Source organism: Cibotium barometz, chromosome 17, assembly GCF_041138505.1.
Source record: "Cibotium barometz isolate CiBa-2024 chromosome 17, ASM4113850v1, whole genome shotgun sequence".
NCBI classification, from domain to species: Eukaryota; Viridiplantae; Streptophyta; class Polypodiopsida; order Cyatheales; family Cibotiaceae; genus Cibotium; species Cibotium barometz.
The window spans coordinates 51,783,219-51,855,307 of NC_141062.1; the positions used below are offsets into that span (position 1 = coordinate 51,783,219).

The window sequence follows — 72,089 nt, forward strand, 5'->3', positions numbered from 1 at the left end:
TTCATGGACAAGGCTTCACAAGAGTCTTTCTCTTTGTTGCATTGCCTCCCTTTGAGGTATGCAAACACATGAATTTCTAGCCAAATCCATGGCCACCAATCCATCTATGGCTTTTTTCTTACTGATAGAGGAGAGGAACAATCCTCTTCTCAAGCTTGCTTGCTAAGCTCCAATTGTGCACTACCATTATGCTTGCCTTCTTGAAGCACTTAAACATACTTTCTTCCAAGTGAAAGCATTCACATGCTCAACCTTCTTTGAGCAATTAACACCAACAACATAAATTTTCAGCAACATATATGTGACTCTCTTTTGAAGTATCTCTCCATGTGCCCAACCAATATGAGCACCAAAACAACATTTGCAACCAATAAATTGAAATGGAACTTGTAACCATACCATATCTTTAGACACCATCGTCTCCTTGGCAGCTTCCTTGTTGCACCGAAGACTCCATAGCATTCAAACTGGCTGAAATCTCCATTTTAAGCTTCTTTGGGCAGCACCATAATCTCCAAATCTTCATAGACATAATCTCTCTCCAAATGCAATACTAATGACAATGAGTGTACTAATTGTTTTTCATAATAAACTGAAAATAATTCTTAATCAAATAAACTCATAACCAAGAAAACTATATATAGATATCCATGACCAAGATCCCACCTAAGCTCTGATACCATGTTAACAATCCTAAAATGGGATTGATCATGGTGATAGACATAAATTAAGCAATATAATTAAGGTGGATTATACCACACAAGAAACTCCATGACTAGAGAGAGAGAGAGAGAGATATATATTGCACACTCAACAATAGTTATATTGCATATCTCAATTTAACCATACGATGATATAGGCCCTCTAGCCTTATTCCACTTTACACATCATCATCCATGGGGCAACTTCTTTTGCACTCTTTTTGTCAACACACTCAGACACCATACAATATTACATGTGGCATTCTTATCTTACCATAATATCGTGCACCTCTAGGGTGCTTTCCCACATACACACAACACCGCAATTACATCTCTTAACACCCCCTCTTAATCAAGGTGTTCCACAACTCACCCATCACCCCCATATCAATGTAGCATTGCATAACCACAATTGCTACCTCTTAACAAAAGTCTCAAGAACTTATGTTTTAGGGTTTTTTTCTCTTTTTTTAATTAAGAAAATCTTTTCTCAATGCAGCGGCGTTTGCTAACTTGATGGGAGCTGATGGGAGCTACCATGCGTCTACCTCTACTACTTTATCTCTACTGCATTTGTGCCCTTTGCCCTTGGACACTCTTTTTTGTGCCAGAGACGATGAGTGAATGTCGCCATCTTCTACACACTCTGCTATGCTAAGGTACTAGTCCTTTTTTCTGTGTAGTACTACTATATTTTGCTATGCTATGTGTTTCTCTTTTTCTTATGTGCACTACTGCATGATTGTGATTGAGCTGTGCTATTTGTAGACTTCAAACCCCATTGTTAACATGTCACTCACAGCTTAGTACACGTGTGAGCAAAGAGGGGCTAGCCATCAGCCTGTGTGCAGAGAGCAGCGGTTCACTAATGAGTTGCAAGCAATACACACGTAAGAAGTAGAATCTCTTTTGCTGCTACTCTTGCTCGAAAATGACTGATGATTTTAGTAGGCTGATGAATATTATTCATCCAACGGCTGGGATCTCTACACCACACATGGAGATTTTGAGCTTTTATAAGAGCTTCCACTAGTTTCTTACTATGTAGCAGCACCTGCCCCTCTCTCTCCTTATCTTTCTCTCTAATCTCAAAGACAACAAGGTGGGAAGGTTATGAGATGAAAAAAAAGATAAGGATCCTAATTTGAAAAACCCTAATCACACTAAGAAATCTTAATGATAGGAATTAATGCTAATAATGTACAAAATTGCTAAACTAATCAGGAAAGCAAAAATACTATGGATCAAGCTCTCATAATGACAAGACCTTGACCTAGTTGTTAACTAATCTTACACTAATCATATCACTAATCTAAGGTGGATAGAAATGAAGAAAACTTATAATGAGTGTGTGTGCTAATTAAGATACACTCAAGTATAACTAGACAACAAGATCAATTAGCTTGGATACATAAAGAGACCTACGATAAGTGCAAGTGATATGATTTCATTGCTTGAAATGGCCCCTCTTTATATGAGGAGGGCTTGTACATTAATGTGGGATTAATCCCTTTGCTCATGTGGCTTCATGCTAGGCTTTACACTTTCTTGGCTTACTCAACTAACTCCCTATCTTTTTCTTGTAACCTTTGGCACCATATTTCTCAACACAACATGCCCTATAAATTGCTAGACTCTCTTAAAGTTGCTAGGAGGTGGCAGCTCAAGAATGAGTCTCACCTTATTTTGATCTGTGGAGATACCATGTTCTAAGACAATGTGTCCTAGGATTACTCCATGCCGGACCCAAAACTGGCAATTCAAAGGGTTAAGAGAGGTAATGTAGAGCCGACGTCTGTCTAGAACTTTTCTCACACCAAAAATGTGATTTCCATATAGAATTGATACAAAGGTCATCCATAAAGACTTCAAGGAATTGTCGTAGATACTTCTTTTGTAGGTTGTGTACATTAGGCGTGGGAAGGTGCCTAGGGCATTGGTCAAACCAAATGGTATAACATGATATGCATATGTGCCCCATTCAGTGGAAAAAACTATTTTATATTGATATTTTAAGTCAATCAGCACTTGGTTATAGCCAGAAAACCTAATAAGGAAGTTGTAGGCTTCCTTTTCTACAACCCGCTTGAGCACATGTTCTTTGAAAGACAATGGATAGTGGTCTCGTATCATGGTGGCATTCAATTTTTTGAGGTCCACCCACACTCTAACTTTTCCATTCTTTTTGGGTACTATCACAATGGGTGAGATCCATTTTGTGTGCTCTATTTTGTAGATGAATCCAGCATCTATGAGTTGATTGATTTATTCCCGGACCATCTTGGAGTACTTGGGGTTCATAGCATATGCTCTCTACTTTATTGGACTTGCTCCTTCTACCATGGGTATGGTGTGTTTAACCACTTCAGTAGGTACACCATTCATATTGATATATTTCTAGGTGAAGCAATCCTGAACTTTCATTGAGGAGGTTAGCAAGGTCTATCTATTCCTCAGTAGAGAGGTTTTCCCCAATGTAGGTGGGCCTTGGATCTTCCCTTGAGCATGCCAGGTTGATCTCTTTGACCTTGGCCAAACCATCATAAGATGTGCTTAGTTCTCATCATGGATTATTTGGGCCCTTTTGTATTGTACAAAATGGTCTCCTACCTCATAGGCTTTGTTCAAGGACTTGTTTGGTCTCCTCAGTTTTGGCGCTTTCCTTATCCATTCGTTTTTTTGGGCCTCCGCTCGACTTGCGCCTACTTTTTTTTCATGTTCTATGTGTAGAGAGGTAGAGATTTTAGGGTTCAGATTGGGAGTCAACAGACTCTTCTATTTTATCACAGTGTTAACTAGAATGGGAAACTCCTTGAGCTCCTTTTGCCAAACCTATCAAAAGTCGAAATGTGCGTTAAAAGCCTCTATATACCTTATCCAATGTTATTACAATTCTATTAGGAAGATGTAACATTCCTTTCCTGTGAAGCTATTTGTTTTAATGGTCCTGCGGGTGGATTTTCCCATATTGGTCTTACCTCTTTGGTGCCTACAGGTTCATGGCTTATAGCATCGGGCATACATGCTCCGTTGAGCATGTGGAGGAATGTGATCTCCTGCCCGTCTATCGTGGAAAATCTTGTATCCATGTGTTTTGGAAGTATATCCTTGGTAGCAAGTATGTGCATCCAGTTCTACAAGGCTTCTAGCTTAGGGAGAGGTGCTTCTAGCTTAGGGAGGAGAGGTGCGAATTCCATGCTATCACATTACTCATCCAATGTTTTATGGCACATTTGGCATAGGTGTACTGCCATAGACCTCCCAGAAGATAGTCACTAAATCTTTTACTAAGGTTCCCCCACTCATTGGATGGATCTTCTAAGTACGTAGGATGCCCTTTAGCGTTCATTCTTTTTTTTGAATGTAGATGTGATCTGTGTCCTAGTCATGGATCATCTTGATTTCTCTTATAAAGGGTCTTTCTAAGATGCAATCATAGGAAACAGGTTGTTGGCCGAAGCTCATTACCATAAAGGTGTGTCGGAAATCAGTTGTCTCCTCGTCGTCAGATCCACTTTCTATAATAACATGACCATCTCCCTTGCCGATCTTTGTGGCCTTTTTCTTTTCAGAGTGCCCTAGTTGCTTGTGCTTATTTAGGAACCTCCTTAAAAGACAAGATCCTTGCATGTCCACAGGCTTCCTACTTTTGCAAAGTAGATGCATCTATAGAAATAGCATGGGTTGTAGCTCTCCTCTTGCTTTCCATTCGTGTAACCACATTTAGAGGGACCATGTGGATGAAGCCATTCTGTATACTCACCAAGTTAATGCTGGTACTCAGTTTAGCTTCATTTCTCTTCCCCATTATACCCATTCTTAATGGGAAATCCTTATACATATGGTCTATCCCATAACCTGTGCATAAGGGGGTTAAGGTGGGAGTACTCACAAGAGTAATTGCCATCCCTTTCTTGACTGTACATTCAACTATCCGATGAGGTCCACTGTAGTGATAGGATTGCATATGCGGTCATTTAGACATACTATTCAAGTCTTGTGCTCGTGGTGTCACAACTGCTAGGTATATACGAGGTACATATGCTCACCCTCCATCACATAGTGACTTAGGATTTTAGGGGGTGGAATTCTTAGCTCAAGGGGTTCAAATATGGTGTTGTTTGATAGCCTCTCCCTCCTAACCATCTTCAAAGATTTTGGTTTACAGTCAACTGGTGAACGAGGGTCACTCTGGTAATGGTAGTGGGAGGAGTGGGGTTGGCAAGTGTACTTTAGGTAACCTGAGGATTCCTCACAGGGCCACTTCTGAGCCGAGTTGCATTGTGTTGTGCTAGTGTTGGCAAAGCTAGAAGAAGTTGGCTTAGGTTAGGCAGAAAGGCCTATGATAAAGTGGTTGTTTGAGAAGCCCTTTAGTGGTAGGAGTTTAAGGTTTCATGCCATTTCCCCATCTTTAGCACAATAAGCATAGTAGAGAGTGATTCTGGGTCTCAAATGTGGTCATTCCATGCTTATGTGGTTTGCTCAATAGATTGGGTACCACACTACTTTTCTCTTAGGGTAAAGATGAGGTTTCCCATCTGGTCCATGGCATACTTGCTTCTCCCATGCTCAGTGAAGATTTTAATGCTCCGATGCTCAATTAAAATTCAATGCTCCATGTAATCACCATCAAAAACAAAAAAAAACATAAAATCAAGCAACCAACCGGCGGATTTTCACTTCAATAGGGCTAAACAAAGACACTAGCAAATGAATAAAGTCGAGGAACCTAAGGTAAATGCATTCCCCGACAGCGGCGCCAAAGATGTTGAATTTACATACTACCTTGCACACAAAGAAGGGGAGAAAAGAGAAGAGAGACACATGCAAGGTGGTCGACTCCGGAGAGTTGCACTTATAGCCAACCCTAATGAGGGTTAACTCCTGGATGTGAAGCCGGTAGGGGTTCACTCCACCCCTTCCTGTGTCACCCAAGAAGAGATTCAATGGCTAGGTAGAGAGCAAGTAGGAGGGAGCTATGGAGAGCGCAACCTTCACTTCATGCCACAAGAATGCAAAAGGGACTTGGTGGAGAGCAAAGAGAAGGGAGATAAGGAGAGATACTAGAGCATTACCATCCCTACATGCACACACCGACAATTCAAGCATGCAAGCAAGCAAAAACACAAGCTTACATGCATACACAAGCTCAAATGAGAGAGAAAAAGAAGAGGCAAGCTCAAATGAGACTAATGGGATTGTTCCTTTTCATATTCCATAAAATGACTTACATACAAGAGCTCATAGTTACAATGACCAACCGCCCATTTACGATTGGGGGCCCAAAACTAGTCTTCCTAATCTTTCTAGCTCTATGTACAACTATTTCATGATCGGCATTACACAAGTCGTAAGCTCGGTCATCCCATGTCTCTTTTACAATAAGCGATTTGCACGGTTACAAAAGAGGGATTACAATAAGTGTAGCCACACTAAAGGTAATGTTAAACAGAGTGGTTAACACAAAGCTTCAACGTTGGCAAGTCCGTGAATGCGTGCTAAGAGGACAAGGACACTATGATGGCAACACTTGCCTCTGGCTACCTAAGAATGCCGCTTGTGCTCATCCACCACAAAACCACTCCCCAAGGATCTATGAGACAAAAGACCCAATGCCCAAAGGTTAGGCAACCCCAAGCATTGCGAAGCCAACAATGATGGGTGCCTACCAGCGTGCTCAAAGCTCAAGGCTTCCCCATGAAGGCGACACACACCTGTGGCTCCCAAAGCCACAATCAAAAGCTTGTCCTTATCATTGTGATAACCTACATGTAGCTCAAAGAATCGTTGACAAAACACCAAGAAGCCTCGTCAACCACACGGGCCCTCATCACTAGTTAGGCAACGATGGGTGCCCAAATATCTCTTAGAAGCCCAAGGCTTCAATGATGGCAAGTCCATCATTTCGATCCCATGACATTACCCTAAACAATTGGTGAAAACCACACAAACTAATCTAATACCTGTCTAATTGATGTAGATGGTAATTTGGCGACGAGGAAGCAAGTCCCCTCTTCATCAACTCAGCCGCCCTACAGACTTTCCTGCCCACAAACCATGGGTACTTAAAATATTGATTTGCCCAGTCCTTTCAAGGACAAGAGCCTCATCCACGAAGCTCCACCCCACCCCTAAATTTCATCACCATACCACAGGTTAATGCCATAAATTCAGAGCTTATCCAACTACTCACAAGAAAACCTCAAGGGTAAGCTCACAAATCCAACCAAATGGGCTAATCAGTACAAAACCCTCTTTTGGGGTGCTCACCAATAAGCACATGTAAGTCATCACCCACATGAGGACCCAAAAAAGAGTTTCTAGGTGATTAGGAATATATAGGTTATTAGGACCACAGGCATACCTTTTTCCCTCGCCCATGCACAACAACTACCATTCTCACTAGGCTCTACCCTATGCACACACACCGCACAAAGCTTCATCATCAATAGCCATCTAGGTGCATCTCTGGATGGGGGGACCATGGTGGGCGCAAGCCTAGCCAATGGTAAAACCCATCGCCTAGATCTTCTTAATCACCTCTCATTTGCCCAAATAATTGTGCTTCATGCCTAATTTATACCCACAACTTCTTCTTATCAACTATGGATCCTTTCCCTCAACTACCACTCTCATTAACATAGGATTCCAGTACCATGAGCTACAAGATGAAAGAAGAAAAACCACTAAAAGAAAAAGAGAGAAAACCAATCTCTAATAAATCAACACCCAAGGGAGCCAAGATACCCATTAAAGTGTCTTGATGAAGAAGCTAAAGCTACATGTACATTGCCATCAAAATACATCATCTTAGGGCACAAGAAGTTTCCATGTGAACTACCTCCTTGTCCCTCCAAAATCCATCCTCGCCACTTGCTTAATAACACCATTGTTTTACTAACTCCTCATTAAGACTACCACCTACCACTTGGATACTGGTCATTAAGTTTTCCATGCTACTCTACTCATTCCAATACTTGGATACTGGTCATTAAGTTTTCCGTGCTACTCTACTCATTCAAGTACTTTATCTCCTCTCAAAAGAGTATGTCCAGCCACACAAGAAAAAGAAAGAAAGACAACAAATACAAAATAAAGATTACAACTGGGCACATACAATAAAGCAACTTCATAAGAGCCCATATGACTAGATGGATACTTAATTGCAAGTATTCCACTAACTTCTTTCCATCTTACTAACCCCCCCCCCACTCGCTCTCATTTCCACAGAGACAGGAGAACCAACCAAGTGCGACACTTCCCTGTGTGCCTCAACAACCTCTTACCAATCATGAGGATGCGATCGAGTTTAGGAAGGGGAGTATGTTAGCCACATATGATTAACACATTCCTATGACAACTATGCCCATACACTTATATAATGGGTGACTACACTATATTGTAAATACCGTCATTTGATGAGAAAAATTTTCGAAATATGCTCCCAATTCTTGAGCTTCAAAGGATAGATAAGAGGATCCTGGTCAATTGGACAAACCATACAGAAAAGCCTTGTAGCTATGTTTTGGGTGCCTCGGGTCATTTACTCCCATGTGGCCTAGTGGGAAAAGGCTTGGAACTATAAAATCCAATTTCTCTTATTTGTAACTCATTCTTACATTTATGGAATATAATTGGAGTGTTCTCTCTCTCTCTCTCTCTCTCTCTCTCCCTCTCTCTCTCTTGTAACTCTAATCTAGCATGTGTGGTGTGCTTAGGGTTAGGGTTTGGGAGTGATGAGTGCTAATCACTTGTTCTCTCTTGCTTCTTCTCTCTCTCTTGCTTGAGTGATTAGGCTATCACCACAATCTTCTCTTCTCTCTCTTTCTTGAGTGATTAGGCTATCACCACGATCTTCTTCCGCGCAGAGATCTCACACGATCTTTGTGAGAGAGGTTGTACCGCCTGTTGGATTAGAGACCACCTCAGTGTGACAATGAGTGTGGGAGGATAGCGACGGACGAGTGGCTATGGTGGAGCTATTGAGCATAGCTCAAGCTCGACAGATTAGTAACTTTCCCAAGAAATGTTAGGGTGAGCTTAACATTCTAGGAAGCGGATGGATGGGCTACAACTAATGTAATATTGGTTGCGACACAAGGAGGGTAACACTACAATTGGCCTCAAGGTAAGTTACTATCCTTGTGATAGATGAAGAGTCGGAGCTGCCAATCTTACCTCCACAAGGTGTCAAATCCTCTTCACCAACCACAAATCCCCTCATTACGATGACAAGGATAGAACCGCGCCACCCAAAAGACGCACTTTATTTACCAAGATCCCCTATCCAACAATGCCTCCTCCATGACAAACTCCATCGCATGTCAAACCTCGTCAAATGATGCCTACTAACACCACTAATGCTTTTTATTTGGTACAAATCTTGTTTCTTGTGTTTAAGGAGATCTTGGGGGGGATCTTACACAATCAATGTTAGAAACTGGGCTATGTATAGCTCATAGATTAGAATATTTTCTTTGTTAGATGCATGTTCTCTGGTGGATATAAAGCGACCAAACATTATCCCATGTGTTGTCAAAGAAATTGCCTCTATTCTTGTTTATCAATAACTCCTCTTTGGGCATTCCTAGACAGTGTGTCCAGCAGACTAGCATATGGCACACCACAACCCCTTCTTGGCTTCTTGTTGGGTCTTCAGTTCTTCAATCTCTTTCTTTAGTTGGAGGAGAGTGCTTTCCTTATTTTGGGACTTTGGCTCATTTTGACGACCTCCATCTCCCGCTTTAGGTAGGCCATTGGTTCATCTAGTGGTGTTGGACAGTAGGAGTTGCTATTGCTCACGTCACACTCAAACAACATGAGAGAAATTTTAATTTCTTTCTCCAAAATGGCTAATGAAAAGAGCTCTTAGGCTATACACATGTCAATGAAAGATATCCTAAAGGTGGTCTAGGATCCTTTAAGTTACATTATGGTTATCATGTTCATGTATAGACAGAACTTGGTGTGGCCTTTATAGTATATACCCTTAATAGTATACACACAACACAATACACATAAATTAGACTCTTCATGTAGATTGTTTTCCCTCAAGAGAAATTGTTTTTCCATGTGATTAGAAGCTTCTGAGAGGAAATGGTGAGGGTTACCAATAGAATGTGTCTGACAAGGATTTAAGATCCACCAAGTCCACCCTTACTACATAGTTTGAATGTGTCCAATCTACAACTTACAATATGATATATTAACCAAATCATTTGGTTTGATTTTATTTCAAGGGCATAAACCAGCCATTTTGCAAAAATGCAAGATTATCTTTAGCACTATAAGAGATGTCTTTGTTTCTTTCAAGGGCATACATGACCTAACCAGCCATCTTGCAAAAATGCAAGCTTATCTTTAGCACTGTAGGAGATGTCTTTGTTTCTTTCAAGGGCATACAAGACCTAACCAGCCATCTTGCGAAAATGCAAGCTTATCTTTAGCACTATAGGAGATGTATTTTTGTTTATGAGGATTTTGGATAAGCAATTCTTTTCTCAGTAGGTACCATCTCATTACTAACACCTAATTTTGGGGCTTAATTTGCCTATTTTTTGAGCAAAATTAGGTTATTTTAGCCATGTTAGCTATTTTTGGAAGTAAATTAGAAAATTTTAGGAAATTTCTCTTTTTTATCATTTAGGTTATGTTTCCCTATTTTTAGGACATCCACCTCATTTTTGTTTTGCTATTTTGATGTATTTTGCTAATTTCACCGAAAAATTAATAAAGCATCGGAAGGTAGAAATGGCGTTGCTAGGCATTGATAAGATGTAGAATGTGTGGGGAATGATGATGAGTGCATAAAAATACAAATTAAAAGTCATTTTAGGCCAATTTTAGTGTTCATGACCAAAATTTGGGTTGCCCAAGCATAAGAGATGTGAACAGACATGAGTAAGTAGGAGGAGTGTTTAATTTTCACATGAGTTAAGGATAGTTTCCAAAGTTAATCATGTTTAGTGGGTTAATTATTCACCACTGCAAAATGGTAATTAACAAAGGAACTATTTTAATTATTGATTATTTTTAGAATTTGAATAAAAAAAAATAAATAAAATGATGAGTTAAACACTATACTATTTTTTTCATAATTATTGTAGTATATTTGCTAATTAAAAATTAAATATAAAATTTCATTATCTGAAATAATATTTTCAAGAAGCATGGTTAATGAATGCGTTTAGTGTTGAGTAATTAGTTAGAGAGACATTATATTATTTTCTTTGATATAATTTTTTTGAGAATGTTTCGTGGATCTTTGATGTGGTATTTTAGGGTTTAAGTGATATTTTTAAAATCTAAAAATTAGAAATATAATTAAAAATAATAAGATAAATATATTTAATAATCATAGAAAATTAAGAGTGTGTTTGTGTATGATGGAAAATTAGTTTTATGGTTTTATTTTGTAGAAAATAGTTTTTCAATAAATATTATGTATTTTTCATTTATTTTGGACATAATTTTAGAAATTTAATAAATGGTAAACTAAAAGGAATTTGCCAAAAGTTTAAAAATAAACTTATGTTTATTTTTTATGGAGAATATTTGCTGAGGAGATTTATCAAAAAATGATTTTTGATATGGTTGTACTGTAAAGTGATACCAACTGTATGTTTAAAGGAGGATCGTTAATTAAAGATGGGTAATGAATTTCAATATGTTTTGTGAAGAGAATATGCTTGTTTTACTGACTTTATGTTTTGTGAAGACAATATGCTTGTTTTACTGACTTTATGTGGCATAGAGTGTTTTATATGAATTGAGTTTAATGTGATGGTAGTTGCTTTGTAAAAAACACCATAATTAATTGCATAAAAATAGGTTATGGGCATGTTTGAGCAGCATGCGATTATTATGAGTGCTCCAATATACTCACTAGTGTGTATTAAGAAGGATTAAAAATAGAACAACACTTAAAGACAATTTAGAATGGGCTTTAGGGCATGTTAGGAGTGGTTATCCACGCCGTCGTGAGTTGGTGGCTATAGTGGAGGGGGAGCCCTCAATCTTTTCATTATCCTTATCTTGTAAAAGAGGAGTTGCCTTTGGCTTTAATACTGGGGAGCATGTGGAAAGTCCTTAGAAGCTACAATCCAAAAGGGGCACTATCTACCATGCTTGTCTAAGCATTATCATAGGAGGGCTTTACCAATGAGGTGTTTATGTGTTTCTTTATGTGTGTTGGACTATTTGAAAATAAAGCAATAAAAGCATGAATCATTGAAGTGTGTGTGTATATATATATATATACCCTTAAACATCATAACAACATACTACTTGACTGGTTAGTACCTTGGTATTAAGTATGCTATTTAGTGTGTCATTTTTTGGTGTGTCTATCGGGAGACTAACCTGCGCTATAAAAAGGGTAGCCACCATTAGTGATGAAAATGAAGAGTTTTTTACCAGCCACTTCCCACATCTCCCAAATGACTTAAAATTGGAGATATCAGATTAAACTCGAGGGAGTTGGTCTACATAATTAATGAAAGAAACTATAGAAGTGGACATAGAATATATAGAGCATGGGGAGCCTTTTGCAATTGAGCCTAGCCAAGTCTATACTTTATTAGTGACACATTCTCCATTAGTAAAGGAAGTCAGATACCACGTGGTCCAAGTACCTTCTCATTAGGAATGGGAGTGGGACGAGACTTATAGGACAATGTTACTTGTTATAGATTTAGAGGATCTTAGACCATGATTAGCCATGTGCAATAGGGTACCTACATGTATTTGTCAAAACCAGAAGGAAGTAGTCAATAAAGTTATTAGGAAGAGATAGAAATCATGGATAGGCACACTTTTTAGAAGATAATTACAAAGGATTATAAGCAAGATAAATGCCTAGAGTTATAACTAGAAGTGAGCTCAAAGGGGTCCTAGGAAGACTATCCTACTATAGAAGCTTCATAAAGGATTTCGCTAGGGTAGTGTAACCTTTGCAATAACTACTACTAGTAGTAGTGAGTGAAACCGTCACATCTTTCCCAACTATAGAAGAGCTGATTAATTATTTAGGTGAGAAATAGAGTGGAATTAAGAAGGGACGAGTTAGAGTTAGATGGATGAGTGGTGAAAGTAGTAGGGAAACGAGAAGTAGAGAAAGAGAAGAACGTTGGGAGAGATGTAACAGAAGACTTGCCTGCAAGGTTGGATGAGTTGAACGAACTACTAGTGGAGGGATCTAGAGGAATGCCTTTAGGCATTAGAGATTTACACGAGGAAAGATTTATGGGAAATACAACCTCTAGTATTAGTGAGAATAATTCCTCATATTAGAATATATTAGTTTCAAGTGATGCGACAAGGGTTATCAACCTAGCATAAGCCCTATTAAAGAGGAAATAGAAAGTGATAAAGAAGAAGTGTCACAATTAGGGCTTGTATGGCCCCATTCACCATAGTTAAAATAGTTGTACAGTTCAAATCTCCTTCTAAGCATTCCCCTACCTCTACCATTTCCTTTATTGTGATCATGCAAAATATGCATAGTTTTAAACTTCTTTTTAAAAATGTACATATTGCTAATTTAAAGGTGAAAAATTTTTCACTTTTCGTGTCAAATAACAAAATGGAAAAAACAAGGTCAATACAAGATCTAATATTCTTTAAAACTACTAATAATTCATGCATGTCCATGTAATGTATAATATATTCTTTACATAGAATTATAAAAAAGTACTTTTTCTTCTCAAAAAATTTAACTAATTGCAGCCCAATCATTGCACCTCATCTAATCATTGAATTAGAGCATATATTTGATGTTAAGATAAGTAGGTATATGGAGTCCATGGTGGCCATAGAAGAGGTTTATTGAAAGAAACGATTTCTGTAGATTTCAGATAGAAAACTAACGATCCAAATAGTCAAATTTTAGATGGTAGTGAGTGCTACAATTTATCAATTTACTTTATTTTAATCTAATAGTTCAATTTAGAGTTATCTTCTTTCCAAAAACACAGTTTTTAGTTTATAACAGTTAGATTTTGAGGCATGAAAATGACATCTGTCGTTTTGAGAAGTTGATGAAAATTTGGATTCCAGAATCCACTTTGTTGACAAAATGAATTCTAGAATCCAAAATTTCAGACACACTAACATTTCTATTGTGAGAGTGAAAGTTTCGTCCAAAAAAATAGAAATTTTGGTCCATAAAGAATAAAAATTTCACATTTATAGGACGAAAAATTTAGTCCATCTGCGAAAAAAATTATGTCGATAAAAAATTTGGATACTAGAATCCACTTGGATTCTAGAATCCAAATTTCCGTCGACGGATTGAAATTTTTTTCGAGAAATAAAATTCCATCAAAAATTTGGATTCCATTGATGGAACTTTTTTACCGATAAAATTTTCCATCGATGGAGTTTTTTTAAGGGAAATTTCTTTTGTCGATGGAATTTTTTGACGGACTAAAATTTTCATCTAATAAAAGTGAAATTCTCATTCATTATGGACCAAAATTTCTTTTTTTTTTGGACGAAAATTTTGATGTCACGATAGAAACGTTAGTCTCAATGGAAATTTGGATTTCAGAATTTGAAATCTAAATTTCCATCAGTTTTTTAAAACAAGAACTATTGTCATTTTCATAGCTCAAAATCTAACTGTTATAAACTGAAAACTCTGTTTTTACAAAGACTATAACTCTAAATCGAACTGTTAAATCAAAATAAAGTAAATTGATAAATTATAGTACTCACTACCATCTAAAAATTGACCGTTTAGATCGTTGTATTTCTATCTAAATGTAGAGACATATTTTCTTTCAATAAACCTCTTCTATGGCTATGGACTCCATAAACCTACATGTCTTTAACATCAAAATATGCTTAAATTCAACCATTGGATCAACTTTGTATACAAAGAAAATTTATTTTCTTAGACAATGCACTAACCCCATGTAAGAGTTTCAGCATATTATATTGGGTCTAAAAGTAACATCAATTTTATCACCTAATCAGTTTGTTGATAACACGCTACGTACCTACGTACAACATGTAGTGTAGAAATGTTTATTGGTACAAAAATTATGTGTGCTCAAGGGAAAGTATGATCTAGAGATGCTTAAACAAAGCAAAAAGGAAAGAAAAGAAAAATTTATCAACGTGTGAACATGCTTAATTTGCATGATATAGAAATTGTTGTGTATGGATTTGAGTTAAAAAAACTTCTTGACACTTGCACTAGAAAATAATTGATATTTTTAAGCAAAAGGTCCAATGGCTCTCGTAGTTGATTGGAAGAGTTTCTTCTCTTTTGTAATTCTTTTTTTAATTAGATGTTTTTGGGTTTAGAGTAAAATGTAAGTAATGTTTTATGTATTTTTTTCACAAAAGTAGTGTTTTTTTAAATGTTTGACATGAAAGTGTGTCTTTTGTCTCCATAAATTTGAAAAAAGATATATTTTTGGGTTTTCTTCCAAAAATGAAGTTGAGTTGTCGTTTGCATGATTTTGTTATCGTTTTTCATGACTCGATATTGGAACTGTTATGTTTAACGAGGCTCCTCTTCGTCACAGCCACTTTGCAGCAGCATGCCTCCTCCTATTGAAGATCATAATGGTGGTGCTTAGAGGGGGGAGCAGTAGAGGAAAGCTACTGCTCTGGGGGATAGGGGGAGAAATGGTGGGGCTCCCCTATAGACGGACAGGTGGGGGTAGCTCCTCCCAACTGGCTGCGTAGTATATGACCTTGGTGTGAGGAGGGTCGAGGCCACCAACTTGCCTTATGGATTGGAACAAACAACATGGAGTTCTTTGTGGAGGTATTCAGCCTAGTTCATAGGCACACCTTGATGAACGCTGGTGGGGGTGGAGAGTTTTCACCTCTTAAAGCAAATTGTCCAGTGTGTCATGAGATGAGGAGGAAGGAAAGATCTTAGGTGGACATCACTAACTCCTGTCAGGTGATGTGCCACTCCATGCCATCTTTGTTGTGGGACCTTGGAAGGAAAGAGCTTGGTCAGGCATCACCAACTCATGTTGGGTGATGTTGTGCCACCCGTGACATCTTTGTTGTGGGACCTTGGAAGCTATCGTGTACATGGGCACATGAAGGAAAGAGCTTGGGCGAGCATCACCAACTCCTATCGGGTGATGTTGTGCCACTCCATGTCATCTTTGTTGTGGAAACTTGGAAGGTATCGTGCACAGGGCACATGACATGGGTATGGTGCACATAAGGCTGCTTAAGGCATAGGAGTTGGAGTGCATCCCAAACCAGGTCGAGGATGAGGTGCACTGTATGGTGAGTGCCTTATGAATCTAGCACCTACCCTATAGCCTGGCTGGCATTGTACATATCCATGAAGTAGTGATAGTTGAGGAGGTCATGTCCCTAGGGCTGCATGGTTGGCAAACCGTCGATCCCAATTTGCTCCAAGTGGGCAATGACAACAAGTTCATCGATGGTACGGTAGCATGGCTCCATGTAGTAGAGTAACTTGTGCTCTACTTTGTGGGTGTTCTTCGTCACGATGTGGATGGCATGGACGTCGACCTGATTCATGAATGCCTCACCCAGATGGGAGAGCTGGGTAGGGTGCTTGTCATACTCCTCAAAGTGGTGGCCTGCGTGCCATCTCTTCTTTTGGGGAGTGTGAGAAACAACCTTGAGAGAGGAGTCAGAGTGCTCAAGAGTGGCCATGTGAGTGGCTGACTAGCAAGTGGGCAGGAAACTATGAAAATTTGGAAGAAAAATGGCAAGAATCTGGCTAGGGAGCAAGAGGAAAAGTGAGAAAAATGAATGGTGGCGGGCCCTTATATAGATTTAGGGGAGGTATGGCTGTGGCTTTACAAAGGAACGGTCATGGCTCTACTGAGGAACAGTTGTGGATTGGAAAAGCCGCAACATGCATGGATTCACAAAAGGGAACGGTTGTAGCTTGGGGTAAGTGAAGCTACCTTCAAAAAATGGGCATGGCCTAATAGGAACGGACATGGATTTGTGGAAGTGAATGGGCTTGACTTTGTAGGTGTCAATGGCTGTGGCTTTACAGGTGTGAATGAGTGTTCACTTCCATGAATCCAGGTTTTTTTTTGGGCACCCTCTTAACAAGTTTTGTACCCTTGGATTATGTGGCCAGCACCCCATTGCAAGTTTTATACCGACTCCTTGCCCAATTGGTGATGGGGAGAAGTCAGGTCCAATTAGGTTTAAGCAAGGTTGGCAACTCTTCTTCAAGGCTCACTGCCTCATGGGAGGAAGCTACTTGTTGTTGATAGTGAGGGGTTGGGGAGGTAAGAGGTTAAGTAGGGGTGTAACGGGTGAGTGGTAGGATAAGGGCAGGTGGGGTGCCTGGGGTGAGCTGAGGTGAGGGAATATCACTAATGGAGATAGTGGGCATGGGGGAGCGTGGCCTTGGCTTCCTCTTGGATCTTTTGTTTGTTTTTATTTGGCAAAGTTCTAGTGGTAACAATTGTGGGCAGCTTTCACCACTGCCATTGGAAGTGTTGCAGCGTGGTGGGGTTTCACTAATTTCAAATTGAATTTCTTAATAATCACTAATTACTACCATTTTAAACATAAATTAAGAAGAATACCTCCACAAATATGCTACATTTTGATGAAAGACGGAGAAGAATGGTGTTGCCACAGCCTTGTGATGCAAAAAATGACCTCTGTTCATCATCCTCTAGCCAAAACACCAACCCTCTCACTAATCCACTCCTAATCTATAATTAAGCAAGTATATGCAGAGATAATAGAGAATAATTACTACAAATTAGGGTAGAGAGCAAACAAGAAGCAAGAATCTTAGCCTAGTGCTCTCCAATATCAAGAATCATCCCCAATTCCTCCTTTTCTTTCCCACGCCTCCTTCTTGAGAAACTACCCTTCAATCATGTGAAAACTCCCCACTTACTCATGTCTATTCACATCTCTTACGTCCGTTAGCCCATGAGCACTAACATTGTCCTAAATTACTTGTAATTTGTATTTTTATGGCTTCATCCTCATTCCCCACACATTTCACATCTTGTCAAGGCTTGGTAACACCATTTCACATCTTGTCAAGGCTTGGTAACACCATTTCTAACTCCCGACGCTTTCTCCCGACGCTTTATTATTTTTTCGATGAAATAAGTAAAAATACATTAAAATAGCCCAAAAATGAGTTGGATGTCCTAAACAGAGGGAAACATAACATAAATGAAAAAAGAGAAATTTTCTAAGAGTTTCTAATTTTTTCGCTAAAAATAGCTAATTTTGCTACTTTTTACTCCCAAATATTTAAAAATGCCTGAAATAACCCAATTTTGCTCGAAAATAGGCAAGTTAAGCCCCAAAGCTAGGTGTTATCATTGCCCCCACACTCAATTTTTCATGAGCACTACATCATGTTTTCATTCAAGTTCGACGTCTTCCCACACTCTTCATAACATCTAGATATAAAGATTACCACTAATAACGCGATCGTTTTTTGAAAAAACTCCTACTCATGCTTATACTAATATTAATTCAATTGTATAACCACTCTATTGAAATTCTATTCACTCATTACTTAGGTCATAATTGGTCTTGATCTCCATATATAATTTCTACTAAGGTAAATATTAAAGCCTTACCTCTCTCAGAAACTAGTACTAATCCACTCTACACTTAGACACTACGTAACCTATGTCTATGGTTATGAACTTAGTCCCACTAACCAATATCTCGTGAGATGAAACTATTGACAACTGTATATTCTAACTCTACAAATAGACTATAAATAATTGGGCTACTCTAAAGCTTTTATACTCCAACACTTATTATTTATTTAGCAAAACTTTGTTTGTTTCATACCAGGTCCCACCCTATGGAGACCAAGGCATCGGGTCTAGGCGTTAACATAACCGCCAAGGGTTTTCCTAGAAACCTACCAAGAATCTCACATGGCGATAGTTATCTTCTTGTTTTTTTTTTTGTTGTTTTTTTTAAGTCTCCAACTCTTTGATTTTCCCTTCTTTCCTTTTCTACATTGCTAGCTCACCCTTTCACTCACAATTTATCCATAAAGCGAGGACATGGTCTCAAATAGTGAACTAAAGATACGATGCATGATTATCTTGGCATACTCCATCCTCATCAACACAATGCGAGGAATATCTAAACATAAAGGAACTAATACCAGCCTCTAAACAGGGTTAAAGCTTTAAGACTCATGTAGACAACAAAACTATGTGGATCAAAAGACCAATCATCCTCGTGCAATGTCTCTTATCACTTTTAAAATCTTTACACTTCATTTAATATCACTCGTTCATTTCCTATTAATTCTAATAGATTTCATTTAATAACAAATTAACATAACTATAGAGGGTTCGAATACAATACGTTGGAAATCTATGCCATCGTGTCTGTGTTGCTTTTTGTACAACCACTTGCTTTGAATCTCATGTCACCAGCCTCTTCTTAGTCTTAGAACGTACCTTTCCCCCATAACCACAACACCACTTGTCACCAGTCTCTTCTCAGTCTTAAAAGGTATTTGTCTCCCATAATCACAACACCACCTCTACGTAGCATTGTCCTAATCTAAGTTAAAAAAAACATTTTTGTTGTTTTTTTTTAAAGGTTTTTTTAACAAAATAAAACTTATTTTAAGCTCACCCTAACATGCCGTGGGAAGTTACTGATCCGTCAAGCTCCAACTATGCTAAAGAGATCCACCATAGCCGCTCGTCGCTTGCCGGCCATCCTCCCACACTCATTGTCACACCGAGGGTGGTTACTAATCCAAAGGATGGTGCAACCTCTGGCGAAGATCGTGTGGGATATCTGTGAAAGATGATCGTGATAGTGGCCTAATCACTCTAGCAAGAAGGAGACAAGAAGCAAGACACGAAAGCAAGAGAGAACAAGTGATTAGCACTAATCACTTCCAAACCCTAAACAACCTAAGCACACTACACATGCTAGATTGGAGTTGCAAGAGAGAGAACACTCCACTTCTATTACACAAATGGGAGAATGAGTTACAAACAAGAGAAATTGGCTTTTATAGTTTCAAGACTTTTCCCACTAGGCCGCTCGAAGGCACCCAAAACATAGTTACAAGGCTTTTCTCTATGGTTTGGCCAATTGACCAAGATCCTCTTGTCTGTCCTTTGAAGCTCAATACTTGAGAGCATATTTAGGGCATTTCCCTCATTAAATCACATAATTTACAATATATTTACGGCACCATTACATAAGTGTGTGAAAGTTATTGTAATAATGTGTTAACCAATATGTGGTTACCATACTCCCCTTTCTCAAACTCGATCATGTCCTTATGATCGGTAAAAGAGGTTGTTGAGGCACGCTAGGAAGTGTCACACTTGGTTGGGTCTCCTATCTCTCTGGAAATGAGAGGGGGTGGGGGGATTAGTAAGATGGAAAGAAGTTAGTGGAGTACGACGATTAAATATCTACCTAGTCTTACGGGCTCTTATGAGTTGGCTTTCTTGTATGGGCCTAGTAGTACTGTTTATTTTGTTTTTGATGTTTTTTTTCTTTTTTATTGCCTAGGCGGCGGGACATCCTCTTTAGAGGAGTCAAAGTAAGTTTGAATGAGTAGACTAGCACATAATAGTTAATGACCAGTATCCAAGTGGTAGGTGATATTATTAAGGAGGGGTTAGTAAAACAATTGTGTTAGTAAAAGAAAGTGCGAAGAGGGGAATTACGTATGGACAAGGAGGCAACGCACATGGAGACTGCGTGCACTCCAAGATTCTATATGTTGATGGGGTGATGTATATGAAGCTCTAGAATCTTTATCAAATACACCGCAATGGGTATCTTGGCTCCTGTGTGGATGTTGAGTTATCGAGTTGCAGTGTTGTCTCTTTTTGTGGGTTGTCTTATTCTATCATTGTAGCTCATGGAACTGGGATTTTGTGTGGATAGGAGTGGTAGTTGGGGGCGAGGATTCAGAGATGTTGAGCATAAGAAGAGTGCCACCAAGCATGATCCCCCCATCCACCAGAGATGTACATAGATGGATTCTAATAATAATGAAGTTTTGTGCGGTGTGTGTGCATAGGACAAAGCCCTGTGAGAATTGCAGGTGTTGTGCATGGGCGAGGGAAAAAGGTGTGCTTGTGGTCCTAATCACCTAGATATTCCTAATAACCTAGAGAATCTCTTTTTTTTTTTTGCATGTGGGTGAGGCCTTACATGTTCTTATTGGTCAACACCCCAAAAGAGGATTTGTACAGATTAGCCCATTTGGTGATATTTATGAGCTTACCCTTGAGGTTGTCTTTGAGTGGGTTGTATAAGCTCTGACATTTATAGAACTACCCCTTGGTTTGGTGACAAAGTCAAGGGGTGGGGTGGAGCGCCATGGTGTTTAAGGCTCCTTTGACTGAAAGGGCTAGGTGAATTGAGATTTTGAGTGCCCAAGGGTTGGGTGTGGGCAAGTCCATAGGATTTAGTTGAGGAAGAGGGGACTTGCTTGCCCGTTGGTCACCAAACCATCTTCCTAATTGGATAGCTACTGGCTTGGTTGGTGTGGTTTGGGCGAATTGCTGAGGGTTATGCTGTGGGAGCCAAATGATGGAGTTGTCATCATTGAAGCTTTGGGAATCTAAGAGATATTTGGGAACCCATCCATGCCGAGTGATAAAGGTTGGTTATCGAGGCTTTTTGGTTTTTGGTTGATGAGGCTTTGATCTAGGATTAGGTTGTCAACGACGCTAAGGATAGGCTTCTGATTATTGCTTGGGGAGCCATAGGTGTGTGTTGCCTTCATGGAAGCCTTGACCTTTGAGCACATTGGTAGGCACCCAACATTGTTGGCTTCGTTGTGCTTGGGGTTGTCTATCCTTTGGTCTTGGTCCCTTTTGTGGTAGCTTATTAGAGGGAGTTGTTGTAGTGGATGAGTACAGACTATGTTCTTGGGTAGCCAAAGGCAAGTGTTTCCTTTATAGAAGCCTTAGGCTCGTACAGGCGATCGGGTACTAGCTAACATTGAAGCTTTGGCTTAGGGTTGGTTTTGGTTGGCTTAGTTGGCTTCTTGCGGGGTTGGGTTTCAGAGATGGCCATTTGGAGATCCATATTTCTATGTAACCATCATAGAATCCTTGAGCTACTGCAAGAAGATTATTGGGTATCCATTGATTATCATGATAAAGGTAAGAGGTGGGGGTGCTTGCGGTGTGGGTGGTTGAGGATGTAAAGTTGAGGGAAATTATCGACACGACGAGGCCTGATTGTCATTGTTGGAGGGTGTTAATGGTGGCGACAATGTCCTTTTGACTGGCTTTGGTGAGGGATGGGGTGGGAGAACAGGGAAGAGTGCCACTGGTGATGAGGATGTGACATGAGGGGGAAGGGCAGTCGAGGGTGAGGGTGTGTGTGTGTATGATGTCCACTTGGGGACACAAGAGGACGGTGGCCTTTTTGCCGTTGACTTCCATGGTGGCCATTTCATCATGCCAATTAATGTGGCAGTGAGTGGCATCAATCCACTCTTTTCCAATGATAACCCGGCCTTAGAGTGCTCCTTCATCTATGACATGAAATCTGCACTCCAACTAGTTATTTCCTATAGAAATTTTAGGAATGAAATACCCAACACTCATTAAATACATTTTATGTGAAATTTGAATGTAAGTGTTTTCTTGTGTAAGTGTGGGTTGTCCAAGAGTTTTCCATGCCTCCAACAATATGACATTAGTGTGGACCATGGGATATATGTGGTCTTACGACCATTGTAGACTATTCTCAGATGGGAGTTCAATCCATATTCTTGGTGTGTTTAGTTTTGGTTGTAGTTCGAGAAAGGTGGAAGACTTACCAGTTATTATGGGGGGTGAGAGAGTACCCTATGTGGAAGCAGTTTTCATTCAGGCAAAGGATTGGATTCGATGCACTCCTCATCCCAGAGGATCATCATTACCTTGCCTAGGGAAGCTTGAGGGTAGTCATGTTGTTAATTGAGTTGATTGTACTTGTAGCTTTCTAGACCGAGCTTCCTCTGAGGATGATTGCTTCTTTTGTCTCACATGTGGGAACCATATAAAACTTACAAGCCAATGGATTAGGGATAGTATGTACAATTTGTATAAAATACCCAAGTCTAGGCAGTTGAATTTTGGCATGGGCACTGTGAAAAGATGGTTTGCCTAGGGAGATCCATGTTTCCCATGGCAAACGATTGTGGCGAGCTGTGAGAGACAACAAGCCACATTTTCATTGCATATTTCTACTAAAGGGGAAATCTAGTCAGACCCAAATGGTGATCGTTTCATGTTGGGGAGCTATTTTTACACTCAAGGTTTTAATAAGCAAGGCAAGGGCCTTGTAGGGTTTATGAAGGTACTGGCCGGTGGGAGCAAAAATTGTGTGCCGATTTTGTGATTTGGGATAGTATTAAGTGTAGGCAGGATTTTCATCCAGTTATGGTCGACGACTTCGTCATTATTGCCGAGAAGCAACTATATATGACACTTGCACGTCATCAAGGGTTTGATGATGCACATCGCAATCGTGCTAGGTTTACGATCTGGGATGCTATCAAGTGTAGCCAGGATTTTCATCCAGGCTGACTTCATTATTATTAACAGAAGCGATTGTATATGGCCCCACGTATCATCAATGATTTGATGTGATAAGCCTCACAAACAAAAAACAAAGAGATCATCGCTCTTGGCGATGGTCATAGAATTGTTGGTGAAGGGACTCTGACCATGGGATGTGAGTGCCAGGTATGTAAATTTATTTTGAGTGTTTGGGTACCTTTGTGGGAGATAGACATGGTTTGTGTCCCAGTCATGGACTATTTGTGTTTCTCTCATGAGCGGCCTTTCGAGGGTGCTATCAAAGCTGCCATGATGAAAGTCTATGACTAAAAATGTGAGTTTGAAGGTTATGTCACAGACTCTAATCTTGAGGTCATACGCTAGGCCAAAGGATCATGTAGATGTCACGTCCGCAAGCCTTATCACCAATGTGGTGTGTTTGGCCCTAGTTTTCCCAACACCATTTTGTGAGGATGCTCCTCTATCCAGGATGCCTTTGATTGCATGTTTATAGGAAATGGGCAGGGCTGTGTTTGTGTCATCACCTTCAAAGTAGTGGCCCAGCGCATTTACTCGAATTGTTGGTGTGCCTTTGGGTTGTGGGTTGCGGTGAACAAGTAGTTCAGGAGGATGGGGCTTAGAATCATTTGAGGAATCTGAGTTAGCTCTCTCCTTCAAGAGGAAGCATGTAGTTTTCGTTGCATCCAACCCCTAAGGTCATTCCATAAATTTGGATTATCTTTTAACAAGGTTCCAATGGGCATTTAGATTTGGGAAGAAAGGAAGGCTGAGAGGCCGGCAAGGTCACATTGATGAGGAGCGTCCTAAGGTGTGGGGCCTTGATCTCATAAGGTGGACTAGCAATGGTATATGGAAGTTTAATGTGGTCCTTATTTGACAAGTGTGGAGGTTCAGATTTTGGTGTCGTAGGAGGGTAAAATACCTCAGCAACTTTTGTGTGGGCACCTTGTGAGTCTCTATAAGAATCTGTGCCATTGTTCACATCGAGTTGTTCGATATGTGGACATGGGATTTGGGCTTGGCCGCCTGTGGAATAGGCAGTCAAGGATTAAGAGGCACGTGTGGGGAAATAGGCAGTCAAGGATTAAGAGGCACGTGTGGGGAAATATATTTGTTTGTTAATGTCATGATGGCAAACGGATTTTCTTTAGCCTCCTTGAGCATAAGCGGGGGGCCTTGTCGTATACCTGGTGTGCGGAAGTTCGGGTTCTTGTCTCGGACATTGAGTAGGTATGGAGAGGACGACATGCACTCAGGTACTGGATTAAAGGTCACAAAAATGGGTAGTGGTTTGAGTTGAGCCTGGTAGTGCTCTACCAGTTCTTGGGCCTCCTAAAGACTTTGCTTCTCGAGGATGGCATTAGGATATGTGGCCAATCGTTTTTGCCGTTTGGTGAGTTTTTGGGGGGCTGCATGCGGGAGTGGCATTTTAGCATGATCATCACTCTTGGACGACGAGGATGATGTGGTCTTTGTTGAACCAGTGCGGATGCTAACCCGATCGTCACCTTAGCCAATGTGCTTCGAGCATTGCTTCTTTGTGGATGGGACACATTCAATGGCTAAGGTTTTGGATGGCTTGGGTTTATTGGCCTTCTTGAGTTTGGTCTGTAAACCATGTAACGACATTTAATGGGACAATGGATATCTTTCCATGCTAAACGCTCAACATGTTGAGGGATGGCATGTCTTTGATTGTGAGTGAGAAACTGTTTGCAAAGTGCAATCCTTGAAGTAATGGTTCATTCCATAGCCGTGACATTGTGGTGTCACTGGTGGGGGCAGGCTTTTCTTTTGAGGGCATTCACCCAGTCTATGATGTCCTTGGTAGAGGAAACACTGGAGAGGTTTTTTCCCTCTGTATAGCTGCACCTATAGTGTGAACAATTGGTTTAGGGACCATGTTAGGCACAAGCAAAGGGAGATGATGTGTTATGGGTGCCGTAGGGGTGGTAGAGCGCATGGGGTCCAGGGGTTTAGCAATGGACCCGATTTGAATCTTTTCATGATCAACGGGGTTTTCCTAGAGAGGCAACGGTTGGAGTAGATTGTGGGGGCACTATGTGGGAGTAGTTAGTTGGGGGTGGTGCCACCAGTAATGCATGGTGCTTGGGAGGAGAGGAGGGTAATGTTACAAAAATGAGCTTTGGGTTGTCATTGTCACGGTGGCCAATTGCGTGGATTAGCTTTCTCGCATGTTTTCATCAAGAAAGATTTCCCATTTGTAGGCTTGATCAAAGGTGGAGGGGTCCTTGATCAACATGTGGTCTCGTGAAGTCTTGGATTGTTCAAGCCCAAGAGGAAACAGTCCATTAAGTGCTTATCACTTAAATTTTCCCTTGCTTCACAATGCGAATCAAGGTACTTGATGTGTGTGATGTCGTCACTCGCGTAAGGTTTCCTCTGGTTTTGTCCCAATTGGAACAGTTGGATTATATGGCTCCATTTGGGCCCGTAGGGTGCAAAGCCAAGAATGAAGGCCTCTCTTACTTCTTTGAAGGTGCTTTTATGCCGAGGTTCTAGGAATTGGAACCATTGCAATACGTGGCCTTCAAGGCTGAGTCCAAGGAGATGGACTTTGGTTGCAACATCGAAAATTTCAAATGCCAAACACATTTGGTTAAAGACCTCTAAGTGGAATACGGGGTCTCCAACTCCGTGGAATTTTGGCCTAAGTTTGAAATTTTTTGCCCACATGGGTTGTGTATGTGATGTCTGTGGATGCAAGTTTTGTGCTACTCCCCTTCCTAGAGCTTGTGCTAAGCTCGGAATGTCAAGTTGTGGTTCAAGGGGAGGTGGTACATGGGTGGGGGTGAGAATAGATCCATTGTTAGAGGGGGAGATACGTGGGTGTGCTCGGGGCATTTACTCGTGTGTCGAGGTGTATGTATGGAGGCACACCACTAGATGAGGATTCTTCATGAATCGTTTCGCCCTCATGGCCCAACGTGTGTGGTGTGACAACCACATGTGAATGTGTAATGGTGAGTGTGTCGCCCAATGGAATGGGGTAACTTGTGGCATGCAACCATGACCAAAAGGTATCCATGGTGTGCGAGGAAGCTTAGAAAAGCTTCAACAGTGCACGTGCAAACCCCAAATAGGAGTTTTGGTTCTCATTTGCCTTGCGCATGAACGCACCCTTAAGGTGAAAATAGTCTTTTTAGGTGTTTCGTGTCTGTAAAAACCACTTTAGTGGTTGGGGAGGTAGACCATAAGCACCTCTAAAGATCTAGAAATTTTAAAAAAATTGAAAAAAAAAACCGAGAATTTTTTTCCCCTAGACGGTATACTCGTACGCTTATGAGCATAAACCCATGGCTTTAGGATGGTACGGCCGTGTCTAAGTTTTGAATGTCCATGGAAAGTTTTTTTTAAAAAAATTAAGTTTTTTTAGGGACGGTACGTCCGTGCGCTTATGAGCATATGCACGGCTCGAGACGCACTCGAGACGCACGGCCAGGATTTAGGATGGTACGACTGTATCCAAGTTTGGAACGACCATGGAATTTTTTTCTCTTTTTTTAAAAGGGTTTTTTTGGAACGATATGCGCGTACGCCTATGGCTTTAGGTTGGTACGATCGTGGTGGGCAAGTTTTTTTAAAATATTTTTCTTGGGACGGTATGCTTGTACGCTTATGAGTGTACACTCGTGGCTTTAGGATGGTACGACCATGTCCAAGTTTGGAATGGCCTCGGAAAGTTTTTTTAAATTTTAAATTTGTTTTTTTTTGGGATGGTACTCCCGTACGCTTATGAATGTACGCCCGTGGCTTTAGGATAGTACGGTCATGTCCAAGTTTGGAACGGCCATGGCTATTTTGTTTAATTTTTAAAAATTTTAAGGGTATATCCGTACAACGCGCAAATTTGAATTTGGAGGGAGGTGATTGTTGAGAGGGGGACAACTAAGATCCCCTTATTAATGCAAAGGTAGGTGGGAAAAGGCTAAAGTTAGAGGCTAACACTAAATTAGTGGTTTTCAACTAGTTTAGAGACACTCTAACTTAACTAAAATTAATCCTTCTTAATTCCAATGTTAATCACCTTTTAACCCTCATCTTTGCTCTCTACTCCCTAATGGTGGTGATTGAGGAGTTTCAGGATGGGGATTTGATAGGTGGATTAGCAATGTTTAGGCTAATCCAATGATGTGATCACCCCTAATTAATCACTCTAATTAGGTCTCTAATTAACCCACTCAAGAGATAAGATTAGGCAAATGAGATCTAATTAGTGCTAATTCTCACTAATTATGAGCTAATGGGAGTGGACTAGGCATGGAATCAGGTCAAGGAAAGTGTTTAGAACACTAATGCCACTCCAATCACTCCAATTGCAAGCAATTAGACTTGATTTTTTATTTTTAGTTCCCCTTTAAGTTCACTAATTATACTAACCAATAGATTAGTGATAATTAGTGAAAATTAAGAGATTGTAAGGTTCTATCAAACATTCCTAAGGTACCCATGTACATTAATCTAAAACAAAACATGTTTGGAAGCAAAAAAATAGCAAAAAACACTCTATGTTTAAGAAAAACCCCTCTTCTTTGAGCTTTCTAATCACCCAAATCTCTAGTTTTTTTCCCTAAACACTTGCGAATCCTACTCCCAATCCCAATCTTTGCACAAAATCAAAACAAAACCAGCAAAACAAATCCAGCAACACAAATCCAAAAACCAAAAACCAAAGGCCATAGCTACTTACTTGGCACTGGGTTGTCGGATTTGAATCAAAGAAGGCTTTGACAATAAGTAACGGATTGGCGCTCCCCGAAAGAAGCACCTAAGATGTTAAGCTCACCCTAACATGTTGTGGGAAGTTACCTATCTGCCAAGCTTGAGCTATGCTCTCAAGAGCTCCACTGTAGCAATTTATCTCACCGCCATCCTCCCGCACTCGTTGTCACACCGAGGCGGTGGCTAATCCAATGGGTGGTGCAACCTCTCTTGCAAAGATCATGTGGGATCTATGTAGAAGATGATCACGATGGTAGCCTAATCACTCAACCAAGAGGGAGAGAAGAAGCAAGAGAGAAAAAAAGTGATTAGCAGTAATCACTCCCAAACCCTAAGCACACTCCACATGCTATATTAGAGTTTCAAGAGAGAGGGAGAGAGAGAACACTCCACTTCTATTGAAAAAATGGAAGAATGAGTTAGAAACAAGAGAAATTGGCTTTTATAGTTCCAAGCCTTTCCCCACTAGATAGCTTGGGAGTAAGTGACTCGAGGCGCCCAAAACATAGTTACAACGCTTTTCTTTATGGTTTGGCCAACTGACCACCAAGATCTTCTTGTATGTCCTTTGAAGATCAACACTTGGGATAATCTTTAGGGAGTTTCCCTCATCAACTGACGTGATTTATAATATAGTGTCGGTGCCCATTATATAAGTGTGTGAACATAGTTGTCGTAAGAATGTGTTAACTAATATCTGGTTAACAAAGTACAAGAATACTAAACATGATAAGCTACCAACTAAAAAAAAAATACTATCACCTAAGTAAGTCCTCTTCCATCATTAAGAATACGGAGCAGAGTTTAGTAATCTCTTCCCTTAGGTCAACAGACTCTGCATCGGTAGGAATCACGATGGAAATACCTAAGATATCCACCCGGTACAGGTACAAGAGTTGAATAGAGGCTGCATAAACCAGATCTTGCCATAAATATGGTTGTAAAAAAGCAGCTAAATCGTGAAATGACATAGGGGTCAAAAGAAGATGTACCAAAGATGGCATTGTGGAATATCTTCTAGCTCTCTCACACTCCTCTAAATGGTCACCTATTGTAGCCCAAAACCTTGTACCATAGTGCCTAAAATAGTTTCTACATTGCCAGCATATAAATGAGCCTGCACTAAGCATCCTTTTCTCATAAGCATGGCATGGACAAATGGGGTGAAGCTGAAGAAAAAATAATTCTACAAATGATGATCTACAATGATGCTCAACCCTTTTTAACAAAATAATAGCAAGAAAAAGTATGAAGATCCCGTATACAATAATCTCCTTGTTAGCAAAATAATAATGAGAAAAAGTACGAAGATCGGGTATACAATCAATCACTAGTATGCTTGTATTTGTCCAAGTACGATCCATCTTGAAGTACCTGTGTACCCCCCAACACAAAAAAACAAAATAACGAAGGTTTTAATGAACATTTCCTATACCTTAAATACCCTACCCTAAACATCACTATTCCCACATCATCTTCAAACTACATAATGTTTAACTCTTAACCCCTTAAATCTAAATCACTCATCCTCCTTTTGCAAATATTGTATACTTAAAGAACCATTCTCAAAAACCTATGTAACCTTAAAAGGTCCTAACTATCTAATTTTTAACTTACCCGCAAAACACATAATACCTACTATACCAACACCAAATCGCCTTTCTTAAACTTATGATTTTTTTATATTGTGATCGTGCCAAGCTTTTCTACGTTTCTACATAGCTTCTAAATTTTGAAGATCTATTAATCTCTCCTCATCTAATTTCACCAATTTCAACAAATGATGCAGTGCTGTCACCTAATCGCATAGCTAATGCTATTCATAAAGTTGGAATTTCTTGCTCAATAGGAAATATTGCATCTATACCATACACCAAATTGAATGGAGTATTTTGCATAGTGACTTTATAAGCTATATAGTATGCCCATAATGCTTCATATAACTGTTCATCCCAATCTCTTTGATTTTTTGCTACTATTTTGGTTAATATACTGGGAGGAGGTAACTCACTAATCTTTCTAATCTTTTCTTAATCCATAGCTATCCCTTCCTTGGAGACTACATGTCCCAATGTATCACTTTCCACACCAAAGACACATTTCTCTTGGTTCAAAGATATCCCAACCTCAATACTTTGATTGAACACTTGTTCCAACTTATCGAGCATATCCCCAAGAGTGCCAAAGATAGAAAAGTCATTTAGAAAAACCTCAATCCTATGTCTAAGAAAATCTTGATAAGCTGCAATCATGATGCATTGGAAAGTAGTTAGGGCATTGCATAACCCGAATGGCATGACTTTATAAGCAAAGGTTCCCCACTTAGTCATAAAGGTTGTTTAGGTTGATCCTTGGGAGGACGGTTTGACAATTGGTTATATCCACTAAAACCATCCATAAAGGGATATAGCTCATGTGACCAGTTGCTTTATCTAGGACTTGGTCAATGATGAATGGCAAAGGAAAATGATATTTCTTCGTCTTATTATTCAATTCCCTATAGTCCACACATTAAGGATATTTTTGTTCTTCTTAGGGACTATCACAATAGGTGAAACCCATTCACTAGTAGAAGCTACATTATAGAAAAACCCCACATCTAAGAGCTTAGTAATTTTAGCTTTAATAAGATTTGCATATACTAGGTTTGTTCCTCTTTGTCGCTGACAAACACGTCTTGCACGCCAGGCTCTAAGTCAATATAATGTTTTCACAAATCTCGGGATTTACTCCTTTTAAGTCTTTATAGGACTGTGCAAAAATACTCGAATGTCTAGTTAAAACGTTCTGGAAATCCTCTAGATAAAATCCTTCTAGCATAACCTTTAATAAGGATTTTCCTTCAACAATTTTTAATTTTGGACAACTGTGTTCTAGTATCATGTACATAAGTAGACCGATATCTTTCACTAGATACTCTAGGGATCTCTCAAGATATAGTCATCAAGATTTCTTCTAGAAGACTGTGTCGATTTCACTTAGTTGTTTCTTTATCTTCATCTTTCATTACAAGAGTCAGTGGTACATATGGAACAATGTCATAACATTCGTAAGATTCCTCTTCTTGTGTCTCTAGTAACTTAAAACAACTAGGTTTAATTTCTCTCTTAAGTTACTATCACTTCCCTCATATCTATGCAGGAAATCAAGTCATCTTCTTGCATTCAGGCTTATGCAATTTAAAACCTCTAACTACTTGTTTACTTCTAGTTTTTCATCCTTTTTTCCCTACTTGAATGGGTTTAGTTTCTAAATTTTCTTCCTCTCATCTATGGAAACTCACTTCATCCTTCAAAATCTGAACATAACTCTCATTAAGGGCCACTGCTTCTTTAAAGCCCATTTATCCTCTTGTTTTTCTTCCTCAAATTTTCAAATAAGGGCACCTTCCTTCTTCTAAAGTTGGCGTATAATATAAGTTACTCTCATTCTTCTATACTAAGATTTTTCTCTTTGAGTGCCGTGTCTAACGAGGAAATTTCTTCCTTGTGATACACATTTACCATCCCTCATAATTCCTTGCTCTAGCATAACTCTCGCAACGCTTGCACTTTATCTATTTCGAGACATGAGATTACCACTCTTGCTCCCCTTAATTCCATGTTTTCTATGCTAATCTAGGCTAATAAAGATATTTTACATTCTTTCAATAAGCTTAAAAAACTAAATTTTCAAACTTGAAATGTAGGTTTCCGAAGGATTCCTTAGTCATTTAAATCGCATGAAAAGCCTCAATCTCTCTTTCTTTCCCTAAACCTTTGCTAATCCTTGTCAATCTTTGCTGATCCATGTTTTCTATGCTAATCTAGGATAATGAAGCCAGTTTAATTTCTTTCAATAAGCTTAAAAATCTAAATTTTTAAACTTGAAATGAAGGTTTCGGAAGCATGATTAATGGCATTAATCTTCATTCCCTAAACATATAGTCCAATGCTCAAATTCTCATGCAATGAAGCCACCAAGGCATGAAATCCATCACAATGGTGTAGCAAAAACAGATCAATGCTTGTCCCAATGCCACAAAACAACACAAGCAATGCATCACAAATTTGAGTAGACAGTTCACAGATTCTGACTTCTTAACCTTCAATTAGGTTCAATATAGTGTAAAAAATGGTCATGCTTAGAACTGAAGCCCATTTCTTTGATTAGCGAGGCTATATGCCTGAACCTTGCTGAAGCTCTTGCTTAACGAACCAAATCTACAACCATACTCAGTTGTGTAAACTAAATATGCTACTAGCAGAGCTCGTTGATAAGACTAATGCTTGGCTAATCGTTGTGCTGTGAAATCTGCTGAGTTGTAAGCACTCTTCTGTGCACTCATCACAGACCATCGCTATTATGCACACTCTATTATGTACTCACAGACCAACACTATTACGCTATGAACTCTGCTGAGTTATGCGCAGCACTCACAGACCATCGCTAACCATGTCCGGGGCGCCCAGTTGATGGGAAATTTATCAAATTTCCTCAAATCTTGCTCTGAAACCCTAGAAAATTGATAAAATGGAACAAAAATTTACAATCTCACCATCTCTCCCACCAACATTCTTCATTAATTAAGAAACCCTAAATGAATTAATCACATGGTTAGTAAACTTATCTTCATTGATGAGAGCCCACAAAGATTGCTTTGAAGCTACATAGAAAACACACACAAAGAAACCATTTGTTAAATTCAATTTAAATATTAGAACCCTATTTTCGTACTTACATGCATATGATATTGATTTAGAAATCCTAAACGAATTAATCACATGGTTAGTAAACTTACCTTCATTGATTAAGAAACCCTAAATAAATTAATAACATGGTTAGTAAACTTACCTTCATTGATGAGTGCCCACATAGATTGCTTTAAAGCTACATAGAAAACTTACCTTAATTGCTGAGCACCATGGATGTCTATACACATGCAAGAAGGAGATCATATATAAACCGGTAAGCATACACTCATAATCAACTAGTACATATACGTAAGATAACAGATGCATACAATCACCATCGTCGCATACAATCAACTAGTACATATACGTAAGATAACAGATGCATACAATCACCATCGTCGCATTCTCATTAAAATATAACATATTCAAATATGACTCCAAATGCCACCAATGGCAACACTAACAAAATTATTATCAGGCTATCAAGGATAAAACCCGATAGTTCCATTAAACTTTAAAGACAGTACATTATAAAAGAGTACTTTAAACCTGATAGTTCCTAAACATTTTGTTGATTTAAAGTATGAGCTCTTGTTGCTTGTGTGGATCGATAAGCTGATTTTTGCCTCCACTTAGTGATCAATTCCAAAAGCTTCTCCTACGCTTTATTGACATTAGCTAGAGTGCACACACCACGCACTAGTATGCCACGAAAAAGATCTACAACATATTGCTTCCTGCGAATTGGAGTGTGATAAGTATCGTTATTATCTTGGTATGTGACCAGCAATAGCATGTCATTCACTATCTTTATCAATGTTTTTGGTCTTGCCATTGAATATAAACTTGTGTAAATTAATTACTTTGACTAAGCATCGATGGATTTTTCCACATAATAAACTATGACCAGTAAGTTGCACTACTCTTGTAACTTATTTCTCACACTCTCTCTCTCTCTCTCTCTCTCTCTCTCTCTCTCTCACACACACACACACACACACACACACACACATATTCAAATAAGTGCCCATGTGTCCATGGTGCCATGATGATCTTCTCCAATGTTGATGTAAGCCCTGATTCTTATGCTAGTGGCTATGCTCTATGGAGGAGGGATGATCTAAAAGAAATGACGGGTTTTTCTTATATGTAAGTAAGTGAAAATAGTTTAGTGGGGCCAGCTAGCCTTAGTGGAAACTCAGAACCAGAGGAGGAGTCTTGGCGATTAATCAACCCTAATTTTCACTAATCGACGATAAATCAACCCTAATTACAACATTGGGCACAATTGGTTAAATCTTGCCATTAGGGATTTGCCCGTAGCTCCCTATCACTTCATATTGTAAAAGCCCCTTGTTTATTTATCATTATGCTTAATCCACCATGTTAATCCTCTTTTAGGATCCACCTTAAATCCTTCAATCACACACACACCTCTCTCTCTCTCTCACACACACTCTCTCTGTCATGCACACATACACATCCCTTTCTCACTCTCACCTCTCTCTCTCTCTCTCTCTCTCTCTTACACACACACACATCCCTCTCTCTCTTACACACACACACACACACCCCTCCCTCACATCCCTCTCTCTCTTACACACACACACATCCCTTTCTCTCTTACACACACACACATCCCTCTCTCACATCACACACACACACACACAAATCACACACCCACCTCTCTCTCTCTCTCTCTCTCTCTCTCTCTCTCTCTCTCTCTCTCTCTCTCTCTCTCTCTCTCTGTGGCACGTAGAAAGGCGGAGTGCACTGGCTTAGGAAAGGACGTAGACCGGCGTGGACGGGGGGAGAGATCTAGGGATAGGCATCAAGCATGGTTGCGATAGATGGCTCCTATCGCTTAAGCAACATTTGTATAAACGGTGACACTTTAATATTTGCAAAGCATCATTTACAGTGTCGTTTAAGTGACGCATGAAATAGCGTCACTTATGCGATTGTTCATGTAACGATCGTTTGTGGCATAGTATTTTTAGCTTTAGAAAGTTTCTCTTATATGACATTCATCATTACTTAAATGACAATTGTTCATGTAACGATCGTTTGTGGCATAGTATTTTTAGCTTTAGAAAGTTTCTCTTATATGACATTCATCATTACTTAAATGACAATTTTGTAAAAACCTGTCAATTTCAGGCTTGTTGTTGCTAGGGGGGTTGTGTTCTAGTGCCTCAAGGTTTTCAAGCTCCACACCTCCTTGGGGGGAGAATTTTCTATCACCATCTCCTGTAAAGTGTTGTCACACCATCACATTAGACATGTGTCCTTGTCCCTCCTCTCACCTCACACCACTCATACAAGCTTACTAGCATGCATCAGAGAAAAGATTAGAGAGAGTATTAGCATAAGAGCATGACTCTATTGCACAATAGAAGAATATATTGTATTATGAGAGAAAGTGAATATATACAAGGCCACAGTTGTTCACACATACTTATACTATGGTGGGCTGGGCCAAGTGCACCCAAGGCTCATAAATAGCATGTTACCTATATAATGCTTAATCTCATAATACTTGTGTAAAATACATTCATAGGGAATCTATTCTAGCTTGTTGCCATATGCTCTTGGAGCAATAATCGCCAATAAGTATGCCATCAAACCATGTTTGGGTCCCCATCCAAGTTGTAGACTTGGGCACGTTGCTTGTTAGATTGATCATACATGCTTTTGGTGAAAAATTATAGTGGTAACTCCTCTTAACCCCAAAATGGGTTAATAGGTTAATAGTACCATAAAGATTATGTTTTATGTAGAGCTTACATTTTTCACACAAAATAGAAATAGCGTCTAGATGTATTATTCAAAGGAAAGTATATCTTTGAGATGGTTTAAATGGTTTTTGATTTTACACTGCTAAAGGTGGATACCTTCAAAGCATTAGTATCGACATATTAAAAGAGAAGATTCTTGGGTCGGATGTTTATGAGCATGTAACTAGACAAAATGGTCAACGATTAGAGTCACTTGGTCTTCACCTTAATAGAGATGATCTATAAATTTTTAGGGAGTCTTGTAAAGAACTCAAATACTTTTAATTATCATGTGATATTACCCAATAAGCATTTATAATTTTGTTAACTCAAATATTTCAATAGTTTATGAAAACTTTGAGGTGGTACTTGCATACTCTTGTATCTTATCTTATTGGTAAGATAAATTGTGTACTTGGCTATTTATATACTTCTTTATATTGGTAGCAACGTCCAAGGAAGGGTTTTTCTTAAAATAAATTTTAATGTTTGATATTACTAGGCACTACTTTATTAAGTGGAAAAGAATGCATGAATGGTTTACTAAGTCACTCACCCACATATAAAGCCCCCATATACATACACCCACATACAAAGCCCACATATACATACACCCACATATACATACACCCACATACAAAGCCCACATATACATACACCCACATGCAAGTACATTCATGCATGCATGCATGAATGTACACACACACACACAGTATGTGCTCTGTGTGTGTGTGTGTGTGTGTGTGTGTGTGTGAAAGAGAGAGAGAGAGAGTTAGCATAGTCAATGCATGCGTTTATATTGCAAGGACCTATCAAGAAAATCAAATCAAGATACTTTGAATTCCTTAAGGCTTGTTTTGTTTTATCTTGAAATCATAGGGCTAGTTTATGAAATTTTGTTTTGTTTTATCTTGAAATCATAGGTTTAGTTTATGAAATTTTGGACTAACTTGACGTAGCCTTCGAATATTCTACAAGATATCAATAACCAAGAATGGTCTTAACTTGGTCTTTTTTTAATCTTTTTATATCGTTAATGGCCTTCCATCAGACATCAAACGTGGTCCAAGTACATTTTTTTCTAATTTGGCATCACTTTTTGAGTGAGATTTTGACTTTGTGTTATATCGATGTTTCAAATTCTCTCCAATTATTTAACATAGCTCTTTAGAATAGTGTAAAAAGATGGTTGGATAATCATGAATATCTTGTTGTTGATGTCGTGAAATACTGGTGGATTGTAAAATGTTGAAACATTCACATGATTCCTTTGACATATGTTGTTGCACATGCTACACATGTTACATATAATGCTCCTTCACAAATAGATTTTGGTCGTCACATTAGGTAGGGACGTGCAATGTACTATTTCCACATGTTGGACAAGGAAGAAAAGAAATTTTATATAAAAAGCCTTGATCTAGTTGAGACCTAGTTTGTTGCTCTCTTCTTGTTGTCAATTCCTTGCACATGGCATCTTAAGGTATTTTGAAATAATTGATGAGTTGTTCAATAAGACATGATGTGATTTGCTAACTCAATGGAATTCTCTTGTCCCATGCATGGTGTCTTGTTCAGGTACATTATAGGTACTAAAAGAGCTAGGCTTGAATATTAAACAATAGCACTAAGATTCAAGCCTAGAAGAACTAGGTTTGGATCTTGAAAAATGGCACTAAATTTTGTTTTTCTCATGGAAGAATTTTACATCCATCTATCGTGGGGGTGCCTAGTGACTTTACTTATGACCACCTATGGTGAGTGTGGCTTTCCTTGCAGAAAAGTGAGGGAAAGTCCATCTATTTAGAATATGTATAATTATTCCCAATTCAAAAACTTTAGAGGGATAATTTTCAAAAACCCAAGCGTGGGCAAAACTTCTATTTCACCCCTCGTTGGAAGGGCATGGATTATATGTTCTTACATTTGAGAGGAGACTTGGTCATTTTGCATCCTTGGAGCAAGAAAACAAGGTAGGTGTATCAAGTTTTCCCCAAGTACGGTGCGGCTATGTAACACAAGATAGTCTCACACACCAAGGGGTGCTTTTTTTTGGTGAGGTGACGACTTTGGAATTGAAAGGTATTTTGAAACGAAGGTGGCAAAGTCACACCTAAACTTTGGAAAAAGAGTGCTCAAATTTTGACTTTCAATGGACAAATTGCAATCTACCTATCAGATCTAGCGTGCCGATTGATCTCAAAGGGGGCGTTCAAGCGATTAGATGTGAAGACACAATACGCAGTCTTTTAGGTCCAACGTGTCCTCGTCGTTTCCACATGCAAGCGTTTGTTATTTGTGTCTTCGTCCTCCTCGTGAATCGCGCGATGAGAAATTGGTAATGTGTCTAGGGCCTCTCCTTTTCACATGATTGTGGCCTTAGGAATCAAGGACGCCTAGGATCCCATTAGAGTCCTCATGAACCTTGCCAAGTCAAGCTTGGATGCAAGTGGCATCCAACCATTCGTTTCCCCCTCCACTGTCGGCTTTATCTAGTCCTATATAGAGAAAATTAGTGATCATCATCATGTGACTTTGCTTGCATTTCTTGTTTTCAACATCAACCTCTCCCACCTCAATCAATCAATTTCTTCCTATGAAGTTATGAAAGCAAAACATATCCATGATGGTAGTATCACCACGTCCCTACTCCAATAACCATATCACGATTTCCTTTTGATACGCACCCTCACCCTTCCAAGTCATCGGAACATATTACAACTAGCCATTTTTTAAGTAATTTATGTGGATTTTTTTTTTGATGCATTTATAAAAAGCTGGAATGCATTCAACTCCTAAAATGCCTAAAAACATGCATAATGGCAGCTGTTGTCAAAATTCAAGCGAAAATACAATGACTACATTAGGATACAACTTTTGTATGATCACGTGGTAGTTAAGCCATAGTTTTGGAGGATTCACAATGCAACCACGAGTGTTTAACAAAAAGTTGAATCCCCAAGTTACATAGCCTCCAAAAGGGATGAGCAAGAAACATGAGCCAAAAATCCTCTTCTAATGAATAAAGCATACATATAAGAGCCCAATTGAGTTTGACAAATAGCCCAACCCAAGCATACAAAAGGAGAATTGCTTTCCCACTATCTCTTCCTATTTGTGGTAGAGGCCACATGAGCATTTTTTTTCCATAGTTCAAAATGCATTGAGAAGATTTATAATTTTTGTTCAGGGTTTTTACATGACCTTAGCACCAATATCGATTGCAATATCTGCCCATGAGTGGTTTTCTTGATTAGGTAGAAGTTGGCCTAGCTTTTTCATAGGATAATCTTATAACTCTACATTTAAGGCTTCAAATCATTGTGTTCTATAATGTACCTTGTAGGTTTTTTTCTTGCCCCTAACTATGAGGAGAATGGCATCAGTTTGGCACTTCATCTATCTTACAAGAAAATGACTACTATGGTTGGACCACCATGGTACACATGTCATTAGAATTGGATCACTTCTCTTAACTCCTACTAGGGAATGTGGAGTAATGCATCCTAGGAATGCTCACTTTCACAAATACCATTGAGAGGTATATAGATTTGCTTGTCCACACACTCTATAATGGATGGAAACATGTTTTTAAGGCATATCAAAGGTTATTCATAGTCAATGTATAGATTTTTCTTTTCAAGCATGGAGGGAAGGATGGGATCACTTAACTTAATGTGCTTCTCCTTCCCTCACATATGCGTGTAGACTCAGTCATGGTGGAGAGAAAGCCCCCTCCTTTTCTAGACCATAATTAGTTGATTGGAGGTCTAGTATCTAAAGGATGAAAAATATAATATGTGGTTGATAAGAACTTACTAGCCTTACTAGCCCCTTTGTACATGTAGTTGAAATCGTACTTCTTGAAATTAAAAACCTTACTAGACTTACTAGCCCCTTCATACATGTAGTGTGGATAGGACCTTTTACTAGTCCCTTTGTACAAGTAGTTGAAATCATACTTGAAAAAAAAAAACCCTTGGGACGGTCTAACAATAGTTTATAAGATAAAAATAGCTTTAATCATGTGTAAAATTACATTGTTTGTCATCTAATGCTCATGATATTACATAGACACACACACACACACATTTATGAATGAAATATGGATGTGATATTACACACACACACACACACACATTTATAAATGAAATATGCATGTGATATTAAATTTTTTCCAACTCACATACTCGTTAATTCTAAAAGGAAAATAACTATATCTATGATGCCTTTATAGAAACCAATGGGGAATAATATCAGGAGGCATTCACTTCACTCATATCCACTCTCTTTATGTTCTCTATAATAGCTGTGTGTGTGTGTGTGTGTGTGTGTGTGTGTGTGTGTGTGTGTGTATGTGTGTGCGCGCGCTTGCATGCATGGGTAAGCACTTGTTATAAGATACAAGGTATCACTATATTAGATAATTTGGGAAAAATTCCATTCCCATTTGAAAAATGGGATCAAGGTGAATTTATTCAAGATTTTGTCAGAACCCCCTCATGTCACATATCGTTGGAAGGATATTTAAGAGTAGAATCTCAATCTATTATCTCCGATAAATTTGGAGTTAGTATATTGAAAAGTTGATTCCCAAAACTATATTGAAAAGTTGATTCGCAAAGAGTGAGCTTTTTCCCAAATTATCTAACATTGTCTTAGGTGCAGGTGGGGGTGCAAGGTGAGTGGTGTGCCAAGACCATGTGTGTGCACAATCCTTGTGTACTAGTGTTAAAAAAAGCCATACTCAAAAAAATCTCCACATGGTGATTCTAAACCATTATTTGTCAAGTGACTTGGATAATGGAAGTGCACTTACAATAATTATATACTAAGTGCAAACAATGTGGAATATTTTGCCACACAAAAGGTGGAAAAAATTACCCTTATCATTACCTTATTTTAAGGACATGTTTAGGTATGGTATTGTCAAAGTTACATTTTCATGATGTAACATGTGATCACTCTAGGTTCTAGTTAGTGTTGCCAACAAGCACCTTGGTATCAAAATCTAGTCAATGTTGTGCCTCTCCCTTTGAGACCTCCTCATGATAGGCATTTTAGGAGTCTCCTATTTTGTGATGCCTAAGGGTAAAAAAAGCTCCTTTGTAAAGAAGGACAGGGTTTGAAGAAAAATCAAAGTACCAGCTTTTGGCTTTTTTAGAAGAAGAAATCACCGTCCTTTGAAAAGTTCCCCTTAACTAATGAGAGGATGATTATGGAGAAAGCCTCCTTTCTTATTGTTTATCATTAGGTAGAAACTAGATCAAATTATAATCAGGCCTATTTAGCAAGCACGGAAGAGAGATGCAGTCCTTCTCGAGATGACGACTTTCTACTAGCATTGCTTATATATACAGAAAGGAGGAGAAGAAAGCCATATGGGCTGCTCCTAAACCTTGGGAGGCAGGAGTGTGATCAATTTGGTAAGATTGATATTCATAGCACAGCAATGGCATCGAAAACTCAAAGGCTGCGTGGTGTACGACAAAGGCACTGGGGATCTTGGGTGTCAGAGATCCGGCACCCTGTCTCGTGAGTACAACGCAATTATGTTCGCGCAATTCGATTCCTTGCCAAAACCTTAGGTTAATCTAGGCTCTGTAGTTAGCAGAGTAAGTCTAACTGCACACGTTAATCGTCGTGATCTCTTGATGCAGGAAAACGAGGGTGTGGTTGGGCACATACCAAACGCGCGAGGAAGCGGCTCGTGCTTACGATGCTGCAGCTTGGATTATATGCGGGCCCAAAGCCAAAACAAACTACCCTTACTCCCCCCTCACCTACTCCTCTTCCACAATTCTCCCACCGCTCTTGAGAAAAAAGCTTCAACGATGCTGCCTCGAATCGGTCAAGATTATGGCTCAACAATCCAATAAATCAGCGGCAAATCAAGGTGATCAGATTACACGCAAAGGGCTGAGATCAGACGAGGAGAACGATAGCAGCCAAGACGATGATGATGACGAGGAGGAGGAGGATGATGCAGAGCTTGGTGAGGAGTCAGCTCCCATATCACCACCACCATCACAATGCACGGACCATCAGCAATGGGAGGATCTGGGGCTTTTCCTCCATGACCAATTATCGGATCATGAACGCTTTGCACACTTCTTGGATGAGGTTCACGAGTTCAATCATCTCGAGTGGAGCTTGGCACTACCATACGATCCCCCTCCGCCCCACTCCCCGTGTGATGACACGTGTGTTTCATATGTGGATGATTCTCTTATAGATGAATGTCTCTTTAAATTTTGATCTCTTCGCATCTTTTATGCCTTAGGCTAGCCATGTCGTTCTTCACGATAATCATGGATAAAATCCCTTTGCCCTGAAGAAGTCCTCTCTCTCTCTCTCTCTCTCACACACACACACACACACTCTCTCTCTCTCTCTCACACACACACACACACACTCTCTCTCTCTCTCACACACACATATCCTCACAAGCTAAGCAAGTTCTAGAGGTTTTAGCTAGCTCTATGATTTGTTCTAGAGGTTTTAGTTATCCCTATGATTTGTTCTAGAGGTTTTAGTTAGCTCTATGATTTGTTGAAGTACTTTAGTGGAATGTCATGGGGTAAATGCTAGTCTACAAAGGATGCTTTGCTCCTCCCCTTTCTAGTTAGTGGCTATCCACCTTTTTTGGTAGTCACTTTTGTAGGATGTACATCATGAGGAAAAGACAAGCAGTGAGAAAACTTTATTAGCAACTCTATGTGAAAATGTTCAAGCATACATGGAGCAAAGTGTCACTCACATATGAAACATTTCAAATGTTAAGCTATGTATGAGTTATGCACAAGTCTCACATGTAACTAGATTTCACATAGCAATAAAGTATTATTTATTACCGAGAATGTCACTCTAAAAAATGTAAATACAACTTTTTATTCACAAGAGAGGTGTTTTAGCCTCCTTTGGGCCTTGAATGGCATTGTGTTATCTTTAGACTAAGGCATGTGGGTATTTCATGAACTTGATTTTCTACACAGAGGTGATATGGAAGATTTTTTAAAGTGAGGGATCTAGGTACCATATACTGAATGGATTATGTTGCCACTTAATTTGCACCCACGTAACTTGAATCTATGAGAGAATGTATTTTTGGGTGTTACTCCACTCACAAAATTTATGAATGAGTGATATAAAAAGCAACCTACAAATCTCCTTGATTTCATAGAATTTTAGTAATTGTTGATGCCCATGGCATGGACCATGCATGTTGCTTAATATATGCACCATTGACTTGTTTTTAATTGAGTGAGGGTGTAAACCTATAAAAAGTTCTATGAGTGATACTCATTAATGATCTCATGCAAACCAATATTTATATGAATGATACTCATTAATGATCTCGTGCAAACCAATATTTATATTCTATTCATTATATATTCTATGAGTGATACTCATTAATGATCTCGTGCAAACCAATATTTATATGAATGATATATATTCTATTCATTGATGATACTCATTAATGATTTCATGTGCATACTATTGTTTATATGAATGATGTGTATGTTATTCATTAAGAACGTGTGCCGAATGGTCCTTTCCATTAAGCAATTAAAGAACATAAGAAGACGGGAGGTCATAGATGAGAAAACTTGGGATAAGCAAATTATATTCCCAAATTGGAGATAAATGTATTTGTGGGACTATTCTTGCTATATGTGATTTTTCTAGCTACATGTAAATTTTTCATGTAGTTTGGCTCTTTTTGAATACACACTTTAAAGAATTATAGTTTAAGGTGTATATACTTCAAAGTCACTCTTATTCCTTATGGTGGTGTTTATATAGATTTCTTATCTTCCCATTCATTTTATTCAATCTCATAAACATAATATAAGCATATTATTAAATTTCATAAAAATAATTTATAAAGAAGCTCAGAGAATCATGGATATGTGGGTAATATCTGTACAATAAGAATAATCCACACCTCAAAGAACATATTGCACTTTAAGCTTTGCTGCAACAAGGACATGCCATTTTTATGTCCTTTTCATAATTATAAACTTTTATAATTACAAGTTATCCAAGGCATAGTTTAGGGATTTAATTCTTATTTATCAATATATATTTATTTTCCTTTTGAGAGAAGTTATAATGATAAATCCCCCTTACAAAAATGGATAGGTACCTCAAGGTATAGATATGCTAAATATCAATCTAGTATTAAGCATATATGGATAAAATAGAAGAAACTTATTGAAATGTTGATAAGGTGGATGCCTGAGTGGTGTGCCAAGACCATGTGTGTGCACAATCCTTGTGTACTACTGTTAAAAAAAGGCCATATTTAAAAGAGTCTCCACATGGTGATTCTAAACCATTATTTGTCAAGTGACTTGGATAATGGAAGTGCACTTACAATAATTGTACAAAAGGTGAAAAAAATTACCCTTATAATAACCACATTTTAAGGACATGTTTAGGTATGGTATTGTCAAACGTTTTCATGATGTAACGTGTTATCACTCTAGGTTCTAGTTACTGTTGCTAACAAGCACCTTGGAATCAAAATCTAGTCAAATACCACAATGTTGTGTCTCTCCCTTTGGGACCTCCTCATGATAGGGATCTTAGGAGTCTCCTATTTTGTGATGCCTAAGGGTAAAAAAATTTCCTTTGTAAAGAAGGGCAGGGTTTGAACAAAAATCAAAAGTACCTGCTGGCTTTGGCTTTTTCAGAAGAAGAAATCACTGTCCTTGTGAAAGTTCCCCTTAACTAATGAGAGGATGATTATGGAAAAATCATTCTTTCTTATTGTTTATCATTAGGTAGACACTAGATGAAATTATAATGAGGCCTATTTAGCAAGCACGGAAGAGAGATGCAGTCCTTCTCGAGATGACGACTTTCTAGTAGCATTGCTTATATATACAGAAAGGAGGAGAAGAAACCCATATGGGCTGCTCCTGAACTTTGGGGAGGCAGGAGTGTGATCAATTTGATAAGATTGAATCCATAGCATAGCAATGGCATCGAAAACTCAAAGGCTGCGTGGTGTACGACAAAGACACTGGGGATCTTGGGTGTCGGAGATCCGGCACCCTGTTTCGTGAATACAACGCAATTATGTTCGTACAGTTCGATTCCTTGGGTTAATTTAGGCTGTGTAGTTAGCAGAGTAAGTCTAACTGCACACGTTAATCGTCGTGATCTCTTGATGCAGGAAAACGAGGGTGTGGTTGGGCACATACCAAACGCGCGAGGAAGCGGCTCGTGTTTACGATGCTGCAGCTTGGATTATATGCGGGCCCAAAGCCAAAACAAACTACCCTTACTCCCCCCTCACCTACTCCTCTTCCACAATTGGCTTACGCTAGGCATGTCGTTCTTCATGATAATCATGGATGAACTCCCTTTGCCCTGAAGAAGTCCTCTCTCTCTCTCTCTCACACACGCGCGCGCGCAAGTTCTTAGAGGTTTTGGTTATCCTTATGATTTGTTCTACAGGTTTTAGTTAGCTCTATGATTTGTTGAAGTACTTTAGTGGAATGTCATGGGGTAAATGCTAGTCTACAAAGGATGCTTTGCTCCTCCCCTTTCTAGCTAGTGGCTATCCACCTTTTTTGGTAGTCACTTTTGTAGGATGTACGTCATGAGGAAAAGGCAAAGCACTGAGCAAGCTTTATTAAAGCAACTCTATGTACAAATGTTCAAGCTTTATTTTATCAACTCTATGTGCAAATGTTCAAGCGCAAAGTGTCACTCACATATGAAACATTTCAAATGTTAAGCTTTGTGTGAGTTATGCACAAGTCTCACATGTAATAATACATTATTATTTATTAGGTGTAAAAGATTGTCTTTTTAGTGGCATTTCTTACCAAGAGTGTCGTCACTCTAAAAAAATGTAAATACAACTTTTTATTCACAAGAGAGGTGTTTTAGCCTCCCTTGGGCCTTAAATGGCATTGTGTTATCTTCAGACTAAGGCATGTGGGTATCTCATGAACTTGATTTTCTACACGGAGGCGATATGGAAGATTTTTTAAAGTGAGGGATTTAGGTACCATATAATGAATGGATTATGTTGGCACTTAATTTGCACCCATGTAGCTTGAATCAATGAGAGAATGTAGTTTTTGGTGTTACTCCACTCACAAAATTTATGAATGAGTAATATAAAACAACCTACACATCTCCTTGATTTCATAGAATTTTAGAAATTATTGCTGATTCCCTTGGGATGAAACCTCTTTCCATGCATGTTGCTTAATATATGCACCATTGACTTGTTTTTAATTGAGTGAGGATCTAAACTTATAAAAAGTTATATGAGCGATACTCATTAACAATTTCGTGCGCAGACCCTTATTTATATGAATGATATATATTTCATTCATTGATGATACTCATTAATGATTTCATGCAGAACATTTTTTTATATGAATGATGTATATGTTATTCATTTGGAACATGTGCCAACAAATGGTCCTTTCCAAAGTAATTAAAGAACATAAGAAGATGGGAGGTCATAGATGAAAAAACTTGGGATAAGAAAATTATTTTCTCAGATTGGAGACAAATGTATTTGCAGGATTATTCTTGCTACGTGTGATTTTTCTAGCTACATGTAAATTTTTCATGCAGTCTGGCTCATTTCTTCATCCCTCGTTTCTCTCTCTCTCTATGTGGCTTTGCTCTCTCTCTCTCTCTCTCTCTCTCTCTCTCGGGAAGAGGTACAATATGGTAGGATGAATAAGGGCACTCTTTAAAAAATGTTGAATGTATCATACATGTAGAACATGGTAGGATGAATGGGGGCACTGTTTGGGAGGAGTTTCTCTCTCTCTCTCTCTCTCTCTCTCTCTCTCTCTCTCTCTCTCTCTCTCTCAGGAAGAGGTACAATATGGTAGGATGAATAAGGGCACTCTTTAAAAAATGTTGAATGTAACATACATGTAGAACATCGTAGGATGAATGGGGGCACTGTTTGGGAGGAGTTTCTCTCTCTCTCTCTCTCTCTCTCTCCAAATCAAGGTCCTATAGGAAAGACCTAATCTCTTTCTTTATCTCTCACTCAACCTTTCTCAATGTAGAGCAATCATGCCATTTGGAAGTCGTGGAAGGCTAAGATTTTTACCAATTTATTCTACGTTTTAGTAGTTTAAATTAAATAATGCCCACATGAGGATTATTTAATAAATAAGAATTTTTTGAATACATACCTTAACGAATTATAGTTTAAGGTGTATATATTTCAAAGTCACTGTTATTCCTTATGGTGGTGTTTATATAGTTTTCCTATCTTCCCAATCATTTTATTCAATTTCATAAAAGTAATGTATAAAGAAGATGGAAGAAGCATGGATATGTGGGTAATATGTGTGCAATAGGAATAAACCACACCTCAAAGAACATATTACACTTCAAGCTTTACTACAATAAGGACGCGCCATTTTTATGTACTTTTCATAATTATAAACTTTAATAATTACAAGTTATCCAAGGCATAGTTTAGGGATTTAATTCTTATTTATCAATCTATTTTTATTTTCCTTTTGAGATAAGTTTTTTATGTAATAATGAAAAATCTACCCTACAAAGATGGATAGGTACCTCAAGGCATACATATGCTAACTATCAATCTAGAATTAAGCATAATATATGTGGATAAAATATAAGGAACTTATTGAAATGTTGATAAGGTAAATTATAGGTGGATGCTTCTATTAAAGCTATGTGCTTGATTATTATACAATATACTTGTAAAAAGAACTATAAATTGATGATGTGTATGTCCATTTATACAAAGCTATGTAAATGATGATAAATTTTTTAGAAACCAATATTTTCCTTATTAGAATTTCCTAGTCCATGTTTAGCATAAAATTTAGGCTTGAAATTTGATCATACATATATTCATACTTGCAATATATGTGTGTGTGCCTTTAGGTACCACATGAACCTAAAAGTTTGGCATCATACACTTAAGGTTATGAATCATGAGTTTATATTGCCATTTAATTTGCAAAATCATTACTAGTTAAATCAATGAGAGTAAGTTTTTTGGTGTTACTCCACTTACATAAAACATGAATGAGTGATATAAAACAACTTACAAATTTATGTCATAGTTTTTTCCACAATTTGAGGTCTTTTGCAACCTCTCATAGCCCGTATTATTTAGTACATACAAAGTTGACTTGGTTTTGAATTGGTTGATTCAAAACCTTTAAAGAATAATTTCAATGGAATTCATTAATGGTTTTATGTAAATCATTAGGTATACAAATGATGTAATAATATTTTTTTATTAAAGACATTAGTATAATACCTCCAATTTGAAATCACTTATGATGTATATCGTTTATGTACTTTTCATATCTTCACATTTTATTTCATTTTGTGTAAAAAAAATATAAAAAGAGCACCATAAGAATCAATGTGTAGTCAACATGCAAAAAATATAAGTATATCTTTTAAAAACATGATATTTTTAATATTTTATGCTAGGAAGCACATGTCACTTGTGTGTGCATGCGTGCGTGCATGTGTGTATGTGTGTGTGTGTGTGTGTGTGTGTGTGTGTGTGTCGCAAGGGATTCACTCTTAGAAACCTTATGATATCACATGAGTGTGTGCATGCGTGTGTGCATGTGTGTGTGTGTGTGTGTGTGTGTGTGTGTGTGTGTCGCAAGGGATTCACTCTTATGATATCACATGAGTGCGTAAGACTCGGTGGGATTTTTTGAAATGAGGAATAAGCTTATAAGGTAGGGGTAAGGCCATGTATTTAGGTGAATACTAAATCTTAAAGTTAAGTTAGGGGGTAGGGGCCTTGCTTGGGGGGGGGGTATGGGGATGGGGATGGGGAGGGGTATAGAAACATTAAGGATATGATTTCCTAGTACTTAAGATCTGTTTCTTGATAGCATGCATGAAGTACTTATGTTCAGTCAATAAGGCTCAAAGTAACACACTTTAATCTAAGGAGAGGGCATGCACGCACACTTTTTACAAGATTGGCTTCTATGGCCCCACAAGAAATCAAAAGCATAATTGAAGAATTTAACTCTCGTTACATTCTTATTGTGGTGGATAAAATCTTACAAATCTTGGATATACCTTGATTAAGAAACATAATTCTAAGTAAAGTAAATGCTTGACCATTATATCTTGATTAGAAAAGCCAACAACATAATTCTAAGTAAAGTACATGCTTGATAATTATACCTTGACCAACATAATTCTAAGTAAAGTGCATGCTTGACCAAGATTCATGATCGTGATCGTGCATAGATTTACTGTGTGCACAATGTTTTTGTTTGCCCTATTTTCTTAGTGGTAGGGATGAGAGAGAAGCATGAAGATTTCTCTTTGGAATGTAAAAGGTGAGTGTTCAGCGTCCAAGAAATATCGCATGTGGCGTACTGTGTTTCAAGGTCAATGGGATATGTTTTGTGCTATGGAGAATAAACAACATTCCATGGCTAGAAAAGTGTATGATTACAAGAAATTTTGTGTGTTTTATAGTGTGCACCCCACTACACAATCAGGGGTCATGATTCTAGTGAAATCTCAATTTAAGCCATCATTAGTTATGCAGGATGTCCGAGGGTGGTTCATTATTGTGGAAGTGGAGTTTATGGATGAAACATTATAGCTTGTGGGATTATATGCACCTAATGGTGTTGCACAATGTTGTCAGTTATGGGATGATTTATTGTTTTGTGCAACGCTAAAAGCCTGGCTTTGTGTTGGGCGATTTTAATGTATGTGAATTGCATAGCATGCTTCTACACCTCACTCTATTATGGATGGGACGGAGAGGGTTAGTTGGAATGTACTTGCCAATCAAGTTTTGAAACAAGATATGTGGTCATGGCTAAACCCGCATGAAAGAGGATTTACATATGGCTCTCAATAGTACGTGGGTACAAGAGCTCATTTGGACCGAATATATATTTTCCAACATGATTTGTTTCTCCCAGACATATTATTCATGCAGGTGGAATATAATCATATTTTGTCAGATCATTTTCCTTTGGTATTGGAGATGCATAGCCATTTTGTGGATGCTTATAGGCCATTATTGGGAAAGGCTCCTCTTAAGGTTAACCAAACTTTCTTGTAGCATACTGTTTTCCATCAGTTTATGTTACAGGTGTTACAAAACTTTCGAGGCCATATAATCTTTGTTGGAGTGTCAGCTTGGGAGTGTTGTATGTTCAATATTCAAAAGCTTTCTCACTAGTATGGGAGTGTTGTATGTTCAATATTCAAAAGCTTTCTCACTAGTATGGGATTCATAATGCATCATATTTTAGGGAGACGTTACAGAACTTGGAATCCTTGTTGGTTGATTTGAAATAGGTGGTTGAAGAGGACAGTTCTTTCCTTGACATTGATATAGCTATTGATTGGTTGTCCCATCAAGTTGCATCATTGTATGAGAATCAATATGTGTGATATAAGATTATGGCTTGAATGGATGCACTAATGCAGAAAAAGCATGCATGTGAGAATATTGTCAACCCCACAAGGAGGTCATCAATTCGCAGGTGGTTATTAGGTAAAATGTGTAATATGAATGGCTACACTTTTTCGAATATTCATGGATTATTATATGATAATCTTTGTTTGCTTTTAACTGCGTTCATTTTCCTCAAGGCTCAAAAAGATAATGTTCATAAGGCTATGGTTGTTTGGGATACTTTTGGTCTTGCTTCAAGGTTATACATTAATATGCAGAAATCTTCTCTGTTCAGCTATACCGAGAGAGATTTTCTTGGTTTGGAATGTAATGGGCAATCATACAAAGTGGATGCATCACACGACACTTGGGTTATCCTATTGGAGTTGATGTTGATTCACAGACTTTGTTGGCATGGATTTCTGCAAGGATAAATGATAAGTTTGTGTATTGGAAATCTCAACGTTGGCCTATGCATGTTCGGCTCAAAGTGGCACAATCCATTATGATTAGCATGATATCTTTTTTCTTGCTTTATTGCCATGAATAGGAAAAGCTTTGCATCAGATACAACAACCAATCAAATTTATGCTATGGAGAAGATCAAGAAATAAGCTAGGGCTGAGGTGGATTTCTTGGGTGAAGAGAATTTGGGGGAGAGGGAGAGCTTTAAACCCTAGCAAAAGCAAACACACACACACACACACACACACCAGAGAGAGAAAGACACAAGAGAGAGATGGATAGCTAAATTTTCTTCTATATCTTCTTCTTCTCTACATAACCAACATAACATAAAGATAAGAGTACACACTATATGGGTTAGTAGTAAGTACTCAACTACTACAACATACAATGGTCGGTCCATAATGTGAACTCGACTAAATGAGCTGGCGCTATAACTATGCTAGTCTTTAGTAATCCAAAATGGCTATCACCACATAGTCTATCATCTCATTGGCCGCATATCACCCATAATCTCACCAACCATGCCAGTGGTGTAGATGTGGAAGCTATCACCTAGGCGGGTCATCAATGTTCACCGTAGCACTAGCTGAGCTCGATATCACAACACTCTTCCTTGAGAATAACTCGACACACTGCACTCCAAGTAAGCTCCTAAACCTGTGGAGCTTCTCTCTGTGTCCAATTCCTTCATGAAGATGTCAGCCACTTGATCCTCTGTGCTGACCTCGGGGGGGTCACTATATGTAAAATATCCCTATCGCGTGCGTTCAAGGCCTATATTTTAAATCCCTTATTTGTGAATTTTTAAATCTATATAATATCCCCTTTTCTTTATGAATCTGTAAATTTTTTGAAAAAAATTTAAATCATACCCTTATGTAAATATATTTCTGTAAGTTTCATAAATTAAAATTATGCTTCTGTTGAACGCACGTGATATTCACATTTTTTTGTGAGTGACCCCCCCCGAGGTGCTGACATATACCAGATCTACATCTCCTACTAGAACCTTCTCCCTCACAAAGTGATAATGCATCTCAATGTGCTTTGTTCTAGCATGATATATTGGGTTACTGGCCAGTTGTAACCCAACTGTGTGTTGCTCATGTTGTCACAATATATGACAACTTCCCTATCCACGAGCTCTCCCATGTCACCGAGTAGCTTCTGAAACCAAGCTACCTCACAAGCTGCCATAGCAGCACCCCTGTACTTTACCTCTGTACTCGACAAGGCAACTGTTTGCTGCTTCTTACTGCTCCAACTCACAGAAGCACTCCCAAATGAGAACATAAAACCACTGGTAGATCTTGTGTCTGTAATACTACCATCCCAATCGGCATATGTGTACCCATGCAGTTGTATCTTTGTACCAGCCTCATAGAAAAGTCCATATAATCAACTGTGGACTTTATGTACCTCAGGATCGGTCTAGCCACATCCAAGTGTGGCTTCCTAGAGGCCTACATAAACTGACTCACAAGTCCAACAGCATAGCTCAAGGCTGGTCTTGTAATGGTCATGTAGATCAAACTACCCACTATGTGCTTGTATGTAGTGGGGTCCTACAAAAGCTCACCTCTATCTGCGGAAAGCTTTGTGTTTTGCTCAAATGGCACTACAATAGGCTTACAGCCTGTCATACCATACCTAGACAACATGTCCAAGCCATACTGCCTCTGCAAGCAAAATGCCATGAGAGGCGATCTCACTACCTCTATGCCCAAGAAATATTGCAGCTCACTCAAATCCTTCATCTCAAACTTTTGCTTCAAAAGCATCCTGACATCATCTATGTTTGCATCACTATCACCACTGATAATCAAGTCATCCACATAGATGACTAACAGCATGATCGTCATTGTATCCAAGTTTGGCTGAAGGGGGGTGTTAGAAATATAAGCGCAACTTGTTCCTTAGCTAGAAATCAAATGTGCATAGGATAAAATGTTAGCCTAAGCTAGAGTCAAAGTGTGTACCATCGCTCAAAATGTCCATCCACATGTCAAGGGGCATCCCTAGCCTCAAGGGGTCATTGAGAAATTAGTGGAAAGAATCTGTCTGCACCTCATTACCGATGTCAGCAGTGCACCTCCTCAAAGGCTATAAAAGTCCATGTAACTAGTTCATGTCATCTAATGCAATCTATGTCAATCCGTATTATGAATGGTTCTTTGGTCTTTCCACCATGATTACAACATGAAGACCTTAGTATAAAAATCTATGTTAATCCCTATTATGAATGGTTCTTTGGTCTTTCCACCATGATTACAACATGGAGACCTTAGTATAAAAATATAAGTATTTAATCTTAGAATATGGATGAGAACCATTTATAAACCTTTTTACTCTTGAATCATGATTTGGAGGATTTAAGATGTTTTTTGAATGAGTAAATACCCCCATGATAATGAATTAGGGACTTCGAGACCTGTTTACCCTCCATCTATGGTGGAAAACCCACTCTAAAGATAGAGAGACACACTTGGCTATTCCATCAACTTCTCTCTATTTTACTAGAACAATCCTTAAGAAATAAATGTGCATGATTCCTCCAAGTTTTTTCTCTTCATAATCCTCTCTATTTGACTAGAACGATCCTTAAGAAATAAAGGAGAATGATTAAGTGTTGTCTCTTCATAATTCTCATAAGCACGTCACATCAAACGGCTCCCTGAGGCTCTTAAACAAGATGTCATGAATCCTTAATTATGAAGGTAATTCTTCTATCTTTGTTATGATTACCAACTAAACTACTCATGCTAGGTTTTTATCATTTTGTTAACAACATAATTTTGTTTTGTTTAGAAAGTATACATAACGCAGGTTGACTCGACGGCCCATCCTTTTTCTTCGACAACATCCATAGACTAATCCTAGCCCCATCCAATCCCATGGGTCTAGCCTTCCGCCCCCACCACCAGTGGACCTATGGAGTTGGTGTGAACTCACACCCCCATAATAAAAAATTTCCACTTTACTTACACACCCACTACTAGACCTATGGATCCGATGTGAACTCATAAACCCATAATTAAAAATTGCCACTTTACTCACACACCCACCACTAGACCTATGGAGCGGATGTGAACTCACACACCCATAATTAAAATTGCCATGCTACTCACACACACATCTTTAAAACAAGATCACACATGCACTCCTTTATAAAAAAATAGTTCTTTCAAAAAGAAAACATAGATCATATAATCCTTTCCATAACATACATAAAACATATGTCCATATCACATATCGTAACACATCAATGTCACATCATCATTATAAATCTTCTTGCACGACAACGGTGATCCTTAGACCAAGACAATATGAAACAATGAGCTTAAATACACCTATATCATTGTCATGACCAAAGGATCCATGCATTGTCTCACATCCACCATAACAGAAGTGTCAAAAAGTAATCCAAAGAGTCTCTTTTATTGGTCGTCACACCTTTCCTAGATGCATGAACAACACATGTGTACTACTAGCATCAGGAGCCACATATGTCTAGTACCACATGAATAATTAGCACTACCCTTCTTATTGCACTCTAGAGGAGCTGCTTCTTATATCCATCACATTAATCATGGCAAAATCACACCCATGTTCAGTAGAGAGGGTCAAGGTCTCAGACAACTGCCTTCGTATGATGCACCTTGTGGATGACACCTACATAATGATCTATAAACATGCATGGTACCTTCACAAACAATCATATATGAATCACATGTGAATACAATATTTCAAAGAATTAAGTAAGATTCCAAAAATATACCCCATATTCATATCCAAAGTAGTGTAAACCATCATAAGCTCGACGAGACATCACAACTCTCTGGTTAAAACTCTGAGCAAGTCGAACTCCTCTTGCCTCAACATATCTTGGTAAAGTCTTCTCAATATTCTCCCCTTATTTGAATCGTTTTTAAGTCTTGATTCCATAAAGTAGAATCTAATCCACTTTATTTAAATCCCTTTGTATACAAAGAAGGTCATTCTAGGGTTATTGATCTACTTCTTGAATTCAGGTCTTATCCTATGTCAAAAAATCTATGAATGATCTTTTAGTCACTCTTAAGGATTTCCCTTCATAGGTTCCTTAAATATCCTAATTTTAATTTCTTCATCTCTTTTCTCTTGGTATCATCTCAAAAATCTCAAGGACTTGGGTCTATGAATGTAAGTATATCCAATCTTGCTTTTTCTTAATCTTAACCTTGATCTTAGGCCTTATTCATCTTTTAAAATCATTTGATTTGGGCTCTTTAGTGACTCAAGAATCTCTTCTTAAGTTATAACCTTGCACTTGATTAAAGTACTCACAATCTCTCTAATTGAAGATCTAATTACAATTTTCTCTCTAAAAATATATTTCTTAGAAGAGATTGGTCCAATCTAATCATATTTAATACAATTTGATTATATAGAGTCACTTCTAGGTTTTTGGCCTAATCTTGACCTTAACTTTACCTATGCATAGAGTCACTTTTATTTCTCTCTCTAGAATTCTCCTTCTAGAATTTTCTCTCTCAAGAATTCTTTGGTTTGAATTGCACAAAATTTTAAAAAGAATTGTATATATTACTCCTAACAAACCCTAATTAAGCTAAGATATTTTCCCCATCTTAATGCTATTTTTTTCTCTTTATAACCCTAATCTCACTTTCTCTCTATAGGCCTAGGGGCAACCATTAGTTCATAAATTAATTCAAATTCTTCTAATTAAATCCCTTTACTCATAATTTACTCAAAAGAATAATCTACAGTTGGAGTCATCTCAATTTAGAGTATTTAGAGCAATTTAGAGTATTTAGAGTATTTAGAGCAATTTTCTCTCTCATGTATCCTATGGTTTCACCCATAATTTAATTAATTGATAAATTATTCTATGCTTAGGAATAGTCTATCCCATTATCTAATTTCCTAAGGTTCAAGACAATAAAAGGGTTTACCAATTTACTAAGGTTATACCAAACTCATTAAAAGAAAGTCTTCAAAAATATGCAAAGATTATAAAATTAAATACCTAATTTTATTTAATTGAAAACTTTCCATTTTTAATGCAAAAGAATAAGAAGTATGTAGTTTATGAGAGATGCATGATGAGAGCGTGCACGTGTTCTGCTAGGCAAAGGAGTGGCCAATTTGCTATCACGTAGTGTTTGCACCAACCAGTTTGGCATACTTTTAGATTCCTCAATTTCCCTATAATAGATAGTTATACCTTGAGAAATTGGGTTTTGTAGATACTCTACTTAACCAATGGGATAGACAAATTGGCTCCTCCCTCCTTGAAAACTCCATGAGTATTCTCTCCAAATCCCTAGGTTGTACAAACTTCAATATTCTACCTCTTAGACCTTAAATGATTGGTTTGACCCTTGATAGCGTAAACTAGGAGCGCATATTGACAAGTACTGCATTGAGAAAACTAAGCATAAGAGTACTCTCTTAGCTTTATTGAAAAAAAATCGTGGATTACTCCTGAAGGGGGACCTTTTTTATATTTCAAAATGATGGGTACATATGTTTCTCATGCACCATTAGTTTTTTCAACCATTAGTTTTCTCAATTTGGTAGTTGTCTAGACCTTTATGACACTTGGTAGAGAAGGAACTCTAATATCAATCACAAAAATTAGAGCATAACATATACTTTCACAAATTAAAACATAATCCTCAATAAAAATAAATAAATAAACAAAGAGAGATGGTGAATAGATTAGAGGTAAATGTCGACACAAGATTAGGTTTAATCTTTCCTAGGATGAGTGTGACCCTTGTACCACTCACCCATATTTATATGTATTAGAAAAAAGCTTGGTTTTCAAAAAGATAAAAACAAAGCACAAGTACTTTTGAGTTTTTGAGCGTAAAAGCTCTACAAAAATATACCAAACAATAATATAAAGTCTTGGGTCTACCAAAAGTATAAAATATTATTTGGTATGTACAAAAATATGAGGCCTTAGTCTTATAAAAATATTAATGCCTAAATATAAAACCATAAAAGATGTTCACATGTCTTCTAAAATATTTCATATTGGTTCAACACATGTTCCTCAACACATGTTCCACACCCATAATTAACACATAATCTACCACTTAATCATCACCTACATCCAAAATAATATTAGTCAGTACATAGATGATTAAACAAATTAATATTCACCATATCATACCAGTTGCACACAACCGATTAAACACATTAATCTTAGTAAATGATATAAATAAAAGGTGTATAAATAAAATAATGGACATCCTCATAGAGGTTATCACTAACATTCTCTCTTGCTGCTCGGGTTGCAATTGACCTCAATTGCATGGATGGTAAAAGTGGATGAGATCTTTGTTATGTTTAGGGTGGATTATAGTAAAATAAGGAGCTCATGTTTTAAACTAATGAAGAGAGATTAAGATAATTGCACACTAGTTGGGCATAGAGATTAAAATATTGAGAAAAAGAGAGAGACACACAAAATTTATAGAAATTGTACGCTTATATAATTTCCATTAGATTATGACCTTTTTTTTATAAAGGAAACTTTACAAATCATATGCCAATATATTCTTCAAGCATAAGTGGATTACTTTATGCTTGGATACTTTGTCCTATTTTGATACATAAAGTCAACATTTTGAGGCTCCATAAATGTTGATATATCACATGTGCTTTTGATGTAGGTGGCTCCTTTTCTTGCATTTCTTTTTTCCTTCTTGAAGTGTATTCCAAAGATTAAATATGCCCCACAATCTTATATTTTTGACATCGATATTGTGTTGCTTTCTCCAATACCCTCCTCAACAATATGTCCATAGAAATTATTTGTTATGAAATGACCATCCTAGTAGTTCCCGTAGGTTCTATTTACTGTTTATGATGCTAGTGCCTCTTTGGGTCTCACCCAATTATAATGATAGATGATGATTTAACATGTAAACACTAGTTAGGTTTATAATGAAAATTTATGCTTAAGATAGAGGATTTTTAGTTAGTTTGAGTCATTTAATCTTGGCACTTTAAAATGCCCAATCTGATTCCATGAAACTAGCCTCATTGATAGAGGCCTCTTCTTGATGCTCTTTTTTTTCTTATTGGCTTGTAAGAAGTGCCTGCTATTACTTCTTATTCAAGAAACAATTATCCTCAGTGTGATTATCTTTGTCGCAAAAACCAAAAGGCTTCTTCTTCATCTTGGAGTTATTGGAGTTCCTCTTTTTGTGAAGCTTTTGTTGTTGTTGGAGAACTTATTTTTTATGAAGTATGCCCCGTCATAGGCTCCGTTCTTCTCTTGCTTCTTCTTGTCCTCCTCAAGGAGTGCATCTTTAATGTCTTCTATAGAGAAGGATCAGGTGGGTTCATGAGGGTAGAGACAAGATGTCCATAATCAATACAACAAAATGAGGGTTTAGCAGCAAAAATACCAACACTTTTATAACTAGAAGGGTACGGAATTGTCGAGCCCATTTCGTTGCTATTTTTGCTGTAATGGGTTCATTGCTCAACAACAAAAATAGCAGCAATAAATCGCTACTCCAGTAGTATAATATCGCTATTCTCAGAGCGAATGTAATGTATAGTTAAAAAAAAGTTAGGATAGATTGAGGAGTCTGCACAGGACTTCCCAGTTTGCCCCAACTCTTTTTTTTCTAATGTAGACACAATAAAACTAACACAAATTTATGTCCTACTCATCGTCATGGACAAGTGTAATGTAAAACTTGATAAATACAAAAAAAGGACAATTGCAATTCATGGTTTTAGGAATGTCAAAATTCAATTACAATACTTGGTCGAATTACATAAGTGTATGATTCCAAAAAGCTCATATACAAAATAAAGCGTAATGAAAATCTATGGAGCTAGGGGCTACATAAGGGGGTCTACATCTCATGCATCGTGATTATTATTGTTCCTTGCAGCTCCACCCTCTTGGCTTCTCACATAATTTCCATTGCTTCTTGCTTGGACATTTGAACTACTGTTTCTAGTAACATGATCCTAAAACACAACAAAACTAACACAAGTAAAAATTAGTTTTGCAAAAACAAAGAGGTTTAGGGTTTAGGAATGTACTTACTTTCCATGCTTGCCAAGCATGTCCTCTAGTAATAACAATATATCCTTCATCTTGCACCCTTTCAAATAGAGCTTCCAAACCCTGTTGAAATGCAAAATCATAGGGAGGCAGTCCACTGTTTCAAGCTATAGATATACAAACAAATGAACATTACAGTTATGTTGTTATTTAAGATAACCTTCTTTAATTAAAAGATAAGATATAGTTTGAGGCTAATATATACTTGCAAATATTGTTGGGAAATCGACTCCTCCTTCACTTATAACATCACGCCGCAAGTTATTTGCCATCTATCCAAGAAAAAACATAAATACTTAAAACTCTTATGCATACTCCAATGCATGAGGCTTTGCATATGGACTTATGGATATGGCTAATGCGTAAGGCTAATGCATGTATATGGCTATAGCTACTGGCATGCATTGGAAGCTACCAGCATGCCTAGGTTGCTACCGGCTCACATTGGAAGCTACCAGCATGCCCAGGTAGCTACGGACATGCCTTGGAAGCTATCGTCATGCCTAGGTAGGAAGCTACAAGCATGCCTAGGAAGCCACCGGCATGCCCAGGTAGCTACCCGCATGCCTAGGTTGCTACCGGCACCCACTTGAAGCTATCGGCATAGAAACTAAGGTAGAAATGGAAGCACTTTTTTTTTCCATTCTCCTCACCAGAGTGGGCTCTTATTGGTCCGCTCACGTAGTGAACGGAACAAAAGGGCGTTAAAGAAACGTTAGACGCCCGCCCCTCCAAAACAGGGAGCCCTTGCCCCCTTCAGGGCCTACTTTGCCCTGCTAAGTAGGGCCTACTTTGCCCTACTTAGCAAAGCAAGCCTATCTCTAAAGTCTCTGGCCTTTTCTCTTCTATTGAGTTGAATCATTCAGTGGTGGTAACATGCCATGTCACCACCAATTTAGGGACATCTTGAATATGAAAAAATTTCCATCATGCTATATATCATTCAAAAGGTCTTGAAGAGTAGATTCCAAATGTGTAATCTCCGCCAACTTTTGATTTGATTTGCAAAAATTTCACCATGAGACCCTTTTTCTAGAGAGAGGAGGTGTCATTAGGCAAAATATGGACTCTCATTTTTTTCCCACCTCCTCTCTCTAGAAAAATGGGCTCATGGTGAAATTTTTGCAAATCAACTCAAAAGTGAGCGGAGTTTGGAAATTTGGAATCTACTCTTTGATAGCTTTCCAATGAATTATAGCATGATGATGGGCAATTTTGCATATTAAGAAAGTCCCTATATTGGTGAGATGTGGCATGAGAGTCCATATTTCGTCTAATGGGAAATCCTTAAGGGAAAAAAATGAGAGTCCATATTTTGCCTAATGATTAGCAACATTGGCAATGACTTCTGTGTGCATGTGGCGATGAGGAGTAGCGCCTAGAAGCTAAGAAGCCTTCCCAATTTAAATTTTGTCAAATTATTGGAGAGAGCATTCAACAATCAAAGGGCTATAGGTTTCGACAGAAGGAGGGAAATCTCATAAAAATAATTCTTTTAATAATTATATAGTAATTAGGCTTAGTTACAAAATGAGCTAGTAGTCACTTGCTTGATGTGTAAGTGTAAAAGATATCGATCCTAGGCTTAACAAGGCTTTAATACCACTGCTAGTTTTAGGGTGGATCAAACTAGAAGCTGGATCTCATGTTTTAAACATAGCCAATGGCTAATAAAAAGAGATTAAGATAATTGGACACTAATTGGCCATAGAGACTATTTAATATTAAAAAAGAGAGAGACATGCAAAAGTTAGAGAAATTGTATGTTCATAGAATTTCCATCAGATTGGGTCCTTTTTTTATAAAGGCAACTTTATAAAGTATATGTCAATATATTCTTAAAGCATTTGTGGATTACTTTATGCTTGGATACTTTTCCGTATTTTTTAAGATACATAAAGTCAACATTTTGAGGCTCCATAAATGTTGATATATCACATGTTCTTTTGATGTAAGTGGCTCCTTTTCTTGTATTTCTTTTGTCCCTCTTTAAGCGTACTCCAAAGATCAAATATGCCCCGCAACCTTAGACTTTTGACATGGATATTGTGTTGCTTCCTCCCATAATTTTGGTAAGAACATAAAACCTTTTCTACATCCATTGGGCATCTTCAATAAAATGGTTCTTGAAAGTGACAAGATACTTAACATAAGTGTTACTTGTGTGAGTAGTAGTGGTCTCGTGGTTTATAATAAACTCAGGCACAAGATGTTCTTCTTCATCTACCAATTTAGGAGGTTTTTCTAATGTAGGATAAGAAGGTAGAGGTCCTCTAAAATACCCTCAAAAGACTAATATGAAAAGAGTTATGAATATGCCAATTAAAAGGTATCTCCAACTTATATGCATTATCATTTATTTTTGTAATTATCTTGAAAGGTCCATAAATTTAGGAGGTAACTTAATCCACATGATTAGTCTCTACAGATTTAAGTCTCCTTTTTTCAATATAAAGAAGCACATAATCACCTTCATTGAAGATGACATGATGTTTTTGTTTATGATTTGCATACTTCATGAGCTTTTTGAATATTCAATTTTACTAACTCATGAATTTGGTCAAAGTATCTAACAAAAGAATCTACAACCTCTATAGTATGTGAAAATCTAGTCATAGGAGTAGATAAATCCTTACCATAGACTATCTCAAATGGTGCTTTCTTAATTACAGTATCAAGACAGTTATTATATACAAATTACAAAATATGTAAATACTTATTCCACTACTTAGGCTGAGATGAGACATATGATCTAAGTAAATCAAGTATTATGCTATTTGTTACTTCGGTTTGTCCATTAGATTCAACATGAAAAGCAATAGAGAAATCAACTTTTGTTCCAATATTATCAAAAAAAGTAGTCCGAAAATCACTACAAAACTTTCTATCTCTATTAGAAATAATAATCTCTGGTAAGCCATGATGCACAAACACTTGTTTAATGAAAATATGTGCAACCTGATAAGAATTCAATATCTTTTTGTGAGCAATAACATAATTTTGTTTGCTAAATCTATCGACTATAATCCGAATCATATCATTCTTGTTAAAAGTTAAAAGAAAACCCGTAATAAAATCCATACTTATCTGTTCCCATGGTTTATTAGGAATAGGTAAAGGCATAAGCAAAACAAATTTATTTTCTTTATGGCTCTTAATCTTTTGACAAACAACACATTCAGAAATAAACTTAGCAACATCTTTACACATAATAGGCCAAAATAAATCTCTGGCAACTATTTGCAAAGTAGATGATGCTCCTCTATGACCAATGAAGGTGATAGTGATGAGATTCTTCAATAATAGCTTGCCGAAATGGTTTAGTAATTCATAATCTCTTTTGGAAGAAAAGAAAACCATCATCATAAGAATAATCAAAATGAGGTAAACAATCATTATCTTTCATCTTATTATATGTATCAAAAAAATCAAAATCATTTTCACATGTTCCCTTCATGTTATCAAAAGAAATGCCTTCAATAGTAGATATATTATTAATGGTAGGTCCCCTACTTAAATAGGTGATTATCTTACATAAGCACATCACCAATACCATGTCCACTAGCATCAATTTTACTACCACAAAGAATGGTCTAAGGAAATTAGGTAGTGTTAATATAGGTGCATGGTTAAGTGCGTACTTAAGTGCATTAAAATAACTTTCATTCATGTCAGAAAAAGAAAAACTTTATTATTTTTCAATAATACAATCAAATAATGTGCTTTGTAAGAAAGATTTTCACAAATATTCTATAATAAGAACATAAAGCAAGAAAAGATCTCAACTCATGAATGTCCTTTGGTCTAGGCCATGATCTCATGGTCTCTATCTTTTTAGGACACAAAATAGCCAAGGTATTTAATTTATTTTAGAAATAATTCACTCTTGTCTGGGTTGGCATAGAGTTGATTTTATTTCAAAAAATTGAATAAATCTCTAGATGTTTCTCGTGCTGATCGTTGTCCACACACACACACACCAGAGAGAGAAAGACACAAGAGAGAGATGGATAGCTAAATTTTCTTCTATATCTTCTTCTTCTCTACATAACCAACATAACATAAAGATAAGAGTACACACTATATGGGTTAGTAGTAAGTACTCAACTACTACAACATACAATGGTCGGTCCATAATGTGAACTCGACTAAATGAGCTGGCGCTATAACTATGCTAGTCTTTAGTAATCCAAAATGGCTATCACCACATAGTCTATCATCTCATTGGCCGCATATCACCCATAATCTCACCAACCATGCCAGTGGTGTAGATGTGGAAGCTATCACCTAGGCGGGTCATCAATGTTCACCGTAGCACTAGCTGAGCTCGATATCACAACACTCTTCCTTGAGAATAACTCGACACACTGCACTCCAAGTAAGCTCCTAAACCTGTGGAGCTTCTCTCTGTGTCCAATTCCTTCATGAAGATGTCAGCCACTTGATCCTCTGTGCTGACCTCGGGGGGGTCACTATATGTAAAATATCCCTATCGCGTGCGTTCAAGGCCTATATTTTAAATCCCTTATTTGTGAATTTTTAAATCTATATAATATCCCCTTTTCTTTATGAATCTGTAAATTTTTTGAAAAAAATTTAAATCATACCCTTATGTAAATATATTTCTGTAAGTTTCATAAATTAAAATTATGCTTCTGTTGAACGCACGTGATATTCACATTTTTTTGTGAGTGACCCCCCCCGAGGTGCTGACATATACCAGATCTACATCTCCTACTAGAACCTTCTCCCTCACAAAGTGATAATGCATCTCAATGTGCTTTGTTCTAGCATGATATATTGGGTTACTGGCCAGTTGTAACCCAACTGTATGTTGCTCATGTTGTCACAATATATGACAACTTCCCTATCCACGAGCTCTCCCATGTCACCGAGTAGCTTCTGAAACCAAGCTACCTCACAAGCTGCCATAGCAGCACCCCTGTACTCTACCTCTGTACTCGACAAGGCAACTGTTTGCTGCTTCTTACTGCTCCAACTCACAGAAGTACTCCCAAATGAGAACATAAAACCACTGGTAGATCTTGTGTCTGTAATACTACCATCCCAATCGGCATATGTGTACCCATGCAGTTGTATCTTTGTACCAGCCTCATAGAAAAGTCCATATAATCAACTGTGGACTTTATGTACCTCAGGATCGGTCTAGCCACATCCAAGTGTGGCTTCCTAGAGGCCTACATAAACTGACTCACAAGTCCAACAGCATAGCTCAAGGCTGGTCTTGTAATGGTCATGTAGATCAAACTACCCACTATGTGCTTGTATGTAGTGGGGTCCTACAAAAGCTCACCTCTATCTGCGGAAAGCTTTGTGTTTTGCTCAAATGGCACTACAATAGGCTTACAGCCTGTCATACCATACCTAGACAACATGTCCAAGCCATACTGCCTCTGCAAGCAAAATGCCATGAGAGGCGATCTCACTACCTCTATGCCCAAGAAATATTGCAGCTCACTCAAATCCTTCATCTCAAACTTTTGCTTCAAAAGCATCCTGACATCATCTATGTTTGCATCACTATCACCACTGATAATCAAGTCATCCACATAGATGACTAACAGCATGATCGTCATTGTATCCAAGTTTGGCTGAAGGGGGGTGTTAGAAATATAAGCGCAACTTGTTCCTTAGCTAGAAATCAAATGTGCATAGGATAAAATGTTAGCCTAAGCTAGAGTCAAAGTGTGTACCATCGCTCAAAATGTCCATCCACATGTCAAGGGGCATCCCTAGCCTCAAGGGGTCATTGAGAAATTAGTGGAAAGAATCTGTCTGCACCTCATTACCGATGTCAGCAGTGCACCTCCTCAAAGGCTATAAAAGTCCATGTAACTAGTTCATGTCATCTAATGCAATCTATGTCAATCCGTATTATGAATGGTTCTTTGGTCTTTCCACCATGATTACAACATGAAGACCTTAGTATAAAAATCTATGTTAATCCCTATTATGAATGGTTCTTTGGTCTTTCCACCATGATTACAACATGGAGACCTTAGTATAAAAATATAAGTATTTAATCTTAGAATATGGATGAGAACCATTTATAAACCTTTTTACTCTTGAATCATGATTTGGAGGATTTAAGATGTTTTTTGAATGAGTAAATACCCCCATGATAATGAATTAGGGACTTCGAGACCTGTTTACCCTCCATCTATGGTGGAAAACCCACTCTAAAGATAGAGAGACACACTTGGCTATTCCATCAACTTCTCTCTATTTTACTAGAACAATCCTTAAGAAATAAATGTGCATGATTCCTCCAAGTTTTTTCTCTTCATAATCCTCTCTATTTGACTAGAACGATCCTTAAGAAATAAAGGAGAATGATTAAGTGTTGTCTCTTCATAATTCTCATAAGCACGTCACATCAAACGGCTCCCTGAGGCTCTTAAACAAGATGTCATGAATCCTTAATTATGAAGGTAATTCTTCTATCTTTGTTATGATTACCAACTAAACTACTCATGCTAGGTTTTTATCATTTTGTTAACAACATAATTTTGTTTTGTTTAGAAAGTATACATAACGCAGGTTGACTCGACGGCCCATCCTTTTTCTTCGACAACATCCATAGACTAATCCTAGCCCCATCCAATCCCATGGGTCTAGCCTTCCGCCCCCACCACCAGTGGACCTATGGAGTTGGTGTGAACTCACACCCCCATAATAAAAAATTTCCACTTTACTTACACACCCACTACTAGACCTATGGATCCGATGTGAACTCATAAACCCATAATTAAAAATTGCCACTTTACTCACACACCCACCACTAGACCTATGGAGCGGATGTGAACTCACACACCCATAATTAAAATTGCCATGCTACTCACACACACATCTTTAAAACAAGATCACACATGCACTCCTTTATAAAAAAATAGTTCTTTCAAAAAGAAAACATAGATCATATAATCCTTTCCATAACATACATAAAACATATGTCCATATCACATATCGTAACACATCAATGTCACATCATCATTATAAATCTTCTTGCACGACAACGGTGATCCTTAGACCAAGACAATATGAAACAATGAGCTTAAATACACCTATATCATTGTCATGACCAAAGGATCCATGCATTGTCTCACATCCACCATAACAGAAGTGTCAAAAAGTAATCCAAAGAGTCTCTTTTATTGGTCGTCACACCTTTCCTAGATGCATGAACAACACATGTGTACTACTAGCATCAGGAGCCACATATGTCTAGTACCACATGAATAATTAGCACTACCCTTCTTATTGCACTCTAGAGGAGCTGCTTCTTATATCCATCACATTAATCATGGCAAAATCACACCCATGTTCAGTAGAGAGGGTCAAGGTCTCAGACAACTGCCTTCGTATGATGCACCTTGTGGATGACACCTACATAATGATCTATAAACATGCATGGTACCTTCACAAACAATCATATATGAATCACATGTGAATACAATATTTCAAAGAATTAAGTAAGATTCCAAAAATATACCCCATATTCATATCCAAAGTAGTGTAAACCATCATAAGCTCGACGAGACATCACAACTCTCTGGTTAAAACTCTGAGCAAGTCGAACTCCTCTTGCCTCAACATATCTTGGTAAAGTCTTCTCAATATTCTCCCCTTATTTGAATCGTTTTTAAGTCTTGATTCCATAAAGTAGAATCTAATCCACTTTATTTAAATCCCTTTGTATACAAAGAAGGTCATTCTAGGGTTATTGATCTACTTCTTGAATTCAGGTCTTATCCTATGTCAAAAAATCTATGAATGATCTTTTAGTCACTCTTAAGGATTTCCCTTCATAGGTTCCTTAAATATCCTAATTTTAATTTCTTCATCTCTTTTCTCTTGGTATCATCTCAAAAATCTCAAGGACTTGGGTCTATGAATGTAAGTATATCCAATCTTGCTTTTTCTTAATCTTAACCTTGATCTTAGGCCTTATTCATCTTTTAAAATCATTTGATTTGGGCTCTTTAGTGACTCAAGAATCTCTTCTTAAGTTATAACCTTGCACTTGATTAAAGTACTCACAATCTCTCTAATTGAAGATCTAATTACAATTTTCTCTCTAAAAATATATTTCTTAGAAGAGATTGGTCCAATCTAATCATATTTAATACAATTTGATTATATAGAGTCACTTCTAGGTTTTTGGCCTAATCTTGACCTTAACTTTACCTATGCATAGAGTCACTTTTATTTCTCTCTCTAGAATTCTCCTTCTAGAATTTTCTCTCTCAAGAATTCTTTGGTTTGAATTGCACAAAATTTTAAAAAGAATTGTATATATTACTCCTAACAAACCCTAATTAAGCTAAGATATTTTCCCCATCTTAATGCTATTTTTTTCTCTTTATAACCCTAATCTCACTTTCTCTCTATAGGCCTAGGGGCAACCATTAGTTCATAAATTAATTCAAATTCTTCTAATTAAATCCCTTTACTCATAATTTACTCAAAAGAATAATCTACAGTTGGAGTCATCTCAATTTAGAGTATTTAGAGCAATTTAGAGTATTTAGAGTATTTAGAGCAATTTTCTCTCTCATGTATCCTATGGTTTCACCCATAATTTAATTAATTGATAAATTATTCTATGCTTAGGAATAGTCTATCCCATTATCTAATTTCCTAAGGTTCAAGACAATAAAAGGGTTTACCAATTTACTAAGGTTATACCAAACTCATTAAAAGAAAGTCTTCAAAAATATGCAAAGATTATAAAATTAAATACCTAATTTTATTTAATTGAAAACTTTCCATTTTTAATGCAAAAGAATAAGAAGTATGTAGTTTATGAGAGATGCATGATGAGAGCGTGCACGTGTTCTGCTAGGCAAAGGAGTGGCCAATTTGCTATCACGTAGTGTTTGCACCAACCAGTTTGGCATACTTTTAGATTCCTCAATTTCCCTATAATAGATAGTTATACCTTGAGAAATTGGGTTTTGTAGATACTCTACTTAACCAATGGGATAGACAAATTGGCTCCTCCCTCCTTGAAAACTCCATGAGTATTCTCTCCAAATCCCTAGGTTGTACAAACTTCAATATTCTACCTCTTAGACCTTAAATGATTGGTTTGACCCTTGATAGCGTAAACTAGGAGCGCATATTGACAAGTACTGCATTGAGAAAACTAAGCATAAGAGTACTCTCTTAGCTTTATTGAAAAAAAATCGTGGATTACTCCTGAAGGGGGACCTTTTTTATATTTCAAAATGATGGGTACATATGTTTCTCATGCACCATTAGTTTTTTCAACCATTAGTTTTCTCAATTTGGTAGTTGTCTAGACCTTTATGACACTTGGTAGAGAAGGAACTCTAATATCAATCACAAAAATTAGAGCATAACATATACTTTCACAAATTAAAACATAATCCTCAATAAAAATAAATAAATAAACAAAGAGAGATGGTGAATAGATTAGAGGTAAATGTCGACACAAGATTAGGTTTAATCTTTCCTAGGATGAGTGTGACCCTTGTACCACTCACCCATATTTATATGTATTAGAAAAAAGCTTGGTTTTCAAAAAGATAAAAACAAAGCACAAGTACTTTTGAGTTTTTGAGCGTAAAAGCTCTACAAAAATATACCAAACAATAATATAAAGTCTTGGGTCTACCAAAAGTATAAAATATTATTTGGTATGTACAAAAATATGAGGCCTTAGTCTTATAAAAATATTAATGCCTAAATATAAAACCATAAAAGATGTTCACATGTCTTCTAAAATATTTCATATTGGTTCAACACATGTTCCTCAACACATGTTCCACACCCATAATTAACACATAATCTACCACTTAATCATCACCTACATCCAAAATAATATTAGTCAGTACATAGATGATTAAACAAATTAATATTCACCATATCATACCAGTTGCACACAACCGATTAAACACATTAATCTTAGTAAATGATATAAATAAAAGGTGTATAAATAAAATAATGGACATCCTCATAGAGGTTATCACTAACATTCTCTCTTGCTGCTCGGGTTGCAATTGACCTCAATTGCATGGATGGTAAAAGTGGATGAGATCTTTGTTATGTTTAGGGTGGATTATAGTAAAATAAGGAGCTCATGTTTTAAACTAATGAAGAGAGATTAAGATAATTGCACACTAGTTGGGCATAGAGATTAAAATATTGAGAAAAAGAGAGAGACACACAAAATTTATAGAAATTGTACGCTTATATAATTTCCATTAGATTATGACCTTTTTTTTATAAAGGAAACTTTACAAATCATATGCCAATATATTCTTCAAGCATAAGTGGATTACTTTATGCTTGGATACTTTGTCCTATTTTGATACATAAAGTCAACATTTTGAGGCTCCATAAATGTTGATATATCACATGTGCTTTTGATGTAGGTGGCTCCTTTTCTTGCATTTCTTTTTTCCTTCTTGAAGTGTATTCCAAAGATTAAATATGCCCCACAATCTTATATTTTTGACATCGATATTGTGTTGCTTTCTCCAATACCCTCCTCAACAATATGTCCATAGAAATTATTTGTTATGAAATGACCATCCTAGTAGTTCCCGTAGGTTCTATTTACTGTTTATGATGCTAGTGCCTCTTTGGGTCTCACCCAATTATAATGATAGATGATGATTTAACATGTAAACACTAGTTAGGTTTATAATGAAAATTTATGCTTAAGATAGAGGATTTTTAGTTAGTTTGAGTCATTTAATCTTGGCACTTTAAAATGCCCAATCTGATTCCATGAAACTAGCCTCATTGATAGAGGCCTCTTCTTGATGCTCTTTTTTTTCTTATTGGCTTGTAAGAAGTGCCTGCTATTACTTCTTATTCAAGAAACAATTATCCTCAGTGTGATTATCTTTGTCGCAAAAACCAAAAGGCTTCTTCTTCATCTTGGAGTTATTGGAGTTCCTCTTTTTGTGAAGCTTTTGTTGTTGTTGGAGAACTTATTTTTTATGAAGTATGCCCCGTCATAGGCTCCGTTCTTCTCTTGCTTCTTCTTGTCCTCCTCAAGGAGTGCATCTTTAATGTCTTCTATAGAGAAGGATCAGGTGGGTTCATGAGGGTAGAGACAAGATGTCCATAATCAATACAACAAAATGAGGGTTTAGCAGCAAAAATACCAACACTTTTATAACTAGAAGGGTACGGAATTGTCGAGCCCATTTCGTTGCTATTTTTGCTGTAATGGGTTCATTGCTCAACAACAAAAATAGCAGCAATAAATCGCTACTCCAGTAGTATAATATCGCTATTCTCAGAGCGAATGTAATGTATAGTTAAAAAAAAGTTAGGATAGATTGAGGAGTCTGCACAGGACTTCCCAGTTTGCCCCAACTCTTTTTTTTCTAATGTAGACACAATAAAACTAACACAAATTTATGTCCTACTCATCGTCATGGACAAGTGTAATGTAAAACTTGATAAATACAAAAAAAGGACAATTGCAATTCATGGTTTTAGGAATGTCAAAATTCAATTACAATACTTGGTCGAATTACATAAGTGTATGATTCCAAAAAGCTCATATACAAAATAAAGCGTAATGAAAATCTATGGAGCTAGGGGCTACATAAGGGGGTCTACATCTCATGCATCGTGATTATTATTGTTCCTTGCAGCTCCACCCTCTTGGCTTCTCACATAATTTCCATTGCTTCTTGCTTGGACATTTGAACTACTGTTTCTAGTAACATGATCCTAAAACACAACAAAACTAACACAAGTAAAAATTAGTTTTGCAAAAACAAAGAGGTTTAGGGTTTAGGAATGTACTTACTTTCCATGCTTGCCAAGCATGTCCTCTAGTAATAACAATATATCCTTCATCTTGCACCCTTTCAAATAGAGCTTCCAAACCCTGTTGAAATGCAAAATCATAGGGAGGCAGTCCACTGTTTCAAGCTATAGATATACAAACAAATGAACATTACAGTTATGTTGTTATTTAAGATAACCTTCTTTAATTAAAAGATAAGATATAGTTTGAGGCTAATATATACTTGCAAATATTGTTGGGAAATCGACTCCTCCTTCACTTATAACATCACGCCGCAAGTTATTTGCCATCTATCCAAGAAAAAACATAAATACTTAAAACTCTTATGCATACTCCAATGCATGAGGCTTTGCATATGGACTTATGGATATGGCTAATGCGTAAGGCTAATGCATGTATATGGCTATAGCTACTGGCATGCATTGGAAGCTACCAGCATGCCTAGGTTGCTACCGGCTCACATTGGAAGCTACCAGCATGCCCAGGTAGCTACCAGCATGCCCAGGTAGCTACGGACATGCCTTGGAAGCTATCGTCATGCCTAGGTAGGAAGCTACAAGCATGCCTAGGAAGCCACCAGCATGCCCAGGTAGCTACCCGCATGCCTAGGTTGCTACCGGCACCCACTTGAAGCTATCGGCATAGAAACTAAGGTAGAAATGGAAGCACTTTTTTTTTTCCATTCTCCTCACCAGAGTGGGCTCTTATTGGTCCGCTCACGTAGTGAACGGAACAAAAGGGCGTTAAAGAAACGTTAGACGCCCGCCCCTCCAAAACAGGGAGCCCTTGCCCCCTTCAGGGCCTACTTTGCCCTGCTAAGTAGGGCCTACTTTGCCCTACTTAGCAAAGCAAGCCTATCTCTAAAGTCTCTGGCCTTTTCTCTTCTATTGAGTTGAATCATTCAGTGGTGGTAACATGCCATGTCACCACCAATTTAGGGACATCTTGAATATGAAAAATTTTCCATCATGCTATATATCATTCAAAAGGTCTTGAAGAGTAGATTCCAAATGTGTAATCTCCGCCAACTTTTGATTTGATTTGCAAAAATTTCACCATGAGACCCTTTTTCTAGAGAGAGGAGGTGTCATTAGGCAAAATATGGACTCTCATTTTTTTCCCACCTCCTCTCTCTAGAAAAATGGGCTCATGGTGAAATTTTTGCAAATCAACTCAAAAGTGAGCGGAGTTTGGAAATTTGGAATCTACTCTTTGATAGCTTTCCAATGAATTATAGCATGATGATGGGCAATTTTGCATATTAAGAAAGTCCCTATATTGGTGAGATGTGGCATGAGAGTCCATATTTCGTCTAATGGGAAATCCTTAAGGGAAAAAAATGAGAGTCCATATTTTGCCTAATGATTAGCAACATTGGCAATGACTTCTGTGTGCATGTGGCGATGAGGAGTAGCGCCTAGAAGCTAAGAAGCCTTCCCAATTTAAATTTTGTCAAATTATTGGAGAGAGCATTCAACAATCAAAGGGCTATAGGTTTCGACAGAAGGAGGGAAATCTCATAAAAATAATTCTTTTAATAATTATATAGTAATTAGGCTTAGTTACAAAATGAGCTAGTAGTCACTTGCTTGATGTGTAAGTGTAAAAGATATCGATCCTAGGCTTAACAAGGCTTTAATACCACTGCTAGTTTTAGGGTGGATCAAACTAGAAGCTGGATCTCATGTTTTAAACATAGCCAATGGCTAATAAAAAGAGATTAAGATAATTGGACACTAATTGGCCATAGAGACTATTTAATATTAAAAAAGAGAGAGACATGCAAAAGTTAGAGAAATTGTATGTTCATAGAATTTCCATCAGATTGGGTCCTTTTTTTATAAA

General features: G+C 37.7%; 1 protein-coding gene across 1 annotated transcript; it reads left to right on the forward strand.

Moving 5' to 3' along the window:
• Positions 1-40,540: 40,540 nt before the first annotated feature.
• On the forward strand, positions 40,541-42,132 carry LOC147630153 (uncharacterized). Its single transcript, XM_086810932.1, has 2 exons — positions 40,541-40,958; positions 41,084-42,132. The coding sequence occupies exons 1-2, from the start codon at positions 40,876-40,878 to the stop codon at positions 41,679-41,681; spliced, it is 681 nt and encodes a 226-aa protein (XP_086667058.1). The 5' UTR covers positions 40,541-40,875; the 3' UTR covers positions 41,682-42,132.
• The last annotated feature ends 29,957 nt before the right edge of the window (positions 42,133-72,089 follow it).

What these genes read in the sequence shown, in the direction of transcription:
- LOC147630153 (XM_086810932.1), top strand. Translation starts at nt 40,876, where the DNA reads ATGGCATCGAAAACTCAAAGGCTGCGTGGTGTACGACAAAGGCACTGG. An exon ending in GAGATCCGGCACCCTGTCTC is followed by an intron (nt 40,959 to 41,083) that starts GTGAGTACAACG and finishes CTCTTGATGCAG; the next exon opens with GAAAACGAGGGTGTGGTTGG.